The sequence below is a fragment of the Podarcis erhardii genome (genome assembly GCF_964252035.2).
Source record: "Podarcis erhardii genome assembly, chromosome: 7".
NCBI lineage: Eukaryota > Metazoa > Chordata > Lepidosauria > Squamata > Lacertidae > Podarcis > Podarcis erhardii.
In genome coordinates, this window is record NC_138511.1 from 825,148 (window position 1) to 896,426 (window position 71,279).

The following is a 71,279-nucleotide window of genomic DNA, read 5'->3' on the forward strand; positions in this document are numbered from 1 at the left end:
GATGTGTATTCTTGCTGCTGTTGTTGCATACATTAAAAATGTTCTATCCTTCTTTGGCACCTATTGGCCGACCATGCCCAGGAGAAAGGCCTCTGGTTTCTTCAGGAAGGTATATTTGAATACCTTTTTCATTTCATTATAAATCATTACCCAGAATGTCTTAATCCTTGGGCATGTCCACCAAAGGTGAAAGAATGTACCATCAGTCTCATTACATTTCCAACATTTATCGTCGGGTAAATGATAATTTTTTGTAAGCTTGACTGGTGTCATGTACCACCTGTAAATCATTTTCATTAAGTTTTCTCTTAGGGCATTACATGCCGTGAATTTCATGCCTGTGGTCCATAACTGTTCCCAGTCAGCCATCATTATGTTGTGTCCAACATCTTGTGCCCATTTAATGATATCAGATTTCACCATTTCATCCTGAGTGTTCCATTTCAACAGCAAGTTATACATTCTTGACAAATTCTTGATTTTTGAGTCTAACAATTCTGTTTCCAATTTTGATTTTTCCACCTGGAAGCCAACTTTTTTGTCCAAATTGTATGCCTCTATGATTTGATAATAATGGAGCCAATCTCGCACTTTATTTTTCAATTTTTCAAAACTCTGCAATTTTATTCTGTCTCCATCTTGTTCCAAAATTTCCCAATATTTCGGCCATTTGTCCTCCATATTGAGTTTTTTTCTGTGCCTTCGCTTCCATTGGTGACAACCATCTTGGGGTTTTCTTTTCTAACAAATCCTTATATCTTATCTAAACATCAAACAATGCTTTTCTAACAATATGATTTTTAAAAGCTTTGTGTGCTTTTACCTTATCATACCACAAATATGCATGCCAACCAAAAACATTATTGAAACCTTCTAGATCCAACACGTCAGTGTTTTTTTTTCTTTTTTTAAAAAAATAAATAATATTTATTACTTTTCCAACAATTTAAACACTACAAATAAAAAAACAATACAATACAATAAAAAAACAATACAATACAATACAAAAACACTACATAACAGTAACACACTAAACTAAAAAACAAACAAACACAATTTAAAACACATCAAACAAATTCAGTATCTTATCTTTCATTCACTTATTTCCGCGACCTCCTCGCACCTCCCTTTTTGTATTCCACTTCTGTTAATTGTTTCAGCAATTCCTTTCCATCTTCCTCTGTTTTCTGTCCTGTAATTATCTTAACATATTCTAACCTTATTTTTCCCTTTAATACACTAATAATCTATTTGTACTTAGTTCCTTATAACATTTCTACTAAAGCCATATAAATTCATTCCAACATTTTCCTAACATTCATTAATTTTACAGGATTTCTGTAAATAGTCTTTAAACTTTTTCCAGTCTTCTTCCACCGACTCTTCTCCCTGGTCTCGGATTCTGCCAGTCATTTCCACCAATTCCATGTAGTCCATCAACTTCATCTGCCATTCTTCCCGGGTGGGTAAATCTTGTGTCTTCCAATACTTTGCGATGAGTATTCTTGCTGCTGTTGTTGCATACATTAAAAATGTTCTATCCTTCTTTGGCACCAATTGGCCGACCATGCCCAGGAGAAAGGCCTCTGGTTTCTTCAGGAAGGTATATTTGAATACCTTTTTCATTTCATTATAAATCATTACCCAGAATGTCTTAATCCTTGGGCATGTCCACCAAAGGTGAAAGAATGTACCATCAGTCTCATTACATTTCCAACATTTATCGTCGGGTAAATGATAATTTTTTGTAAGCTTGACTGGTGTCATGTACCACCTGTAAATCATTTTCATTAAATTCTCTCTTAGGGCATTACATGTCGTAAATTTCATACCTGTGGTCCATAACTGTTCCCAGTCAGCCATCATTATGTTATGTCCAACATCTTTTGCCCATTTAATCATAGCAGATTTCACCGTTTCATCCTGAGTGTTCCATTTCAGCAACAAGTTATACATTCTTGACAAATGCTTAGTTTTTGGATCTAATAATTCTGTTTCCAATTTTGATTTTTCCACCTGGAAGCCAACTTTTTTGTCCAAATTTTATGCCTCCATTATTTGGTAATAATGGAGCCAATCTCGCACTTTATTTTTCAATTTTTCAAAGCTCTGCAATTTTATTCTGTCACCATCTTGTTCCAAAATTTCCCAATATTTCGGCCATTTGTCCTCCATATTGAGTTTTTTCTGTGCCTTCGCTTCTATTGGTGACAACCATCTTGGGGTTTTCTTTTCTAACAAATCCTTATATCTTATCCAATCATTGAACAGTGCTTTTCTAACAATATGGTTTTTAAACGCTTTATGTGCTTTTACCTTATCATACCACAAATATGCATGCCAACCAAATGCATTATTGAAACCTTCTAGATCCAGCACGTCAGTGTTTTCAAGAAGCAGCCATTCTCTCAGCCAGCAAAAAGCAGCTGATTCATAGTAAAGTTTAAGGTCTGGCAGGGCAAATCCACCTCTTTCTTTAGCATCAGTTAATATCTTAAATTTTATTCTAGGCTTCTTGCCCTGCCAGACAAATCTAGAAATATCTTTCTGCCACTTCTTGAAACAATCCATCTTGTCCAGAATTTGCAATGTTTGAAACAAAAACAACTTGGCAATACATTCATTTTTATCACAGCAATTCGGCCTAACAATGATAACTTCAAATTTGACCATATTTCTAAGTCCCTTTTCACTTCAATCCAACATTTTTCATAATTATCCTTAAATAATTCACATTCTTAGCAGTCATGTTAACCCCTAAATATTTCACTTTCTTAACCAATGTTAGTCCTGTCTCCTCCTGAAACTTCTCTCTCTCATTCACAGTTAAGTTTTTCTCTAAAACCTTAGTTTTCATCTTGTTCAACTTAAAACCTGCTACCTGTCTGAATTCTTGAATCAGTTCCAGTACTCTTTTAGTACTAGATTCTGGCTCCTGTAAAGTCAATACTAAATCATCAGCAAATGCTTTCAGTTTGTACTGTTTAGTACTGTTTAGATCCCAGTTGTATACCTTTAACCTCTTGGTCCTTTCTAATCATATTTACCAAAACCTCAAGGACCGATATAAAGAGCAATGGAGAAATTGGGCAGCCTTGTCGTGTCCCTTTCTCAATCCTAAACTCTTCTGTCACTACATTGTTCACAATTAATTTTGCCTTTTGTTCTGAATAAATTGCACCTATACCATTTTCAAAACCTTGACCTACCCCCATCCCCCATAAAACAATAAATGTTGTCAAAGGCCTTCTCTGCGTCTACAAAAATCAAAACTGCCTTAGTATTGATATTCACTTGTAATTTTTCTAGAATATTAATTATATTCCTCGTATTATCAGACAAATGTCTGCCCGGGAGAACACCTTTTTTAATCTTTTAGCCAAAATATCTGCAAAAAAATTGTAATCCACATTAAGCAGCAATATGGGGCGGTAATTCTTAAGCTGTGTCTTTTCAGTCTCTGTTTTCGGTATAAGTGTAATATAAGCTTCCTTCCACGACTCTGGTGCCCTTTTCCCCTCCAATATTTCATTACAGACTTCCTTCAATGGTTGTATTAACCATTCTTTCAAAGGTCTGTAATATCTTGAAGTCAAACCATCCAGTCCTGGAGATTTACCTAATTGCATGTTCTGGATGGCCCCTTCCACTTCCTGATCTGTTATTTTGTAATTCAACATTAGCTGGCTTTCCTGAGAGATTTTATGTAGTCCATTTATTTTCAAAAATCGATCAATATCCATTTCTTTCTGCTTCTCCTGTGTATAAAGTTGTTTAAAATACCTCTGAAAGCACTTCCTAATCTCCACTGGGTTCTGTATATTCTTTCCTTCCACTTCCAAATTAGTAATAGTATTAAGTTTTTGTCTTTTTTTCATTTGCCAGGCCAACAATTTTCCACACTTATTTGCCGATTCAAATGTCTTTTGCCTCATCTGTTTAATCTTCCATTCTATTTCCTGATTCATCAGCTTCGTATATTGTACTTGGTATAACTTTATCTCTTTCAGGATCTCCTGTGACTTTGGTTTTGCTCTCAGTTTCTTCTCTCCTTCCTTTATTTTCTCCAGGATTTTATCCTTTTTTTCATTTTGAGTTCTCTTCTTAACTGCATTCTGTTGTATTAAAAATCCTCTCATAACCGCTTTACTTGCGTCCCAAATTATTCTTTTTTTCCACTGTAGTAGTCATATTTATCTCAAAATAGTCTCTCAGACTTTTTTGGGCCTTCTTGGTCACTTCTTCATTCCTGAACAATGTATCGTTCATCCTCCATCTAAAGGAACCAATTGGCGTCAATTTAATTTCCATCTTCACAGCATTATGGTCAGAACAAGTTTTGGGGCAAATCTCCACTTTGCTAGTCTTCGGAACCAGTCCTCTAGTTATCCAAATTTGGTCAATTCTTGTCCATGTCATTTTAGCCTCAGAGAAGAAAGTTCCCTCTCTTCCCCGAGGACTCTTCATTCTCCAAATGTCAACTAAGTCCATATTTTCAGTCATGTCAAAAAAGGTTTTTGGTAGTCTACCATCTTTAGTGACTACCTGTCTCTGTGCCTTGTCCATATTTGTAGACACCACTCCATTCATATCTCCCATCAAAATCATATTATAGTCCATATAATCCATCAGAGTCTCATGTAACTTCTTAAAGAACTCCGATTTTCCTTCATTTGGTGCATAGATGCCTACTATCAAGAACTGCTCTCCTTGTGATTGAATTTCAATTGCAACAAATCTTCCTTGGTCATCTTTGAATATAAATTTCGGTGATAGGCTCTCCTTTGCATAAAGGACCACTCCTCTTTTTTAAACTTTATCTGATGAGATAAATTCATGGCCCAATCTTTTATTACTCAATATCTTCCTGTGTAGCCTTATCACATGTGTTTCTTGTAAACAGTTCAAGTCCAATTGTTCTTTTTTCAATAAATGAGACTCTCCGCCTTTTTTCTGGGGAGTTCAGTCCATTTACATTCCAGCTCAAAACTTGCAACACCATGATGTAATTACACTGATATTCCTCCAACTGCGCCCAATGCTTGCTCTTCTGTTGGTGGTGTTGGTGACACGTTCACTGGGGGATCCAATCCAAAGGGTAATGCTGATATATCCAATATTCCTCTATTTGGTGATCCGATGCTCTTTGCTCTAGTCCTCTATCTGGTGATCTTCTATCCGATGCTCGTGGCTCTTTTCCAAGTTCCTTCTGCAGATCTTCTTCGTATTTATACAAAACTTTACTTTATCTTCTACTGATCTTATTTTTATTTTCCTTCCTTTGAAACTGAAAGATAGACCTTGGGGAAACTCCCACCTAAAGATGATTTTATTCCTTCTCAGCAGGGCAACCAAGTCTCTGTAGTTAGGCCTAAGATCCAAGAGATATTTCGGGATGTCTTAAAAAATTTCCACTCTTGACTGTTGTACTTCTAAGTTCTTCTGGTAGTGCCAACCCAATATTCTGTCTCTCTCTTCTTTGATTTGGAGGGTAATCAAGCAATCTCTTATTCTATTCTTCTCTTTTTTCCCTCCTCTTCCAAGTCTGAAGGCCTTCACAATTCTAAACTCTTCTCGGCCCAAGTCCAAGTCCCAAAAGTTGGCAAATTCCTGCATGAGAAAGTCTATCAAACTTTCCTTCTCCAATTCAGGTAAAGCTCTGATCAAACTTTCCTTCTCCAATTCAGGTAAAGCTCTGATCCTCAGATTTGTCTGTTTTTCTTTAAGTTCAATCATAGCAAGCTTCAACTTATGGTCATCAAGTTGCCTCTGTAGGGCTGGGACTCTCTCTCTCTCCAGTTGTGTTACTTTACATTCCACAGCAACAGCTTTTTCCCTGGCTTCCTCCGCAGTCTGCTGTATCAAAGTAGATTCCTGTATCAATTTCTGAATGGTTTCTGTATTGGTATTCACCTTTTGACCCAGATTATTTATACTAAATCAATTTTAGTGGTTGCCACATCCACTTTCTTGTTAAGCTGTTACAATGAATCATTTATCTTGCTTAATGCAACCGCTAAGGCCTCTTCTGTTGACATTCCTCTTGATTTTGAGTATGCTGGTACAGCAGCTGAAGAGGCAGGGGGGCTGATGTTGAGGCTCTCCTGGGTTGCTGCAAAGTCTTCCCAGACCTTAATGTTTTTTCAGGAATTGACTGGTCTGTTTTTTCCTTTCCATTTGCCATAACACTTAAAAGATTCAAGGTCAGTCCCAGAGTCACACAGTTTTTTATCTTGCAGCTGGAAATTCCCCCAGCCCAGCACTTGTAACAGTTTCAAAAGCTTCCTCTAGGGGGAAACAGTTTCTATTTATATTAATCCGTAATGTCCCCTTTTAAACACAGTTCAAACAATGAAGTTAGTTTCAATTTTCAGTTACTTTTACTCCTTTTTAAGAGCAGACAGAGACAGTGGAAACAATGTATTTCTCTTATTTAGCTAGCTGTCAATGAACATTCTAATCACTGTCAATGAACGTCAGTCCTGCTACCAGCCCGTTTCCAGGGTCGGAGCAGTGGTATTTTAACTCTCTTCGCTCTCTCCTGCAGACATGCTCCGTCCAAAACTCCCTCCCCCCTTCTCCGGCCTCCAAGGGGGGTTTAATGTTTCTTACCAATGGAAATTTAGTCCTTTACGATAGGCTTTCAAAGACTTCAGCTTGCAGCCTCGTTGCTTCAGTCTAGTTACAAAAGGGGAAGGCGGACTTCCTGTGTTGAACCTCCCCGTTTCGATACCAAATTAGACGTTTAAAAATTCAATTCTCCTGCTTCAGCTCTACTCATGGGTAGTTGCTTTAAAGTCAAATTGTCCACAAGAAAAAAGTCAGCGCTCTCCGGCAACAGCATAGCGGCTTCGCTCCGTGGAAGAAGCAGTCGATTCGAAGCACCGTGCCGCTCACCCCACGTCGCTCCGGATACCTGAAACCGGGTTTCCCCGCGGGTAGGGGAGGTGCAAAGGATGCCCGCCGAATCCCATGTTCACAGGCTTCACCCGCCTGTGATTTTTAATGGGTCTCCAGATTCCCAGTCAGAAGGGGCTGCGGCGGCAGCGCAGGTCTTCGAGGCTTTGACAGCCAGAAGGGGCAGCGGCAGCAGTGCAGGCCGTCGAGGCTTTGACAGCCAGAAGGGGCAGCGGCAGCAGCGCAGGTTGTCGACCCTTTGACAGCCAGAAGAGGCATAGGCAGCAGCACAGTTCATTAAGGCTTTGACAGCCAGAAGAGGCAGTGGCAGCAGTGCAGGCCGTCGAGGCTTTGACAGCCAGAAGGGGCAGCGGCGGCAGCGCAGGTCGTCAACCCTTTGACAGCCAGAAGAGGCATAGGCAGCAGCACAGTTCATTAAGGCTTTGACAGCCAGAAGAGGCAGAGGCAGCAGCGCATATCGTCGAGGCTTGACAGCCAGAAGGGGCAGCAGCGGCAGCGCAGATCGTCGAGGCTTTGACAGCCAGAAGAGGCAGACAGCAGCGCATATCGTTGAGGCTTTGACAGCCAGAAGAGGCTGTGGCAGCAGCGCAGATCGTTGAGGCTTTGACAGCCAGATGGGGCAGCGGCAGCAGCAAAGGTCATCGAGTCTCTGACTTCCAGAAGAACCAGAGGCAGCAGCACAGGTTGTCGAGGCTTTGACAGCCAGAAGGGGCAGAGGCGGCAGCACAGGTTGTCGAGGCTTTGACAGCCAGAAGGGGCTGCGGCAGCAGTGCAGGTCGTCGAGGCTTTGACAGCCAGAAGAGGCAGACAGCAGCGCATATCGTTGAGGCTTTGACAGCCAGAAGAGGCTGTGGCAGCAGCGCAGATCGTTGAGGCTTTGACAGCCAGAAGCGGCTGCGGCAGCAGCGCAGGTCATTGAGGCTTTGACAACAAGAAAAGGAAGAGGCAGCAGCGCAGGTCATCGAGGCTTTGACAGCCAGAAAAAGAAGAGGCAGCAGCACAGATTGTCTAGGCTTTGACAGCCAGAAGAGGCAGAGGCAGCAGCGCAGATCGTCGAGGCTTTGACAGCCAGAAGCAGCAGAGGTAGCAGCGCAGATCGTCGAGGCTTTGACAGCCAGAAGGGGCAGCGGCAGCAGGTCGTCGAGGCTTTGACAGCCAGAAGCGTTAGCAGCACAGGTTGTCAAGGCTTTGACAGCCAGAAGAGGCAGAGGCAGAAGTGCAGGTCGCTGAGGCTTTGACAGCCAGAATGGGCAGCAGCAGCAGCGCAGGTTGTCGAGTCTTTGACAGCCAGAAGAGGCGGAGGCAGCAGTTCAGCTCATCGAGACTTTGACAGCCAGAAGAGGCAGATACAGCAGCGATGATCGTTGAGGCTTTGACAGCCAGAAGCGACAGAGGCAGATGCACAGGTCGTCGAGTCATTGACAGCCAGAAGGGGCAGCGGCAGTAGCGCAGGTCATCGAGGCCTTGACAGCCAGAAGCATCAGTGTCAGCAGTGCAGGTCGTCAAGGCTTTGACAGCCAGAAGAGGCGGAGGCAGCAGCGCAGGTTGTCGAGTCTTTGACAGCCAGAAGAGGCGGAGGCAGCAGTTCAGCTCATCGAGACTTTGACAGCCAGAAGAGGCAGAGGCAGCAGCGCTGATTGTTGAGACTTTGACAGCCAGAAGGGGCAGCGGCAGCAGAGCAGGTTGTCGAGACTTTGACAGCCAGAAAAGGAAGAGGCAGCAGCACAGTTCGTCGAGGCTTTGACAGCCGGAAGAGGCCGAGGCAGCAGCGCATATCGTTGAGGCTTTGACAGCCAGAAGAGGCTTTGGAGCAGCGCAGATCGTTGAGGCTTTGACAGCCAGAAGGGGCTGCGGCAGCAGCGCAGGTCTTCGAGGCTTTGACAAGAAGAAAAGGAAGAGGCAGCAGCGCAGGTCGTCGAGGCTTTGACAGCCAGAAAAGGAAGAGGCAGCAGTGCAGGTCGTCGAGGCTTTGACAGCCAGAAGAGGCAGAGGCAGCAGCACAGATTGTCGAGGCTTTGACAGCCAGAAGAGGCAGAGGCAGCAGCGCAGATCGTCGAGCCTTTGACAGCCAGAAGAGGCAGAGGCAGCAGCGCAGATCGTTGAGGCTTTGACAGCCAGAAGCGTCAGCAGCGCAGGTTGTCAAGGCTTTGACAGCCAGAAGAGGCGGAGGCAGCAGTTCAGCTCATCGAGACTTTGACAGCCAGAAGAGGCATATACAGCAGCGATGATCGTTGAGGCTTTGACAGCCAGAAGCGACAGAGGCAGATGCACAGGTCGTCGAGTCTTTGACAGCCAGAAGGGGCAGCGGCAGTAGCGCAGGTCATCGAGGCCTTGACAGCCAGAAGCATCAGTGTCAGCAGCGCAGGTCGTCAAGGCTTTGACAGCCAGAAGAGGCGGAGGCAGCAGCGCAGGTTGTCGAGGCTTTGACAGCCAGAAGAGGCGGAGGCAGCAGTTCAGCTCATCGAGACTTTGACAGCCAGAAGAGGCAGAGGCAGCAGCGCTGATTGTTGAGACTTTGACAGCCAGAAGGGGCAGCGGCAGCAGAGCAGGTTGTCGAGACTTTGACAGCCAGAAAAGGAAGAGGCAGCAGCACAGTTCGTCGAGGCTTTGACAGCCGGAAGAGGCCGAGGCAGCAGCGCATATCGTTGAGGCTTTGACAGCCAGAAGAGGCTTTGGAGCAGCGCAGATCGTTGAGGCTTTGACAGCCAGAAGGGGCTGCGGCAGCAGCGCAGGTCTTCGAGGCTTTGACAAGAAGAAAAGGAAGAGGCAGCAGCGCAGGTCGTCGAGGCTTTGACAGCCAGAAAAGGAAGAGGCAGCAGTGCAGGTCGTCGAGGCTTTGACAGCCAGAAGAGGCAGAGGCAGCAGCACAGATTGTCGAGGCTTTGACAGCCAGAAGAGGCAGAGGCAGCAGCGCAGATCGTCGAGCCTTTGACAGCCAGAAGAGGCAGAGGCAGCAGCGCAGATCGTTGAGGCTTTGACAGCCAGAAGTGTCAGCAGCGCAGGTTGTCAAGGCTTTGACAGCCAGAGGAGGCGGAGGCAGCAGTGCAGGTCATCGAGGCTTTGACAGCCAGAAGAGGCAGAGGCAGCAGCGTAGATCGTTGAGGCATTGACAGCCAGAAGGGGCAGCGGCAGCAGCACAGGTCGTCAAGGCGTTGACAGCCAGGAGAGTCAGAGGCAGCAGAACAGGTCGTCGAGGCTTTAACAGCCAGAAGGGGCAGCGGCACCAGCGCAGGTCATCGAGGCCTTGACAGCCAGAAGCATCAGTGTCAGCAGCGCAGGTCGTCAAGGCTTTGAAAGCCAGAAGAGGCGGAGGCAGCAGTGCAGGTTGTCGAGGCTTTGACACCCAGAAGAGGCAGAGGCAGCAGTGCAGGTCATCGAGGCTTTGACAGCCAGAAGAGGCAGAGGCAGCAGCACAGGTCGTCGAGGCTTTAACAGCCAGAAGAGGCATAGGCAGCAGCACAGTTCATTAAGGATTTGACAGCCAGAAGAGGCAGCGGCAGCAGCGCATATCGTTGAGGCTTTAACAGCCAGAAGGGGCAGCGGAAGAAACGCAGGACATCGAGGCTTTGACAGCCAGAAGAGGCAGAGGCAGCAGCGCATATCGTCGAGGCTTGACAGCCAGAAGGGGCAGCAGCGGCAGCACAGATCGTTGAGGCTTTGACAGCCAGAAGAGGCAGAGGCAGCAGTGCAGGTCATCAAGGCCATGACAGCCAGAAAAGGAAGAGGCAGCAGCACAGGTTGTCGAGGCTTTGACAGCCAGAAGAGGCAGAGGCAGCAGTGCAGATCGTTGAGGCTTTGACAGGCAGAAGGGGCAGTGGCAGCAGCGCAGGAAGTTGAGGCTTTGACAGCCAGAAGGGGCAGCGGCAGTAGCGCAGATCGTTGAGGCTTTGAAAGCCAGAAGGGGCAGCGGCAGCAGCACGGGACGTCAAGGCTTTGACAGCCAGAAGAGGCAGAGGCAGCAGCGCAGATCGTTGAGGCTTTGACAGCCAGAGGCGTCAGCAGCGCAGGTTGTCAAGGCTTTGACAGCCAGAGGAGGCGGAGGCAGCAGTGCAGGTCATCGAGGCTTTGACAGCCAGAAGAGGCAGAGGCAGCAGCGTAGATCGTTGAGGCATTGACAGCCAGAAGGGGCAGCGGCAGGAGCACAGGTCGTCAAGGCGTTGACAGCCAGGAGAGTCAGAGGCAGCAGAACAGGTCGTCGAGGCTTTAACAGCCAGAAGGGGCAGCGGCACCAGCGCAGGTCGTCGAGGCCTTGACAGCCAGAAGAGGCTGTGGCAGCAGTGCAGATCGTTGAGGCTTTGACAGCCAGAAGGGGCTGCGGTAGCAGCGCAGGTCATCGAGGCTTTGACAACAAGAAAAGGAAGAAGCAGCAGCGCAGGTCATCAAGGCCATGACAGCCAGAAAAGGAAGAGGCAGCAGCACAGGTTGTCGAGGCTTTGAGAGCCAGAAGAGGCAGAGGCAGCAGTGCAGATCGTCGAGGCTTTGACAGGCAGAAGGGGCAGTGGCAGCAGCGCAGGAAGTTGAGGCTTTGACAGCCAGAAGGGGCAGCGGCAGTAGCGCAGATCGTTGAGGCTTTGAAAGCCAGAAGGGGCAGCGGCAGCAGCACGGGACGTCAAGGCTTTGACAGCCAGAAGAGGCAGAGACAGCAGCGCATAACGTTGAGGCTTTGACAGCCAGAAGAGGCTGTGGCAGCAGTGCAGATCGTTGAGGCTTTGACAGCCAGAAGGGGCTGCGGTAGCAGCGCAGGTCATCGAGGCTTTGACAACAAGAAAAGGAAGAGGCAGCAGCGCAGGTCGTCGAGGCTTTGACAGCCAGAAGTGGCAGAGGTAGCAGCGCATAACGTTGAGGCTTTGACAGCGAGAAGAGGCTGTGGCAGCAGTGCAGATCGTTGAGGCTTTGACAGCCAGAAGGGGCTGCGGTAGCAGCGCAGGTCATCGAGGCTTTGACAACAAGAAAAGGAAGAGGCAGCAGCAGCAGGTCGTCAAGGCTTTGACAGCCAGAAGCGTCAGCAGCGCAGGTTGTCAAGGCTTCGACAGCCAGAAGAGGCGGAGGCAGCAGTGCAGGTCATCGAGGCTTTGACAGCCAGAAGGGGCTGTGGCAGAAGAGCAGGTCGTTGAGGCTTTGACAGCCAGACAGGGCAGCGGCAGCAGCAAAGGTCATCGAGTCTCTGACTTCCAGAAGAACCAGAGGCAGCAGCACAGGTTGTCGAGGCTTTGACAGCCAGAAGGGGCAGAGGCGGCAGCACAGGTTGTCGAGGCTTTGACAGCCAGAAGGGGCTGCGGTAGCAGCGCAGGTCATCGAGGCTTTGACAACAAGAAAAGGAAGAGGCAGCAGCAGCAGGTCGTCAAGGCTTTGACAGCCAGAAGCGTCAGCAGCGCAGGTTGTCAAGGCTTCGACAGCCAGAAGAGGCGGAGGCAGCAGTGCAGGTCATCGAGGCTTTGACAGCCAGAAGGGGCTGTGGCAGAAGAGCAGGTCGTTGAGGCTTTGACAGCCAGACAGGGCAGCGGCAGCAGCAAAGGTCATCGAGTCTCTGACTTCCAGAAGAACCAGAGGCAGCAGCACAGGTTGTCGAGGCTTTGACAGCCAGAAGGGGCAGAGGCGGCAGCACAGGTTGTCGAGGCTTTGACAGCCAGAAGGGGCTGCGGCAGCAGTGCAGGTTGTCGAGGCTTTGACAGCCAGAAGAGGCAGACAGCAGCGCATATCGTTGAGGCTTTGACAGCCAGAAGAGGCTGTGGCAGCAGCACGGGACGTCAAGGCTTTGACAGCCAGAAGAGGCAGAGACAGCAGCGCATAACGTTGAGGCTTTGACAGCCAGAAGAGGCTGTGGCAGCAGTGCAGATCGTTGAGGCTTTGACAGCCAGAAGGGGCTGCGGTAGCAGCGCAGGTCATCGAGGCTTTGACAACAAGAAAAGGAAGAAGCAGCAGCGCAGGTCATCAAGGCCATGACAGCCAGAAAAGGAAGAGGCAGCAGCACAGGTTGTCGAGGCTTTGACAGCCAGAAGAGGCAGAGGCAGCAGTGCAGATCGTCGAGGCTTTGACAGGCAGAAGGGGCAGTGGCAGCAGCGCAGGAAGTTGAGGCTTTGACAGCCAGAAGAGGCAGAGACAGCAGCGCATAACGTTGAGGCTTTGACAGCCAGAAGAGGCTGTGGCAGCAGTGCAGATCGTTGAGGCTTTGACAGCCAGAAGGGGCTGCGGTAGCAGCGCAGGTCATCGAGGCTTTGACAACAAGAAAAGGAAGAGGCAGCAGCGCAGGTCGTCGAGGCTTTGACAGCCAGAAGTGGCAGAGGTAGCAGGGCAGATCGATGAGGCTTTGACAGCCAGAAAGGGCAGCAGCAGCAGGTCGTCAAGGCTTTGACAGCCAGAAGCGTCAGCAGCGCAGGTTGTCAAGGCTTCGACAGCCAGAAGAGGCGGAGGCAGCAGTGCAGGTCATCGAGGCTTTGACAGCCAGAAGGGGCTGTGGCAGAAGAGCAGGTCGTTGAGGCTTTGACAGCCAGACAGGGCAGCGGCAGCAGCAAAGGTCATCGAGTCTCTGACTTCCAAAAGAACCAGAGGCAGCAGCACAGGTTGTCGAGGCTTTGACAGCCAGAAGGGGCAGAGGCGGCAGCACAGGTTGTCGAGGCTTTGACAGCCAGAAGGGGCTGCGGCAGCAGTGCAGGTCGTCGAGGCTTTGACAGCCAGAAGAGGCAGACAGCAGCGCATATCGTTGAGGCTTTGACAGCCAGAAGAGGCTGTGGCAGCAGCGCAGATCGTTGAGGCTTTGACAGCCAGAAGCGGCTGCAGCAGCAGCGCAGGTCATTGAGGCTTTGACAACAAGAAAAGGAAGAGGCAGCAGCGCAGGTCATCGAGGCTTTGACAGCCAGAAAAAGAAGAGGCAGCAGTTCAGGACCTTGAGGCTTTGACAGCCAGAAGAGGCAGAGGCAGCAGCGCAGATCGTCGAGGCTTTGACAGCCAGAAGCAGCAGAGGTAGCAGCGCAGATCGTCGAGGCTTTGACAGCCAGAAGGGGCAGCGGCAGCAGGTCGTCGAGGATTTGACAGCCAGAAGCGTTAGCAGCGCAGGTCATCGAGGCTTTGTCAGCCAGAAAAAGAAGAGGCAGCAGTGCAGGACCTTGAGGCTTTGACAGCCAGAAGAGGCAGAGGCAGCAGCGCATATCGTTAAGGCTTTGACAGCCAGGAGGGTCTGTGGCAGCAGCGCAGATCGTTGAGGCTTTGACAGCCAGAAAAGGAATAGGCAGCAGTGCAGGTCGTCGAGGCTTTGACAGCCAGAAGAGGCAGAGGCAGCAGCGATGATGGTTGAGGCTTTGACAGCCAGAAGCGACAGAGGCAGCAGCACAGGTCGTCGAGTCTTTGACAGCCAGAAGGGGCAGCGGCAGCAGCGGAGGTCGTCGAGGTCTTGACAGCCAGAAGCATCAGTGTCAGCAGCGCAGGTCGTCAAGGCTTTGACAGCCAGAACAGGCAAAGGCAGCAGCAAATGTCATTGAAGCTTTGATATCCAGAAGGGGCTGCGGCAGCAGAGCAGGTCGTTGAGGCTTTGACAGCCAGACGGGGCAGCGGCAGCAGCAAAGGTCATCGAATCTCTGACTTCCAGAAGAAGCAGAGGCAGCAGCACAGGTTGTCGAGGCTTTGACAGCCAGAAGGGGCAGAGGCGGCAGCACAGGTTGTCGAGGCTTTGACAACAAGAAGGGGCTGCGGCAGCAGTGCAGGTCGTCGAGGCTTTGACAGCCAGAATAGGCGGAGGCAGCAGCGCAGGTCGCTGAGGCTTTGACAGCCAGAATGGGCAGCAGCAGCAGCGCAGGTTGTCGAGTCTTTGACAGCCAGAAGAGGCGGAGGCAGCAGTTCAGCTCATCGAGACTTTGACAGCCAGAAGAGGCAGAGGCAGCAGCGCATATCGTTGAGGCATTGACAGCCAGAAGGGGCAGCGGCAGCAGAGCAGGTTGTCGAGACTTTGACAGCCAGAAAAGGAAGAGGCAGCAGCACAGGTCGTCGAGGCTTTGACAGCCAGAAGAGGCAGAGGCAGCAGCGCATATCGTTGAGGCTTTGACAGCCAGAAGAGGCTGTGGCAGCAGCGCAGATCGTTGAGGCTTTGGCAGCCAGAAGGGGCTGCGGCAGCAGCCCAGGTCTTCGAGGCTTTGACAACAAGAAAAGGAAGAGGCAGCAGCGCAGGTCGTCGAGGCTTTGACAGCCAGAAAAGAAAGAGGCAGCAGTGCAGGTCGTCCAGGCTTTGACAGCCAGAAGAGGCAGAGGCAGCAGCACAGATTGTCGAGGCTTTGACAGCCAGAAGAGGCAGAGGCAGCAGCGCAGATCGTTGAGGCTTTGACAGCCAGAAGCGTCAGCAGCGCAGGTTGTCAAGGCTTTGACAGCCAGAGGAGGCGGAGGCAGCAGTGCAGGTCATCGAGGCTTTGACAGCCAGAAGAGGCAGAGGCAGCAGCGTAGATCGTTGAGGCATTGACAGCCAGAAGGGGCAGCGGCAGCAACACAGGTCGTCAAGGCGTTGACAGCCAGGAGAGGCAGAGGCAGCAGCACAGGTCGTCGAGGCTTTAACAGCCAGAAGGGGCAGCGGCACCAGCGCAGGTCGTCGAGGCCTTGACAGCCAGAAGCATCAGTGTCAGCAGCGCAGGTCGTCAAGGCTTTGACAGCCAGAAGAAGCGGAGGCAGCAGTGCAGGTTGTCGAGGCTTTGACACCCAGAAGAGGCAGAGGCAGCAGTGCAGGTCATCAAGGCTTTGACAGCCAGAAGAGGCAGAGGCAGCAGCACAGGTCGTCGAGGCTTTAACAGCCAGAAGGGGCAGCGGCAGCAGCGGAGGTCGTCGAGGTCTTGACAGCCAGAAGCATCAGTGTCAGCAGCGCAGGTCGTCAAGGCTTTGACAGCCAGAACAGGCAAAGGCAGCAGCAAATGTCATTGAAGCTTTGATATCCAGAAGGGGCTGCGGCAGCAGAGCAGGTCGTTGAGGCTTTGACAGCCAGACGGGGCAGCGGCAGCAGCAAAGGTCATCGAATCTCTGACTTCCAGAAGAAGCAGAGGCAGCAGTGCAGGTTGTCGAGGCTTTGACAGCCAGAAGAGGCAGAGGCAGCAGCACCAATCGTCGAGGCTTTGACAGCTAGCAGCGGCAGCGGCAGCAGGTCGTCGAGGCTTTTACAGCCAGAAGCGTCAGCAGCGCAGGTTGTCAAGGCTTTGACAGCCAGATGAGGCAGAGGCAGCAGCGCAGATTGTTGAGGCTTTGACAGCCAGAAGGGGCAGCGGCAGCAGCACAGGTCGTCAAGGCTTTGACCGTCAGAATGTGCTGCAGCAGCAGCGCAGATCGTCGAGGCTTTGACAGCCAGAAGGGGCAGCGGCAGCAGCACAGGTCATCGGGGCTTTGACAGCCAGAAAAGGAAGAGGCAGCAGCGCAGATCGTTGAGGCTTTGACAGCCAGAAGGGACAGCGGCTATTGCGCAGGTCGTCGAGTCTTTGACAGCCAGAAACGGAAGAGGCAGCAGTGCAGGTCGTCGAGGCTTTGACAGCCAGAAGATGCAGAGGCAGCAGCGCAGATTTTCGAGGCTTTGACAGCCAGAAGGGGCTGCGGCAGCAGCTCAGATCTTCGAGGCTTTGACAGCCAGAAAAGGAAGAGGCAGCAGCGCAGGTCGTCGAGGCTTTGACAGCCAGACAGGGCAGCGGCAGCAGCGCAGGTCATCGAGGCTTTGCCCGTCAGAATGTGCTGCAGCAGCAGCGCAGGTCGTTGAGGATTTGACAGCCAGACAGGGCAGCGGCAGCAGCAGCAGCACAAGTGGTCTCACTGGCAGAGCCTAAGTGACACCAGATAAAGTTGAGCAATGGACTCAATCCTGATATTCACCTGAGATGGTGGTGCTTTGTTTTGACCCCCAGGCTTGTTGTGACCCATGGAAGGTATAGAGCTGCTGCCCCCCCCCCCCTTATCAGACAACAAATATCATGTATTTCATAAGCATATATTTTCATGGTTTTACAGTTTTAGTGTGAGCTCAGTTTCTAAAAAGCACCTCTTGAACGGGTTATTTTGGGATTGATTCAGGTTGGCCCCCAAAGCAGCTCACTTCAAATCAATGGTCTCCAGCAAGAAGCACCCACCACGCATGACCCCTCCTGCCCCTTCTCATCCCAACGTGGCTGCAGCAGAAGCTAGGCTGGTGCTTCCATTTGGAACTATGGAGTTCTCTGCTGGTTTCTGGTGGGCCTGGACCCCGCCTTCCAACCTCTAGGGCTGGGCATGGCCCTCCCAATCTAACTCACCTCTGCTCTCACAGTCAGGTACATTTTGGTTGGAAAGGGAAGGAAAGAGTATGAGCTGGTTGGAATCATGCTGAACCAAACACATCCTAAGCTGGGTCTGAACTGCAGGAGGGTTTGGACTTGGCTCATAAAGAGCATGAGATGACGCTTGAAACTGGAGAAATCTCTTCAGTTCAAAGACTTAGTGGCCTCAATAAATATATGAAAAAAGCTTATTTGGACGAGCAAAGAATTATTGTTGTTGTTGTTGTTGTTGTTGTTGTTGTTGTTATTATGTCTCCCCACCCCGATACATAGCGGAACAAAGAGAAAAAAAGATATATAATAAACCAGCAGACATACAAAAATCAATCTTTAAAGCAGGCAAAAATAAATACATATGAACTTATACCAGCTTTAAGGTGTTTCCAATAGTACATATAAAAATGTAATTTTAAGAAAAATCTTAGCCTTCCAAAGGTGAAGACTTGCTCATCCATTAACGGAATACCTGTATGATTGCTGCCTGCAGTAACTTGCGCGCTAGGTCACGGAAGTGTCTGTATCAGAGTCGGACATCCCCTAAGTTGGAGCAAAGCCACTGTAAGTGCATCTTTTATTATGTATACATTCATCTTCTATCAAAAAAACACTGTCCATATATATTAGACATGATAGCAGTGAATGCAGTTGAAGTTGTACAATTAAATAAAAAATGTGTAAATACTAAAGAACATTTGACAGTTAAATTGTGAGGAATAAAGAAACCATTAGAAACATTAGAACAGGCATTCCCTGTTTCCAGTTCCTACCTCCAAGTAAAACGCCATGCCAATGGCTTTCTTCTTGTTGTTCGGACAGCACATATATTTCCGTGCCAATCGGGCAATCCTATTATACTGTTCTGTTGAGGAGGTGAACAAAGTCCTGAAACATAAGAGTAAGAGACAAAGAATTCACAAGTCTGAAGCTGGCAGGAAGAACCACCCAGCGTTCCTGCACAACAACAACCACCACCAGGTTACTTGAACGCTGAGCAGAGCCTCCCGCCTGCATTCGCTCCCTAAGATGCACACACATTTCCCCTTACTTTTTAGGAGGGGGAAAGTGTGTCTTATAGAGTGAACAATATGGTACATTTTCTGAAATAAATAAGAAGTTTATCCCCATTTCCCCAGAAAGCAGGCCTTGCTCTTCATGCCTCACCTGCCAGTCCTTTTCACCTTCTTACCTTGCCAGAAGACGAATGCCTTTGAAAAAGCTTTCTGGACTTGACAGCATATCCCAGCAGCTTTGCAACCCCAAAACCTCAAATTCGTCAAGGTATTCAACACGCCCAATCAGTTGTTTCAGGGCCTGCACAGCGGTCCTGAGTCAAGTGAAGGAATTAAGAATATTATATTTTAAAAATTTGTATACTGCCCTTCACCCGTAGATCTCCGGGCAGTTCACAACATAAAAATGCAAGTTAAAAAGCACAAAATACAGAATAAAAACAAGAACCAAAGCAAACCAATAACTCCTCTCCCTCTAACAAACACAGTTGAAAGGGCATAGGAGGTTAATCAGCCAATGGCCTGATTGAAGAGGACCATTTTTGCCTGGCATCTAAAGGCACCAGGCAAGCCTCCCTGGGGAGAGCAACCCACTAATGGGGAGCCACCACAGAAAAGGCCCCTTCTTGTGTGGAGGAGGCATGTGAAGAGGGGCTTCCGATGATGAGCGCAAGGTCTGGGTAGGTTCATCTGGGGAGTTTTAGGTCCTTGACATCTTGCAGTCCAACCCCAACCATCACCCCCTGCAGCCTCCCCCATGTTTCCAGCACAAGCGGCAACCTTTCGGCTGTGATGGAGACTTAAGGTTTCATGACACGTGAGTCCCACCACACCCAAATCAGCCCATCGTGCGGGAGAGTCTCCAACATCCTCTCCCATCCTAGTGTCCTTCAGATGTTTTGGGCTACAATAACTCCCATCTTCAGCCCCGTTGTGCTGGCTGGGGCTGGTGGGAGTTGTGGTCCAAAGTGACTGAAGAGCACAGGGGTTGGGGAAGCCTGGGTCTCCTAGCTATCTAACCTAAGCAGAACCTCCATGTCCAAATGAAGCCTATCTCTTGGGGGAGAGCTGAGCCATCACCACTATGGGTCAGAGAGAGAAGGGAGGCCCCCCCCAAATGCATTAGCAGGTCCCTTACATCAGTGGATCGAGATGCGAAGAGGGCTCCGGGATTAGACTTGCCACCCTCGAACCTCTTCTTCTCGCCTCATGGACAAAACAGATCTGAGTGCTAAGTGCAAACAGCAGGTGGTGGAACATGCTCTTCAGGATACCTGCAGCCTCAGGGAACGACAGGATATGACACAGAGCGTTGGTAGCCTGGAGGGACAAGGACAGGAGAACGGCATTCAGCAGAGGTCATCGTCAGATCAAGATCTCAGACTCAGACGCGACTCAGAGCCCCGGTCCATTTCCCTCAGTGTTGTCTACACTGACTAGCAGTGGCTGTCCAGGGTTTCAGGCAAGGAACTCCCCGACATGGAGATGCTGGGGCCCTTCTGCATACAAAGCAGGTGCTCACAGGATGGACCACTTATTAAGATGCACCCCCCTCCCAGCAAGAAGCCCCCAGCCCCATCCAGCTCCCATTCAAAACAATCCAGGAGAGAGAAACTGAGTGGTTTCGTACCGCCATTGGCATTTGAGAAGTGCTGCGTCGCCTGGAAGTGACTTCCGCTTTGGGGTCTTCATCCTGCAGCCTTTTCAGGAGAGGTCTCAGCAGCTTGACGCTGGAATACTGATCAGCGACCAAGGCCTTCCAGATCACCGTGGCACTTCTGCAATTTTTCAAAACAGAATTTTTCCCTTTTCCTTTTCTTAAAAAAAGTCAGGCCTTTGATATTTTCTTTATATTGCACATACATTAGCAAAGAAAGAAACCACAACTCGGAGCACAATTTTTTGCAAGTACGAAATTCAATATAAATAAATATAAATTAAGAAACCCCTTAAATCTACCCCTCCCCATTTTCACATCACAAAAACTTACTCATCACACTCCATCGAACAGTCCAACAGGCTGTCTACGACCGGCTGCATGCGCTTGGTGGCTAGGCTGACAAGAGCCGAAAGTGTCACTTCCTTAGTGCGGGTGTCGGGGATCTGGTGGAGACGGTTGTAAATCTCCTTCACAACCATAGGCAGCTGGAAGAAGATAAAAGAAGACCAGGATGAGAAAGTGTGGTGAACCTGTTTCTATTTTGCTTAATGTATGTAGGGTTTGGTGTCAGCGTTACTCGTGCCGGTTCTCTGCCGTTCACTTGTGTTCCTTTGGTGGTGAGAGAGGTTGGGGTGGCCTAGGGTGTGGTTGTTTGTTTGTGATTGGCTGTGGTGATCTTTGTTTTGAATCAATTCCAGTACCCTTTTGGTACTAGATTCTGGCTCCTGCAAAGTCAATACTAAATCGTCAGCAAATGCTTTCAGTTTGTACTGTTTAGCACCCACTTGTATGCCTTTAACCAATTGGTCCTTTCTGATCATATTTAACAAAACCTCCAGGACCGATATAAAAAGCAATGGAGAGATTGGGCAACCTTGTCGTGTTCCTTTCTCAATCTTAAACTCTTCTGTCACTGCATTGTTCACAATTAATTTTGCCTTTTGTTCTGAATAAATTGCACCTATACCATTTTCAAAACCTTGACCTACCCCCATCCCCTGTAGATTCTTCTTCATAAAACTCCAAGAAATGTTGTCAAAGGCCTTCTCTGCATCCACAAAAATCAAAACTGCCTTAGTATTGATATTCACTTGTAATTTTTCTAGAATATAAATTATATTCCTCGTATTATCAGACAAATGTCTGCCCGGGAGAAAGCCCGCTTGGTCTTTATGAATTTCTTCTACTAACACCCTTTTTAATCTTTTAGCCAAAATATCTGCAAAAATTTTGTAATCTTCCATTCTATTTCCTGGTTCATCAATTTCATATATTGTACTTGATATAACTTTATCTCTTTCAGGATCTCCTGTGATTTTGGTTTTGCTCTCAGCTTCTTCTCTCCTTCCTTTATTTTTTCCAAGATTTTATCCTTTTTTTCATTTTGGGTTCTCTTCTTGTTGACGACTCTTAACGACTGCAATAGGTCTTACAGGAAAAAGCAGGAAAGAGACTGGAAAGAGAAGCTGCTGAATTGCAACTTATTACCAAACTTAAAACCATGGAGAGACCTGGTCTGAACAAAGACATTGGATTCTTATCTCATTATACATGACAAAGCCACTTTTCACCTTCTCACCCCTTGCTTTTTCCTGTAAGACCTATTGCAGTCGTTAAGAGTCGTCAACAGGCTCATCACAGCTATCTGCCAATCACCCATTCCCACCACCCTTCTGAGTAATACCCATCCCCACCTTCTCACTATATAAAAGGGTCTGGTGACTTCTGTTTCAGTGTATTTGAAGAAGTGTGCATGCACACAAAAGCTCATACCTAGAACTAACTTAGTTGGTCTTTAAGGTGCTACTGGAAGGAATTTTTTGTTTTGACTATGGCAGACCAACACGGCTACCTATCTGTAACTCCCCCACAACAAACACTCTGCGAGGTGAGTGGGGCTGAGAGACTTCAAAGAAGTGTAACTGGCCCAAGGTCACCCAGCAGCTGCATGTGGAGGAACCCGGTTCCCCAGATTACGAGTCTACCGCTCTTAACCACTACACCACACTGGCTCTTCTTACTTCCCACACAATGCCTTCTTACTTCCCAGAAACAAGCTAATTCTAAGTCCGAAGAGAATGTTTGATTTAGAGGAAACCTGCTCCCCCTGCCTCCGTTTTGAGCCTTACGTCCTCCATTTCCATGCCGCATTCCTCAAGGAAGGACCTCAGGAGCTTTCCTGCAGCCTGAGAGACGGCTCTGTCTTCCACTGTCAGGTTGTCAATCGCCTTCAACACGACTTCGTTGATCTGGCTGGGCGTGAGGTGCTCCCCAAAAGCCTGGCACAAAGAAGAAAGAAGAGGGAGTTTTCTTCTGCTCCACACTCTGACCACGTTTCAGTAGTCCAAGGGTGCCTTCACAAACCAAGTGAAAGACATCTCCACTCTGCCTTGAGAGGGTTGAACTAAGTGACCCCCACGTCCCTTCCAACTCTACAATTTGGTGATTCTATTTATGTGTTTATTTAAGTAGCTGAAAGATTTTACAACAAACCAAACTAAAAGTCAGGTGACGCCTTGCTATTTTCGATCCACATCTTAAATTGGTTATGACATTGGAACATGAAGAGGTTCAATCTAAAATCAGACTAGAAAATTTTAAAAAAAAATCCCTCCAGGAACAGAGAGGGTGAATAATAGTGGCTATCCGTTATATAACCAATGCCTAACAGACTGGGTGGGAACCTGCCGGCTGTGTGTTTAGTTCTTAATATACAACAAAAACACCCACCACAAGGTTGGCATAGTCCACTGGCTTGGCAGTGCCTTGTGAAAGATGCATCGAATGAGTCAACTTTTCCTATTCTTTTTCCGCCCTGAGGAGCCCAAGGTGGCAATGCATGGTTCTCTCTCCTCCCCGTTTTAGTCTCATGAGGTAGGTTAGACTGAGAGACTGTGACTGACTCGTGAGTGGGGATCTGAACCCTAGGTCTCCCAGCACCTGGTAGAATTTCAATAAGTAGAATTCTGCATGCAGTTTAGGCTACCGGGCACTTGTCTTTGAGCAATTTATTCTAATACAATGCATTTCTGAATGTTATTTACACTAATAGCTCACGCATGGATTTTTTTACACACTGTTTGGCATTGCGAAATTCAAGGACATGTGAATTTCAAAGGCGGGTTGTGTTTCAGTTCTCCTGTTGTTTCTGAAAGCCTTGATCTGATAGCTTTGGCTTCCAGTGTGAACTGCTCTGAATCTCTCCCTCATCCCTAGAAGGCGTGGGCTGCCTGAGGGCAGGCTGAAGTTGGTGGGGCAGGGCCCCGTTGGCCCGAGTGAGCAAATCTTTGCTAACTGGGAGTGGCTGCGGTCTTAGCAATAAAGAGTACAAAAGGCCACCCCTACCTTGGCCACTTTTGCGATGTTGTAGTGGAAGAGAGAGGGCCCAGGGATGAAGAAGTCTTCTCGGACCCATCTGACCATGTTGCCTTTCTTATTTTTATTCCTCCTCTTCTCCAGTTCCTTACCTAAGCAGGGTCGGGTTTTGGAATATGCATGCAAAAGAACCCAGCATTAGTGCTCCCTGCTCAAAACCTCCAGTTTTCCCGCTGGGACCAACAAAAACAATTATTGGTTTCACCTCAAAAATTATAATTCGGAATTGGAAAAAAGGTTCAGAAGGGGGCAACCAAAAGGACTGGGGTGCTTGTGGAGCAAATGCTGGTTGCAGCATTTGGGGGGCGGTTCCGTTTAGAAAAACGGCGAGGAAGAGGAGACACAATGTATGGCTTGGAGAAAGTGGAGAGAGAAAGCTTTCTCTCTTGCCCTCATAACATGAGAACAACTGGACCTCCAATGAAACTGAAGTTTCAGGATGGTCCTTCTTCTTGCAATGCACAGCTAAACTCTGGAACTCCCTGCCACAGGAGGCACTGATGGCCACGGACCAAGATGGCTTTCAAAGAAGATGAGGCAAATTCATGGAAGAGAAGGCTACCCATGGCTATTAGCCAGGATGGCTATGCTCTGCCTCCATGGTCAGAGGCAGCAAAGTACAGGAGTAGAAAGAGCTTGAATTCTGCTTGCTGGATTCCCACAAGCATCTGATCAACCCCTGTGGGAACAGGATGCTGGACTGGGCTGGGCCACTGGTCAGGTCCAGAAGGCTTTTCTGATGAACATCAGCAGTGAATTCCTCCCCCAAGACTGCCCTCTCATCTCTGGCCAACGGGGTGTTGGCGTTAGGCCAGTGCTAGCACAATTCTGGCCCTCCTGAACTCCCTGATCAACCCCAGCAGCAGCCAGCATGGGCAACACTCAGGGATGATGGGAGTTGGAGCAGCCTCTGGAGGGCTACAGATCTCCCACCCTGCGGCTTACAAGAAACAAGCCATTTCCCAGCATCCCCCTCACCCATTTTGGCTATCATGATGTAATGGAGATGGTACAAGGCCTCTGCTGACTGCAGGCCAATCTCCTTCACGTTGTCTGTGAGGTGAAGGGACAAGAGCGCCACCAGCTGTCCAAGAAGGGGGAAATCCTGGGATACCTAAGAAGTGGAGAGAGAGAGATGCACAGTCAGCCCTTGTCCCACAGAGCCCAGCAAGAGAAAACCGTCTGGCATGCTTTCAGAAGAAGAAGAAGAAGAGTTTGGATTTGATTTATTTATTTTTTAATGGATTTTTATTAAGATTTTAAAGGTTAGGGAAAAAAAGATAAACAAATATCAATTTAAACAAAACAAAAAAAAAAACCCAGACAATTAAAAAAAACAAATCAAACCTTTACATAACTGTCAGAGCTGCCTCTAGGTCCCAGCTCACAGAGGACCAACGCTAGGCTGATGTTATGTACAAAAGTCTTTATTGAAGTTTAATTTCCATTTCAAAGCCAGGGCGTGCAGCCCTACGTCTAGACTCTAGATCGGCGAAGTCCCGTCTGAGTCTCCGCCCCTTCCACACCAGTTTAAGATCCTAGCACTGCTCCACCTCCTGCGCTGCACTCTTCTCCTCTGGGTCCTCCTGCCCGCTGGGGCATTGCCCTTTCTAGACTCTTCCGACGCTGAGTCGCTTAGCTCCTCCCCCTGCCTCCGGCGTGCTTTAGGACCCGGTTCCCAATCCTCACTCTCTGCTGTCCCGCGCTCCTGTACATTTGAACTTGCTTCTCGCGCCAACCCAGTGACCTTTCTCCTAACCATTACACTACCACAATAACTGTCAGGGGCTCAGGAGCAGAGGCACAGGGGAGAGAGGAAATGGAGAGCGAAGGGGAAGAATCGGAGGGCAGCGTAGGGGAGTATGAAAGTGGCCCGAGAGATTCCATGAGCTTCTCCAGCGAATCAGAAGATTCCCAGAGGGGGGCGCCGATGGCCAGTGCAAGGGGGGTCCCAGGGGGGACACACCAGAAGCAAGGGGCCAGCGGGGACTCCCAAAGCAGCAGCGGGAGATCAGGAACCAGCTCCTCCACCAGAGCGTGGTTTGGGGAAAGAGTCCCATGTATCAGGGCCAGCTTCTCCTCCAGCAGGGAGAGAAGATGAATCAGGGCTGGACACGCCTCTATCGCAGAGTGAGGGAACGGAGGGGAAGTCAGGTCCAGCTAGCCTCTCCGAAGGGGGAAGCAGTGACAGGAGCAGTGTAACGGTCAGGAGGAAGGTTGCCGGCTGGGCGCGCGCGCCAAGTTCGAATGTACAGGCGCGCGGAACAGCAGGAAACCCGGATTGGGAACCAGGTCCTAAAGCCCGCCGGAGGGAGGGGGAAGACTCAGGGGACTCAGCGTCAGAAGAGTCTAGAAAGGGCGAGACCCCAGCGGACAGGCGGGCCCAGAGGAGAAAAGAGCAAAGGAAGAGGTGGAGCAAGGCTAGAGTCTTAAACTGGTGTCGGGGGGAAGGAGATTCAGACGGAGCTTCAGCGGTCTAGAGTTTGAGACGTAGAGCTACGCGCCGCGGCTTTGAAATCGAAACTGAACTTCAATAAAGACTTTTGTATATAACAACGAACTGGCGTTGGTCCTTTGTGAGCTGGGACCTCGGGCAGCTCTGACAATAACTTTCTTTCCTTTACTTATTTCCTTGACTTCCTCACACCTCCCTTTTTTGTATTCTAGTTCAATTAGATATTTCAGCAAATCCTTTCCATCTTCGTTTTTATCCTAATAATTTATCTTAACATACTATAATTTTACATTCTCTTCTTTCACCAATTAACAATCCATTTTTACTTAGACCTTTATATCATTTCTGCTAAAACCACATAACTTCATTCCAACATCCTTCTAACATTCCTTAATTTTACAATGTTTCTGTAGATAAACTTTAAATTTCTTCCAATCTTCTTCCACCAACTCTTCTCCTTGGTCTCGGATTCTGCCAGTCATTTCTGCCAGTTCCATATAGTCCATCACCTTCATCTGCCATTCTTCCCAGGTGGGTAGACCTTGTGTCTTCCAATATTTTGCAATGAGTATTCTTGCTGCTGTTGTGGCATACATAAAGAAAGTTCTATCCTTCTTTGACACCAATTGGCCAACCATGCCCAGGAGAAAGGCCTCTGGTTTCTTCTGAAAGGTATACTTAAATACCTTTTCATTTCATTATAGATCATCTCCCAGAAAGTCTTAATCCTTGGGCATGTCCACCAAAGGTGAAAAAATGTACCCTCAGTCTCTTTACATTTCCAACATTTATTATCGGGCAAATGATAAATTTTTGCAAGCTTGACTGGTGTCATGTACCACCTGTAAATCATTTTCATTAAGTTTTCTCTTAGGGCATTACATGCCGTGAATTTCATGCCTGTGGTCCATAACTGTTCCCAGGCAGCCATCATAATGTTATGTCCAACATCTTGTGCCCATTTAATCATAGCAGATTTCACCATTTCATCCTGAGTATTCCATTTCAACAGCAAGTTATACATTCTTGACAAATTCTTAGTTTTAGGATCTAACAGTTCTGTTTCCAATTTTGATTTTTCCACCAGAAAGCCAATTTTCTTATCCAAATTGTAAGCCTCCATTATTTGGTAATAATGAAGCCAGTCTCGTACTTTGTTTTTTAGTTTTTCAAAACTCTGCAGTTTTAATCTGTCCCCTTCTTGTTCCAAAATTTCCCAATATTTCGGCCACTTGGCCTCCATATTGAGCTTTTTCTGAGCCTTTGCTTCCATTGGTGACAACCACCTTGGAGTTTTGTTTTCAAGCAAATCCTTATATCTTATCCAGACATTAAACAGTGCTTTCCTGACAATATGGTTTTTAAACGCTTTATGTGCTTTGACCTTGTCATACCACAGATATGCATGCCACCCAAATACATTATTAAAACCTTCTAGGTCTAAAATGTCTATGTTTTCAAGAAGCAGCCATTCTCTCAGCCAACAAAATGCGGCTGATTCATAATAAAGCTTAAGGTCTGGCAGGGCAAATCCACCTCTTTCTTTAGCATCAGTTAGTATCTTAAATTTCTTGCCCTGCCAGACAAATCTAGAGATATCTTTCTGCCACTTCTTGAAACAATCCATTTTGTCCAAAATTTGCAGTGTTTGAAACAAAAACACCATCCTTGGCAATACATTCATTTTTATCGCAGCAATTCAGCCTAGCAATGATAACTTCAAATTTGTCCATATTTCTAGATCCTTTTTCACTTCCGTCCAACATTTTTCATAATTATCTTTAAATAAATTCACATTCTTAGCAGTCATGTTAACCCCTAAGTATTTCACTTTCTTAACCAATGTTAATCCTGTCTCCTTCTGAAACTTCTCTCTCTCAATCACTGTTAGATTTTTCTCTAAAACCTTAGTTTTCAACTTATTCAACTTAAATCCTGCGAGCGGTTGCCGAACAACTCCAGGCACGCCTGGAAGAAGCGGACCATTTGGATCCCTTCCAGTCGGGATTCAGGCCTCATCATGGGACTGAAACTGCCTTGGTCGCACTGGTTGATGATCTCCGGCGGGCTAGGGACAAAGGTGAGAGCTGTTTCCTAGTTCTGCTGGATCTCTCAGCGGCGTTTGATACCATCAACCATAACATCCTTCTGGACCGTCTTGAGGGGCTGGGAGCTGGGGGCACTGTCATACAGTGGTTCCGCTCCTTCCTCCTGGGCCGTGTTCAGAAAGTGGTGGTGGGGGATGAGTGTTCAGACCCCTGGGCTCTCACTTGTGGGGTGCCTCAGGGTTCTGTCCTCTCCCCCATGCTTTTCAACATTTACATGCAGCCGCTGGGAGAGATCATCAGGAGGTTTGGGCTGGGTGTTCATCAGTATGCGGATGATACCCAGCTCTACCTCTCTTTTAAATCAGAACCAGTGAGGGCGGTGAAGGTCCTGTGTGAGTGTCTGGAGGCGGTTGGAGGATGGATGGCGGCTAACAGATTGAGGTTGAATCCTGACAAGACAGAAGTACTGTTTTTGGGGGACAGGAGGCGGGCAGGTGTGGAGGATTCCCTGGTCCTGAATGGGGTAACTGTGCCCCTGAAGGACCAGGTGCGCAGCCTGGGAGTCATTTTGGACTCACAGCTGTCCATGGAGGCACAGGTTAAATCTGTGTCCAGGGCAGCTGTGTACCAGCTCCATCTGGTATGCAGGCTGAGACCCTATCTGCCTGCGGACTGCCTCGCCAGAGTGGTGCATGCTCTGGTTATCTCCCGCTTGGACTACTGCAATGCACTCTACGTGGGGCTACCTTTGAAGGTGACTCGGAAACTACAACTAATCCAGAATGCGGCAGCTAGACTGGTGACTGGGAGCGGCCGCCGAGACCATATAACACCGGTCTTGAAAGACCTACATTGGCTCCCAGTATGTTTCCAAGCACAATTCAAAGTGTTGGTGCTGACCTTTAAAGCCCTAAACGGCCTCGGTCCAGTATACCTGAAGGAGCGTCTCCACCCCCATCATTCTGCCCGGACGCTGAGGTCCAGCGCCGAGGGCCTTCTGGCGGTTCCCTCATTGCGAGAAGCAAAGCTACAGGGAACCAGGCAGAGGGCCTTCTCGGTAGTGGCCCCCGCCCTGTGGAACGCCCTTCCAGCAGATGTCAAAGCGATAAACAACTACCTGACATTCAGAAGACATCTTAAGGCAGCCCTGTTCAGGGAAGTTTTTAACGTGTGATATTTTACTGTATTTTTGGTTTTTATGGAAGCCGCCCGGAGTGGCTGGGGAGGCCCAGCCAGATGGGCGGGGTATAAATAATAAATTATTATTATTATTATTATTATTATTATTATTATTATTATTAACATGACCAAATTCTTGAATCAATTCCAATACTCTTTTGGTACTAGATTCTGGCTCCTGTAGTGTCAATACCAAATCATCAGCAAATGCTTTCAATTTGTACTGTTTAGCTCTGACTTGTATACCTTTAATCAATTGGTCCTTTCTAATCATATTAAGCAGAACCTCCAGGACCGATATAAAAAGCAATGGAGAGATTGGGCAACCTTGTTGTGTTCCTTTCTCAATCTTAAACTCCTCTGTGACTACATTGTTTACAATTAATTTAGCTTTTTGTTCTGAATAGATTGCACCTATACCATTTTCAAAACCTTGACCTACCCCCATTCCCTGTAAATTTTTCTTCATGAAACTCCAAGAAATATTGTCAAAGGCTTTCTCCGCGTCCACAAATATCAAAACTGCTTTGGTGTTAATATTCACTTGTAATTTTTCTAAAATGTTAATTATATTCCTCGTATTGTCAGACAAGTGTCTCCCCGGGAGAAAGCCCACTTGATCTTTATGGATTTCTTCTACTAGTACCTTTTTTTAGTCTTTTAGCCATAATATCAGCAAAAATTTTGTAATCCACATTGAGCAAAGATATGGGGCGGTAGTTCTTAAGCTGTGTCTTCTCAGACTCTGTTTTCGGTATAAGTGTAATATAAGCTTCCTTCCACGACTCTGGTGCCTTTTTCCCTTCCAGTATTTCATTGCAAACTTCCTTTAAAGGCTGTACTAGCCATTCTTTCAAGGATCTATAATATCTTGAAGTGAAACCATCCAGCCCTGGGGTTTTGCCCAATTGCATGTTCTGAATGGCTCCTTCTACCTCCTGTTCTGTTATTTTATAATTCAACATTAGCTTATTTTCTTGAGAGATTTTTTGTAATCCATTTATTTTCAAAAATCGATCAATGTCCATTTCTTTCTGAGTCTCCTGTGTATATAGATGTTTAAATACCTCTGAAAGCACTTCCTGATCTCCACTGGATTCTGTATATTCTTTCCCTCCACTTCCAAATTAGTAATAGTATTAAGTTTTTGTCTTTTTTTCATTTGCCAAGCCAGCAGTTTCCCACATTTATTTGCCGATTCAAATGTCTTCGGTCTCATCTGTTTGATCTTCCATTCTATTTCCTGATTCATCAATTTCATTTTGCATAAAGTATTACTCCTCTTTTCTTAACTTTGTCTGATGAAATAAATTCATGTCCCAATCTTTTATTGCTCAATATCTTCCTGTGTAGCCTTATCACATGTGTTTCTTGTAGACAAATCAAATCCAATTGTTCTTTTTTTAATAAATGAAAGACTCTCGCCTTTTTTCCGGGGAGTTGAGTCCATTCACATTCCAGCTTAATACTTGCAGTGCCATGATGTAGTTACTCTGCTTATCCTCCAACAGCACTTAGTACTTTATCTATTTCTGTCAGTGGTGTTGATTTCCCTCTTTTTGGTGAACTTCTGTCCAAAACTCCTGGCTCTTTTCCAAGTTCTTTCTGCAGATCTTCTCCATGGTTTCCCCAAAACTTATCTTTTTCCTCCACTGATCTTATCTTTATCTTTCTTCCTTTAAAGCTAAAGAATAGGCCTTGGGGAAATTCCCACCTGAAGATGATTTTGTTCCTTCTCAACAGGGCAACCAAATCTCCAAAGTTGGACCTAGGATCCAAAAGATGTTGTCAGGGACCTGACATTGGAGCGTGAGGTGGAGGCTGGGCTCCAAAGCGATGCAGGAGAGGGGACCAGCAGGAGGGAAGGAATTCAACGTAACACCAGTAGAGAAGGGAGGGAGATGGAGGATTCAGAGAGAGGTCTCCGGGACCCTTCATCTGAGACCAGTGGAGAGAGCACGGGCACGCCTCTGCCCACTCCTTCCTTGCACAGAAGAGTCCCACGCAGGGAGATAGGCGGAGACTTGGCGTCAAACAGCTCTTATGCTGGAAGAGGTTCAAGAAATGCCCACTGACGGATTCTGCAAGCGACTGAACGGCCACGGAGTGAGGGCTTTCAGCCAAAAGCATGGTTAGCCAGGCAATCTAGCCAAAAGTGACGGCAACTTACGCACAAGTAACCCCTTATAACCATTACAGATGTTTCGGTATATCTTTAAAGATTTCCACTCTTGACTGCAGAATTGTCAAAGAATTCTGAAAGTGCAGACCCAAAATTTTATCTCTCTCTTCTTTAGATCGGAGAGTAATCAGACAGTCCCTTATTTTATTCTTGTTTCCTCCTCTTCCAAGTCTGAAGGCCCTCACGATTTTGAATTCTTCTTGTTTCAAATCCAACTTCCAGAACTCTGCAAATTCTATCAAACTGCCCTTCTCTAATTCAGGTACAGCTCTAATCCTTAAATTCGTCTGTTTTTCCTTAAGTTCAATCATAGAAAGTGTCAATTTATGGTCCTCAATTTGCCTCTGTAGATCTGGGACTTTCTCTGTTTCCAATTGTGTTATCTTAAATTCCACAGCAGCAGCTTTTTCCTTAGCTTCATCTGCAGTCTGTCGGATCAAAGTAGATTCCTGCAACAATTTCTGAATAGATTCTGTATTAGTGTTCACCTTTTGTCCCAAGCTATTTAAGCTTTCTGTATTTAAGTCAATTTTAGTGGTTGCTGCATCTACCTTCACTTTTGCCTCGTCCACTGTCATCTTTGTCTCTTCAACCGTCTTATTTGTCTCTTCGACCCTCTTATTAAGTTGCTCCAAAGATTCATTAATCTTGGCCAGTGCAATCGCTAAAACATCTTCTGATGACATTCCACTAGGCTTAGATTGTGTTGGTACAGTCGCAGATGGGGTAGGGAGACCAACGGCTGATGGTCTTCACTGCCAAATCTTCCCAGACCTTGTTGTTTTGTCTGGGAATGACGAGTCTACTTTTTCTTTCCCATGTGCCATAACACTTAAACAATAGAAGAGCCAAGGTCAATCCCAGCTACACAGTTTCTCTTTGCAAGTGGAAAATTCCCCTAGTATCGATTTCAGAAACTTCCTCTAGGTGGAAACAGTTGCAATAGTCCAAAATGACACCTTTTAAACTCAAATAAAAAAATAAACACTTCCAATTTTTTGTTACTTTCCAGTTACTTTCCCTCCTTTTTAAGAGCAGAAGAGGACAACTAACCACAATGTATCTCTCTTGCTGAGCTAGCTGTCAGCAAGTCGTCTATTCACAGTTAATACGCAGTTCAAAGCACAACAGTCTTTGTCTATTGGCAGCCCGTTCCCAAGTTTTGAGCGGTGGATTTTAACTTCTTTCCCTCTCTCTTGCAGGTATATATAGTCCAAAACTCCCCCCTCCTTCCCCTGCTTCCTGGGGGGGGGGTTGATACTTTTTGTGTTAGGAAATTAATCCTTTCCAGTCGGATTTCCAAAACTTTAGCTTGTAGTCTCTTTGCTTTGATCTATTTACAAAAGCGGAAGGCGGACTTCCTGTTTAAACCTCCCCGCATCGGTGCCAAATTAAGTCTTTTTCGTCCTTTTATACTTCCAATTTTTCCTATTCACGGGTAGTTGCTTTTGAGGTCGAATTGTCACAGGAAGAAGTCAGCGCTCTCCGGTAACGGCTGTGCGGCTTCGCTCCAAGGAAAAAGCAGTTGATTCACAGCACCGCGCCGCTCACCCTGCTTCGCTCTGGAACCGTAATCGGTATTCCCTGCGAATTGGGGGGGCCCAAAAGGTGCCCGCTGAATCCCACGCTCACAGGCTTCTCCCGCCTGTGACTTTTGAAGGGTCTCCACTTCGCCATAGCGGTACAGACCCGATTTCCTCGAAGCAGATCCTCCTAGTCAGAAGGATTCCGCCATTACCGATGGCGCTAACCCGAAAGTCCCCAAGAGTTTGGATTTGATATCCCACCTTTCTCTCCCTTTAAGGAGTCTCAAAGCGGCTAACATTCTCCTTTCCCTTCCTCCCCCACAACAAACACTCTGTGAGGTGACTGGGGCTGAGAGACTTCAAAGAAGTGTGACTGGCCCAAGGTCACCCAGCAGCTGCATGTGGAGGAGCGGAGACGTGAACCCGGTTCCCCAGATTAGGAGACTACCACTCTTAACCACTACACCACACTGGCTCTCAGTCGGCAAAGGTGGCAGAGGGGCACAGGGCAAGAGAGCTGTGCTTAGGTGGCCCACCCTAGGCTTGCCCCAGGGCTTTTTCCCCAGCCAGAACTCACTGGAACTCAGTTCTGGCTGTTGAATGGTTGAATGTTGAATGGTTGAATGTTGAATGGCTGTGTCAGCATTTGGGTGTAGTATATAAGGAGCAGCACCTAGCTCTCCCATTACCCTGGGGGATTGGTTGGTGGTTGGGTCTGGTTTGTTGTTGATGTATTTAGTGTTTTTGTTTTTGTTATTAAAACCTTGTTTAAGTTATTTTTGAGTCCTTTTTTAATGCATGGTCTCCCCAGCAAGCTCTCTGCAGTGCTACTATACTGCAAATAGCTAACATCTTTGGTTATGGGCCCAGCTGCTGAGTGGATGACTGCCTTATTTTGGACTCTGAGAAAGCTTTGAAAACTCCTTCTCCTGCTAGTGTAGTTTCTGTGGGTCTGGAAGAGTTCCAGAATGGTTGACCGGGTTCCAGAAGCTGAGAAGGCTCTGGTGTTCCCACAGCTAACAGATGAGAACTATAGTTTATGGTCTTTTCGGGTGGAGGCGCTTTTGACCTCTAGAGAAGTATGGACCTATGTAACTGATGACCCTCCTGACCCTGTAACTAATGCTTGGTCGAAAGGAGATGCAAAAGCCAGGGCAATAATTAATTTGGCAGTCAGTGACCAGCAAGTAGTCTATATAAGAAATAAGAAAACTGCCAAAGAAATGTGGGACAGTCTTGCAGCAGTGCATATTAGAAAAGAGTCAGTGTCTGCATTGACGTTTTTCAAGCAGCTGTACCAGACCAAGTTGCAGCCTGGTAGTGATTTGGCAGCACACTTGAGACGTCTGGAGGCAATACACTGCGAATTAATTCGAAGGGACATGGAGATACCTTATATTCAGTATGTTTTTATCATTCTTTCTTCCCTTAATGAGGACTTTGATGGTGTAGCTAGCCAGATATCTGCCGTTCCACCAGCACAATTAACCGTGGAAGGGGTAACGGCATGATTAGCGGACTTCCGGGTTAGCGCCATCGACAATGGCAGCATTCCTCTGACTGAGAGGAACCCGCTCCGTGGAATTCGGGTCGTACCGCCGCGGCGAAGGCGGAGACCCTTTAGAAATCCCAGGTGGATGAAGCCTGGGAACGTGGGATTCGGTTGACACCAGGAGCGCTCCCCTACCCACAGGGAAACCCCTTTTCAGGGGTTCCGAAGTGACGTGGGGTGAGCAGCGCGGTGTTTTGAATCGACCGCTATTTTTACGGAGTGAAGCCGCGTAGCCGTTGCCAGAGCGCGCTGACTTTTTCTTGTGGACAAATGGATTTTAAACAACAACCCGTGAGTAGAACGGAAATTGGAATTCTAAAGTATTTAAAGTTTTTTTTTTTAAAAAAAAATAATTGGTACCGATCAGGGAAGGTCCAAACAGGAAGTCCGCCTCCCCTTTCTGTAAATAAACTGAAGCAAAGAACCAGTTAACTAAGGTCGTGGAGAGTTTTGTGTAAAGGACCTAAATTCCATTGATTGAAACTATCATCAATATCTTTTTTGAAAGCAGGGGAACCTGCAGGAGAAGGTTAAAATCCGTGAAATTGAAGTGCCACATCCCCAGACCCGGGAGTGGTCTGTGTGAGCCCGTTGACAGTGATTTGACAGCTGTCAAGTTAGCTGTTAGGATACAAAAGAAGGACTTTGTTTCTACTGCCTGTTTTTGTTACAACTTTATGTTTAAAAGGAAGAAAGGAACTGTTATAATTCAATGTATGGGACCTTTGGGTCTGTGCTGGAAGGAGTGAAAAAGAATTTGAATCCCTCTAGAGAGAGCTTTGGGTTATTGTCGTAAGGATGCAGCTAAAGATAAAAGCCTTGAGAAACTAGTTTTTGACCTTGGACTATTTAAGTATGGCTGTTAGGAAGGAAATCGAGTGTGAACTGAACAGGACATTTTATCTCTTGGGAAAGCTGCAAGACCAGATAAATGTTATGGCTACTAACGTGGTAATCTTGGAAACAAAAGTAGGTTTTGGCAAAGAAGTGGACAAGAACCAAGCACAGGAACCTCTTTCAACTGAACAAATTGAAAAATTTGAAAAGGAGAATCTTGTTGTGAGCAAAGTGAGGAAAGGGGGAGCCGTAACCCTACAGAGGCCAATAGTGGATTACTACTTGAGGCCCTACATGATGACAACTAGGAGAAGTAAATATTTGGAGATGGAAGCCTGGTTTGGCCTGGAAGATGAAAGATGGAGAGATCACCCTATGTGGAGATCAAATGACCTTTGGAATATAAATCCGAGCCAGGTGGAGATTGGAAGATTGGAGCTTTGGGGGCCTTTGGATTTGAAAAGAGTGTGAAACAAGATTTGGAATACTTTATAGGCCCTACTTTTAACTATGGAAGTTTGGCAGGAAGTAATATGATGACTGTTGGGTTGGGGCTTCCCCAAGATCTGATTTTCAACATTAAAGACTATCAAAAAGACTGGCAGAGGGGACAGACTTAGGAGCCTCGGATTTAAGATCTCCGGGCTGATGGTTTTCTGAGATTAATGGAACTATTGAGGGGCTGAAACCGGGGAGGGGATTTGGTGAAAGAAAATTGGGAATCTAAAGTATATATAATATAAATTTGTTTTTTTTTAAATGAGAGATGGGAAAATCGCGGAATTGAATTTTTTCTTTGACCTTAGGGGAAATGTCTTAAGAATAAGTACAGATATATAAGTTTTAATGGGAAATAAGATTAAACAAAGTTAAAGTGGATGATAACTTGGTGAAGGAAAGAATGGAAAATTACAGTATATTAAGATAAGATATGAGGATAAAATTAAGATCAAGGATGTGTTGAAATATTTATATGAATTAAAATATAAAGAGGGGAAGTATAGTATGTTAAGATAAACTATTAGGATAAAAACAAGGTTGGAAGGATTTGCTAGAATATCTAACAGAATTAGAATACAAAAATGGGAGGCACGAGGAAGTCAAGGAAATAAGTGATTGCAACTAAGCGAGTTAAAGGTTTGATTTGCTTTTTTACTTTTTTTTCTTTTTACCTTTGTTTTTTATCTTTCTTTTTTCTGTATTTTGATATATGTATTTTTTTATTCTTATTTTCTTTTTTGACTGTATTTTTTCTTATTTTTTTGTAACCTTTAAAATCTTAATAAAAAATTATTTAAAAAAAATAACGGCACGATTAATGGGCGAGTTGGATAGAAGGGAGGCTTGTGCCATAAGCACTCCTATTTCCAGAAACAATGAGGAACGCCATATGCAAACTTGTGTTGATACGACTGCATTTAAAGCTGCAAAGCGTTGTTGGTTCTGCAATAAGCAGGGACATTTTGCAAAGGACTGCAGATCCAAAAGAAAGCAAAGTACTCCCAAGTCTGTTTCTGTTCGTCAGTCACAGTCATCAGCCCAGCAGCCGACATTGTACCGTAAAGACAGAAACGAGCCGCGAGCTTTTCATGCTCGGACTACAGATCGTAAAAGAATTAAAGGTGCCAAGTGGAAGTTTTTTATTGTGGACTCAGGAGCATCTCAGCACATTTGCAACAATCGAAGCTTGTTTATTTCTTTCGAAGAGGAAATTGGTAATGTACATTTAGCCAATTCACAAGTCTTGCAGTCGCTTGGCAGGGGTACTATTAAACTTGACTCTTTAAACATTACGATAGCGAACTGCATTTACTGCCCGTCAGTGGACAATTTATTGTCAGTAAGAAGTTTTGCTCGTCAAGGCATAACTGTGCGTTTCTTAAAGTCAATGTGTGAGTTTTTCAATGGGAACAAATGTCTATTGTATGCCCGGGACTCTGATTATATAGACTGTATTTTCACACCTACTCCCAATCGCCTATAAATTGCAGAGCAGCACAGTCAAGCCAGGGGTTGAGGAGTGTAAGGCCACATTCCGGGTGTGTCCATGAAGCACACAGAATTCTGGGACACCTGAATTTTGCTGATGTAATTAAGACAAAGACTATTGTTAATGGCCTAAACTTAAAACCATGTAAATTCTTTATGCAATGTCTATCCTGTTGCAAGAATAAGATTAAGGTTGCACGCAAGGGTAGGTGCTCAGATAGGAAAATAACTGAGCCATTTGAGCATGTACATTGTGATTTAGTTGGGCCACTCCCACCATCATTAGGAGGTTCTAAGTACTGGCTTACCCTGATAGACCAGTATAGTAGATATTGTTGGACTTATGCAATAGCTGAGAAGTCCCAAGCATTTGAGAAATACAGAGCTTTTTGCAACTGGGTAAAAAATGCATTTTAACAAACAAATTAAGTATCTGTTTTCTGACCGGGGCGGGGAATTTTCTTCTGAGGCACAGGGGCCTACTCACGAGTTATCTTGCCCCTGAAGTCCCTGGCAAAATGGGCTTGTTGAAGTTGTGCAGCATGACCTGCAGGCAGGGGTTAAAACTTATCTGTACGATGCTAATCTGCCCAAAGTCTTTTGGGCTGAAGCGCTCAATGCCTTTTGTTACGTTAGAAATTGCAGTTATCATTCTGGTTTAGATGTCACCCCCTATGAGAAGCTGTTTAAAAAATGCCCTAATCTGAAATACCTACGCATTTGGGATTCAGATGTAATTATGCATTATCCCGCTAAGCAGAAATTGGGTGAGTGTAGTGTTCTGAGAAAATTAATGGGCTACCAGAAGGGGGCGTACAGAATTTACATACCAGCAACTGGCAAATTTCATATTACCAGAAGCATGATACAAACTGTAAATTGGAATGGCGTTGCTGTTTTCCAAGATACTAACGGTATAAATGATACTGAGGAAGAAGAGGAAGCAGCAGCAGCAGCAGCAGCAGGAAATGGTGCTTCTGAATTAATGGAACAAGACAAAAAGCCTGTTGAATCTGATAATTTGTTTGATGATTTAAAGTCACAGGCACCCGAGGGGAGGTTAGATTCTCTTGAGTTTTCTGACCGTGATCTTAGCCTACAGGCACCTCTTCAGTCTGACAATGATGATTTACAACCTGAAACTAGTAGTTTACTTAGTCCCATTAAGTCTGAGGAGTCTGACTCTCCTTCCGGACTGAGACGTTCAGATAGAAAGAGACAGAAGCCACAACGTTTTGCAGATGAACTTTTAAATACTGTGTATGCCAATAAGGTGGTTTTTGAGCCAAAAAGCTACGATGATGTTCAGAATTTACCTAAGCACCAAGTAAATTGGTATAAAGCTATCAACTCTGAGATAGCTTCTTTAAAAGAGCATAACACCTGGTCTCTTGTACCACAAACCCCAGAAATGAGACTTATTGATTCAAAATGGGTTTAAGAAAATGCAAATGGAAAGGAAACGCCTATGGTATGTGGTTTCACCTTTACAGGTGAAGATAAGCCATTTCCTAACAAAACTTTGTATCGTTCTGCTATAGGCAAGCTAAATTTCATTCAAAGAATCTCAAGACCAGATATAACTTATGCTTTTCACTTTCTGGCAAAATTTGTGGAAAAGCCCACTACGCAATGTTTCTCTGCTCTTAAGAGAGTTTTAATGTACTTTAAACATACCAAACATTATAGGTTGCAGTTTACATCATGTATTGACAAAGGTTTTGAAATTTTCTGCGATGCATCTCATGCAGTGGAACAAAATAATTGCAGGGGTGTGTCTGGTATGGTGTTTTGTTATAAAGGTTGTCCATTTGAATGGAAGTCCCAGACACAAACCATTATTTGTCTCTCCACAACAGAGAGTGAATTATGTGCATGCGTTCAGGCCACTTGTGATGTGGAATGGTATCTGCAAGTATTTGCAGACCTACAGATGAAAGTAACACTACTAGTAAGAGTTTACCTTGATTCCCAGAGTGGACTCGCTATCCTGTTTTCAGAGACCAATACGCAGCACACTAGAGTCTTAAGGTTACGTTTACAGTTTGTAAAGAAACTAATTGCTGATGAAATGATTGTATTTCAATATGTTCCAGGTGACAATCAAATTGCAGACATTTTTACTAAAGCACTTCCAAAGGTTACACATGAAAGACATGTACAAAATATGCTTTATGTTTTTGTTCCACAATGATGAACCGCAGGGGAAATGTTGAATGGTTTCTTTAAATGTAAAGGTTCATCATTGTTCCACCAGTTGTGTATGTCTTTTTTTTAAAAAAAATATTTTTTATTAACAATTTTTTGTAAATCACAATTCCAATAAAACAATACAATATCACATCTCTTAACATAGATCTTTTCACTGCTTTGGACTCCCTCACATCTCCCGCTCCTGCGTTCTTAGTTATAATTTTATTCAGCAAATTTGTCCCCTTGTTTTTAGTCTTCATAACTAATTTTCAATGTTATACCTCTAATTTTAACTATCATTTTATTCGAATCTTAAAAAGTTTAGATATAACCAACATATTCCAAAATTTTTATCATTTCTTAAATTTATCTTATCTTCATAATTCCCTTCCTTGAACTCAATGGTGCCAAGTTGTTTATACTCTAGCATCCTTCTTAACATTCATACAATTTACAATATTTTTGTAGGTAAATCTTAAATTTCTTCCAATCTTCTTCCACCGTCTCCTCTCCCAGGTCTCAGTTGTGTATGTCTTTAAGGGGCCAGAGCAAAATAACGAGACCCAGCTTTACAGCTGTGAAACATAGCAGGTGCTGAGTTGTATTGATTAAGCTGTGTCAGCATTTGGGTGTAGTATATAAGGAGCAGCACCTAGCTTTCCCATTACCCTGGGGGATGGGTTGGTGGTTGGGTCTGGTTTGTTGTTGGTGTATTTAGTGTATAAGGAGTTTTTGTTTTTGTTATTAAAATCTTGTTTAAGTTATTTTTGAGTCCCTTTTTATGCATTGTCTCCCCAGCAAGCTCTCTGCAGTGCTACTATACTGCAAAAAGCTAACACTGGCACCTCTCAGGTGGGCACTATTGCCATTATAAGAGAACAAGGGTGGTGAGTTCATGGTGAGTCCTGGCACCTCTTTTTCTAGAAAAATAGCACTGGCTGGCACCTTCCCCTGGAATGGCCATGCCATACAGCTTTCATCTAGTTCACACCTGAACTTTCCAACGCAATACGATTTGAAATTGCAGCGTTAAGCCTTGGTCACTCACATCAAAGTCCAAATGCTCGGAGACATATTTCAGGAGTACGTTGGTGGTCTTGACTGCTCTTTGCCTCTCACTGATTTTTGTGGAGTCAATCCAGCCATTTGTGTGCTGCGGGAGAGAAATCATCGTCATCACATGGAAGGACAACCCTTAATCCAGGTTTGCAAATTCACAAAGCTTCATAGAGGGGACAAATTGCAAAAGGGGGTTGTTTTGTAAAGGAGAAAGTTTGCTGCAATTTGTTTATTATTATTATTATTATTAATAATAATAATAATAATAATAGCCCACCTTTTTCCCAGACAGGGACTCGAGGCAGCTTAGTAGAATTAGATATTAATTGGCTCTTGGGTTGCTTTTGCTTTATCATGCATTTTCTGTTCTGATTTTGTATTTTTATGTTGTGAACTGCCCTGCAATCTGTCATTGGTGTGTTTGTGTGTGTGATAATTACAACAATACAACATACACCTCACCACAGCCATAGCAATGGAATGCAGGAAGCATCCTTAGACCAAGCCCAGCCATTGATCCACAGGTAATGAGGACTGGCAGTTGGCCCTTTGGCCTTTCAGACAGAGAGCCTTTTCACAGCCCCACCTGGAGTGCTGAGGACTGAACCGGGGACCTTGGGCATGCAAGACAGATGCTCTGCCCCGAGCCACGGCCCTTCCCCACAGGCCATCAGCAGAGGACATATCTTGTGTGCCTTGCACAAGCATTGCTAGCAGAACAGAGGCCCACTTGACCATCAGCACCCACAACCAGCGAGTTGGCCACAGATGCCCCCCGTGCAATCATTTCAAGAGGGTCTGTCCTCCGGCATGGGAGCTGCTGCTTCCCCCTGCTCTGACACCTTGGGGACTCCCTTACCACTAATATCTTCTGCAGCGTCTCCAGAGAGGGGGCCTCCGACAGCAAGCTGGTGAGCATGTTGAGCCAGATGTCGATAGTTTGTTGATAACAGTCCTGGAAGGAGAGAAGCAAAAGCAGTTAGAAGCTGAAGACCCCCATGGAAATCCCATATGCTCTGGAGCCTTCTAGTCCAAATTCGTAACAAAGCTTATGCAGGGGTTCAAGCAAGGCACACAAAGAGTCATAAACATCAAACGTTTCTTGATGTATATAAGGTTACAGGTCATGCGATATAAAGATACAGGACTCCACACTGGGCTCAACTTCCTTGGGGTGTTCCAAGGCAGAGGGCCTTCTTGGTGGTGGGGCCCACCCCGTGGAACACCCTCCTATCAGATGTCAGAGAGATACATCATTATACTTCCATCTGAAGACATCTGAAGGCAGCCCTGCATAGGGAAGTTTTAAATATTTGATGTCTGGCTGTGTTTTAATTTGTTGGAAGCCGCCCAGAGTGGCTAGAGTAACCCAGTCAGATGGGCAGCATATAAACAAACAAGCAAACAAATAAAATTAAATGCAGCGTAGGAGGGAGGCATGAGAGTCACAAAATGCAGGCATGCAGGAATCATTCGTGGATGCATTCTAGCCAAAGGTGAAATGCAATAAATATGGAAACAGGATTAAAATCAAAAATATACACCCCAAGTCTCTGGCTGTTACATCATTGTGATGGGTCAAGTGTCTCGGGCAGCATTCTTGGCAGCTTACACGGCTCAGACTCTTTGCCCTCAAATCCTTTAACCTGGCAACCCCATTTTCCTCCAGAAGCAGAAGGTCCAGTCACCTGGCTCTGTGTTGCCGGCACGGAGCTCCCGGCTTTGACCTTCGTAACCTGCAATGATGGCAATTGGAAGACCTTCCTGGTGGTTTTTTGTAGCAGCTGAGACCGGAGCAGGGGGTCCATGCGTGGTCTCAAGGCACTGAAAAGAGAAAGAAGGGGAGAGGAAAGGATCAGCACCCAGCAGTCCATAAACCTGGTGAAGAAATATGTACTGTGTCTGGCCGTACTTACGTCATGCGAATGATCGTTTCCATTGCGGGCTGTAAGATGGTGAGTGATGCCATTGGCTCCTCTTTGATGACCTCCTGTGGTGGGGAAGCACACAGCATGTCAGGGAACTGGAGGCGCCATCCCTGCCACCACCACACCAAGCCCTGAGTTGTGCTCTCTATCCAGCCCACTTGACAACTTCTTTGCAATTGGCAAGTGGGTCCTCCTAGGGGAGGAGAGTGGGCTTCCTGGATCTGGGAATAAGATCCCTTTTTCTCCTGGGCAGAGCTCTACCGCATAAGAACAGCATAAGATCAGCCTTCTGGACCAGGCCAAGGGCCCATCTAGTCCAGCATCCTCACAGCATTCTCACAGTGGCCAACCAGACGTCTGTGAGAAACCAGGGAGCAGACCATGAGCCCAAGAGCCCTCTCCCCGCCTGTGGCTTCCAGCAACTATATTCAGAAACATTGCTTCCTTCCTCTGTGGAGGTAGAACATAGCAATCATGGCTGGGAGCCATTGACAGCCCTCTCCTCCTGGGAGAACCTAGCCTCTTTTACTTAGGCACTGGTGACATCCTACTGAGGTTGCCACAATGTAGGGCTGCCTTTCAAGTGGGTTTGGAAACTTGAGTTGGAGCAGAACGTGACCACCCAGAAATGGTTTGGGGCCAGATGATCAGAACATGCAACCCAGAGCTAGACCTACACAGCTATTTTTAAGAAAAAACGCTCTGAAAAGAAACCCCAGGAGATTCCCCCTCTTTTTTTCTTTTTCTTTTTACTCACTGTGATGCAGAAGGTGAGCTCGTCTTTGTGGGGGAAGGTGACATATCCCACATTCGATTGCACAAGCGCCTTGGTTGTTAGAGTTGCTGCCTTCATAAAGCTCTTCTTCAAAGCCTCATTCTGAAAGGAGAAGGGATTTTATAAAATTGAGTTTGAATCAAAATCACAAGGAAACATAAAGCCACACTGACCCTAATCCTAATTCTAATCCTTACCCTAACACTAACCCAATCCAAAAACAAAAAATTCCTTCCAGTAGCACCTTAAAGACCAACTAAGTTAGTTCTAGGTATGAGCTTTCGTGTGCATGCACACTTCTTCAGATACCAATCCAAAAATTAACCCTAACCCAGAAGTGGTCTTGTTAGATAGTTAAATTCATGTTAAATTGCTGTTTTAGGGTTTCTTTAAAAAAAGTCTGGAACAGATTAATCCATTTTGCATTACTTTCTATGGGAAAGCATGCCTTGGTTTGGAACGCTTTGGTTTCAGAATGGATTAAGTTTGAGAACCAAGGTACCACTGTAATGCCCCATCTGGTCCTAAGTGTGGAGCCAGTATACACCCCAGTCTACAACCCTTCGGTGGATGAAGCCAAAAACCCTGCCCTAGGGCACAGTCTGAAGGCATGTGGTGCAAGGACCTTGATGGAGCTCAGGAGGTCTGCTCAGTGCCTGGATGGTGACCACGGGGGAAATGGTTGCACACCTCCTGGAGACGTATGACAGGAGAAAGGCAGAATATACCATATTTTTTCGAGTATAAGACACCCCCTATTTTGGGGGACTCCAAATTAAGAAAATGGGGGAAGGATTGCCCAGAGTTGCTGAGCTTTTCGGGGGTAGGATTACCCACAGTTGTTCAGCTATTTGGGGGAGGGGATTCCAAAAATTGCTCACCCGCTGAACCTATGCTGCCACTCACACATGTCGCAAAACCCACCTATTGTCTGTCCCTCGCCGGCAGAAACCGCCAATCGCCTTCCCAATTTCCGCAGCGACAGCCAATCAACACCACCCCTTGCTGCAGCCACCAATAACGCACACAATAGCTGTTGACTATCTCCGGCTTGCAGCGGCAACCAAACCCACGTCCCCCCAATGCACTCTCTGTGTATAAGATGACCCTCATTTTTAAACATCATTTTTTAATAATAATAAAAAAACCCCTCGTCTTATACACGGAAAAGTATGGTATAGCTGAGAGAACAAACAACAGGAGTCCGTGTGATAATCAGAGCCATACCTTCCTGCTGTTCTGGAATTGGAAGAGGAGCTCCTCTGTGATGAGGTCTATAAAAAGGGGGAGGTCATCCTGCCGTGCCCCGGATGCCATTTGACCACAGCAAAGGATGACGGTGATACTGGCATTCGTCTCGCTGGTATTCTGGAGGGAAAGGATGGGGAAAGTGAGTTTGGGAACCTTAAGTGCAATTGGAGACAAATCACCATTTAGTTGGGACCTTTTAGCAGCTGGGAAAATATTAGTAGTCAGTAAGTTGTTGTGCGAAAGGTGGAGGGCACAAGGAGAAGGGGACAACAGAGGACGAGATGGCTGGACAGCGTTCTTGAAGCTACCAGCATGAGTTTGACCAAGCTGCGGGAGGCAGTGGAAGACAGGAGTGCCTGGCGTGCTCTGGTCCAGGGGGTCACGAAGAGTCGGACACGACTAAACGACTAAGCAACAACAACTTGTTGTGCAGACTTACAAATTTTGTATTTTTTTTCCTCCAGGAAACTCAAACTGCTGGCAAGCCAGGGCTCCCCCACCCTATATATGTGCATCGGGTTCTTCCTGCCTAAATATAGAGCCTGACATTTGACCCTATTGAATTTCATTTTGTTAGTTTGGGCCCAGTTCTCCAATCTGTTAAGGTTATCTTGAATCCCGATTCTGTCTTCTGTGGCATTGGCTACCCTTCCCAGTTTGGTGTCATCTGCAAATTTGATGAGCATCCCCTCAATTCCTTCATCCAAGTCTTTTATTTTTAAAAAAGTGGAACAACAACGGGCCAGGACAGAACCCTGTGACACCCCACTGGTCACTTTTCCCCCAGGATGATGAGGAACCATGAAGGTGTTCTCTTTGGGTTCGGTCAGTCAACCAGGGAGAAAGTGCAGGACAGTGTAGGGTAGACTGACCACTGGTGCTCTTTTCCATGGGAGCTGCTTTTTAAAAATTAAAATGAACCAGGTGGATCTGCTCATCTTCTCCATAGTGAGGGTTGGGAAATTTCCTTGGTCATTTACCAACTCACAGCAAAAATCCAGAGGTACCACACTCCTGGGTTTCATTTCTCTTGGATGGCAGAGCACAAGAGAGTTCAGGGCTGCGTTCAGATGTAACAATAAACCAGAGGGCATCAACATAGGTTGGCCTCTAGCTCCCATCAGCCTCAGCCAGCATGGCCAGAGGTCAGGAGGGATGGGAGTTGCAGTCTGTAGCATCTGAAGGGCACCATTTTGGTTACCTCTGTGATAAACTATGGTTTATTATTGTGTGAATGAGCCTTGGACTCATCGGCTCCTGCTCCCTTGAGGGAAGCTTGAGGGAAGTTAACTGAAAGTGGAAGGAAAAGGATCTGATCTCCTTCCAGCTGGGTTGGAGAATTGGAGAGTCGGGGGCACATGACCCCAAGGCCCCCTCAGGTTATGGAACTGTTAGATCCGCACGCAGTTACTATGCCTTGTGAGATAAGATGGCGCCCAGTACACTTCTGCTGCGCCGATGGACGTCTGTGCCGATAGAAAACTTGAGCTCCCTTAGCTCTCTTAGCATAGTCCTTAGCAGAGTTTTGCAGCGGCAGAAACTGTTGCCTTGTGTGTGGATAATAAATCAGACTGAATGCAGGCTTCTTGCTAAACTCCAACAGTCTTTTAATGAGTAGAAAAACATCATAAATCAGCCCGGCGAAAGAGCAGACATCCTTTCGCCTCTCAGCCAAAAATGAAAGGAAACTCACACACAAAGAAAGATTCCCGTATGTGAACATAACCACGCCTCAGAATGTGAGACGTCACACAGAACTGTTTAACCCTGTAAGTTCTGATTCTCCTCACATGCCTTTGTAATAATTCGCTTAATTGACAAATATATGGAGGTGAACACAGAGAGCGACACTCAACTATGCTTTGCTTCAAGTAGACCTGTCGAAATGAATGGGCCTAGTCATCTTCATTAAATTCAGTGGGTCTACTCTAGAACATAGTTGAATGGGGCCAGCAGGCACTCCCGTAAGGCAAAAGAACCCTTGCACGAGAGCAAATTTGGCAGGGGGTGCAGCTGAAACCTCTCCCCTCTTTCTCTCTGCCTCTCCCAGCCTGCCGCCTGCCTTCTCTCTTGGGTTCTGCTCCCTCCCCTCAGTTGGAGAGGTGTCCCCTCTTCCAAACTCTAAGAGGTTCTTCATTCAAAGCTTTCTGACAGCAGAACACTCTCCCTTGGGAGGTTGTGGACTCTCCTTCGTTGGAGGTTGGATGGCCATCTCTCAGGGATGCTTAAGATTCCTGCATTGGAGGGGGTTGGACTAGATGACCCTTGGGGGTCCCCATTAGCTTCCACTATTGAAGAAATGCCAACCAACCATCTGACAACCAACCTAAAAACAGGGGTCAGTGTACTTTGGGGGGTGACCAATGGTTTCTAACGAATCTGTTTGTTTGTTTGACTGACTGACTGAGCCAAGGGATCAGATCAGATCTAGGATCTGGAGCCACAGAGACAGGACTGCTGGAGCCCACTTCAGAAGGATGACTGAGACATACCCACAGAGGAAGCTGTCTGGCTTCCATACTGAGAGCAGATCCAATTGCCTTTTTGGAATGGTAAGGATCCCATCCCTTGAAAAAGAGCATGTTTGGAAATGGGGCAGGATTCGTTCTTTTCCAACATGCTTTGGTGTGGATGTAAAGAGCCGCTAAGGATCCAATCCGCCAGGATCTTCGTCTAACCATTGGCCATGCTGTCAGGGGCTGATGGGAGTTCCAATTCAAAACACACGGATGGGGAAGGGGCACCAGGCTGGGGATGGCTGACCTACACTCTTGCTACGCTCCTTCCTCACTTCACACCCTTACCTCAGATGTCTCAGTATTCCTTGCAATGGCTGCGTGGCCAAAGTCCCGCACTGCCATCAGCACCTGTGAAATATGGGTGCTTGAAGCCACACCGATAGCCTCAGAAATTCCCTAGGGAGAATGAGGCACGTCAAACATGTCATTTTCTTGATTGCAATTAGTGATAATAATAATAATAAATTTTATTTATATCCCGCCCTCCCCAGCCAAAGCTGGGCTCAGGGCGGCTAACAACAATTAAATAGTACAACATTCTAAAAACATTTCATTATAAAAATTAAATAAAATCAATTAAAATGAAATTGATGGCAACCATTAAGATAAGCTGATCATGAGGGATGGAGGATAAATGTGATTCTGTAAGCAGATTCCTGTGAAATGTGGGGAACCAAATTTAAGAATGGAGAAATGAGACACTTAGAGAACCAATTTGAAGAGATCCTTTCATCCCGGATAATAATAGGGGTGGTTTGAAGAACGATATTTCTGTGGATTCTGATGTGAACTGACCAGACCACACCTCCCAGACTCGTGCAGCTTGCAACGCAAGGATGCCTTGCATTCTGACATTTTCAAATCTTGTGATACAGTTCTTGGCTTCATTAAATACTCAACTACATTAAAATGCATCATTTATTCCCTGGAAGTATTTGTAATCCACCGCTCACCCAAAGGCGCCAGAGCAGGAATATGCACCATCTAAACCAGGGTGCTCCAGTTTCTCATACCAAGTGGGCCACAAGAGTAGTTCAGCACAGAACCTGTGGGCCGCACACTGACTTGTCGTGTGGGAGAGGGGAGCAAGGCCAAAATCTGACACACACGCCCCGGCCCGCATGCTGCCTTCCCAAAGGTAGGCAGGTGAGGCGCTGGGTTTTGGGAAGGAGGCACGAGGCTCTGGCGGGACCTAGAGCCTTCCCACCTTCTTGCCAAAGGTGGGAAAGAGCTAACTGAGGACCCTAGGACCCTGACAGATCACACCTGCCTCCTTCCCCAAGCCCAGCACCTCCTTACCCAGCTTTGGGAAGGCAGTGCAAGGCCTACAGGTGTGTAGGGGTGCCTCCAAGCTTGCTGAGGGCTGCCAAGAAAGGCATTGAGGGCCACTTGCTGGCTGCTCTGATCTAACCCAAAACTAAACAAATCTGCCCAGATATGTTGAATGCTGAAAAGCAGTTGCTCCTGTAAGAGGCTTTGAGGGGGTGAGTGGGTGGGTACAAAATCTTTGGAGGGAGGAAGGTCATGAGCAGAGACCAATCCGGAAATCAGGACAGAGGGCTGGTGGGGTAATGTCAGGGACTGGCTGGATGAGTAAGAGTGGGGGACCCTGGATTGTGGTGGTGGGACACTGGGGAGCAGCCTGGGGAGGCGCTTGAATCAAGAGGGTTCAGAAGGAGGAGGCTCTTCCAGGACAGTCTCCGTGTGAGCGCAGTCCCAGTCCCGCTGGCTCTCCTCCCCCCTGACATCCCACACATTCACTCACCTCTCTGTCTGCTTCCTCTTCGAGAGGCAACCTCAGGAGTAAGTGCAGGTACTGGTGGACTGTCTCTGCGCTCCTGGAATCCCGCAGCTTGAGTCCATAGTATCTATAGAGGGCGTTCTAAGGGTTGGGGAAGGTTTGGGTGAGTCACAGGGAGGAGACCCCACCAGCTACATCAACTGCTTTTGGAAAACCAAAAAAATTCAATTTTACCGTCTGAAAATGTCGGGTAATACTAAATAATAATAATAGATTGCAAGTACTAGGCAATTGTTTTAATGATTTGTATGCAATTTTACACATCTTCTGAATTCCCAAGTCACGTTACAACTCTTTAAAGGTAAAGGTAAAGGGACCCCTGACAATTAAGTCCAGTCGCAAACGACTCTGGGCTTAAAGCTCATCTCGCTTTAAGGCCGAGGGAGCCGGCATTTGTCCGCTTCCACAGACAGTTTTTCCAGGTCATGTGGCCAGCATGACTAAGCCGCTTCTGGCGAAACCAGAGCAGCACACGGAAATGCCGTTTACCTTCCAGCCGGAGCAGTACTGGCTTCAGCTGGGGAGGGTGGGATATAAATAAATTATTATTATTATTATTATTATTATTATTATTATTATTATTATTATTATTTTATTTACTTGCACTATGTGCTTTTGAACTGCTAGGTGGGCCGAACAACGGGAGCTCACCCCATCGCAGGGATTCGAACCGCCGACCTTCCAATCGGCAAGCCCAAACGGCACAGTGGTTTAACCCACAGCACCACCCGCGTCCCTATTACAACTCTTTAGTACTCCTCATTTGGGGAATTTGAAAGTTGACAAGTTCAGCATGTCCTAATTGCTCTGCCTCCACTGTTGGAGGCAGGAATGCTTCTGAATACCAGTTGCTGGAAACCACAGGAAGGGGAGAGTGCTCTGTGTTCGAATTCTGCTTTCCAGTTTCCCATGGGCATCTGGTTGGCCACTGTGAGATAAGGATGCTGGTCTAACCCAGCAGCCTCATCTTTCATTCTCATGACACACTTTTGTCCTAGATACGCTGACCCTAGGCTCTTCCCACTTTTTTAGAGGACTAATACCTGCACCTGCAGCCTCTTACAGGTGTCCCCAGCCTCCCTCCACAGTAATGTGGTTGGCTGTCACCGGTTTAAAAGGGAAGCCTGTCCAATAGTGGTGGAGTGGTGTAGATGAGTGTGGAGTCTTCTTTTGCCTCAAGGCGCAGGTACTCTGTCTGATTAGATGAACTGCTTTTGTAGATATTTGTATATATATTTAGCTCACAATAATAAATACTGCACTAAAGAACCTAGGACTCTGAGCTTTCTGCTAAAAGCGCTGCGAGGAATTCGTGACAGGGTTATGGGCCCAGCACACTTCTGCTGCGCATGAGTACAGGTGGCTGTTATCTAGCCGTGGGTGCTGGAGGGGAGCTGCAGCAATGGAGCAGTCCAGAGCTGGCGTGCTGCTGGAGAAGCTGACGGCCATGAACTACAGCATCTGGTCAGTCCGCATGCAACACTTCCTCAAGCGTGAGGGCCTGTGGAAAGTGGTGGAAGATCCACCGCAGCCCCCTGAGGAGGATGAAAAGGATGAGAAAGCCTTGGCTATGATCATCCTTGGAATGGACGACAGCCAGCTAGTCTACGTAGCTGATAAGGTGACAGCAAGTGAGGCGTGGGATGCGCTCAAGCTGTCCATGTGCGAGAGACATCTGGCTTGCTGATAACACTGACCAGGAGAACGTACCGGTGTCGGAAGACACCGGGGGACTCCCCGGTGAACCACCTAAAATTCCTTTGGACTTGCTGTGGACTTGATCACGCAAGTACCTTCTGCTATCCGGAGAGCAGAATAAACTCTTTCTTCTTTGAATCAACCTTGGTGTCATTTGGCTTCCTTCCTCCTGTCCCGGAGCAACGCAGACCCAATCAGTGAACTCCAATAAGGCTACAGATCCAATACTCTCTGTGGAAGTGCTGGGTCAGAATGACGCAGCAGTAATGTGATTGGCTGTCACCGGTTTAAAAGGGAAGCCTGTCCAATAGTGGTGGAGTGGTGTAGATGAGTGTGGAGTCTTCTTTTGCCTCAAGGTGCAGGTACTCTGTCTGATTAGATGAACTGCTTCTGTAGATATTTGTATATATATTGAGCTCACAATAATAAATACTGCACTAAAGAACCTGGGACTCTGAGCATTCCGCTAAAAGTGCCGCGAGGAATTCGCGACAAGGACTTACCTTGTTGTGTCCAGGCTTGGATGTCTTCTGCTGGGAATAAAATGAAGAAAAGTGTCATGTTTCTTGTCTAGAGAACAGTTGCCATCTATCTGCCACTTGTCTTCTCTAAAAAAACCCCACATGCCTAGAAATAGACTTCTTGCAAAAATCATTTGGAGTAAAATCTATTGCAATCAATTCTTCTTCTTTTTTAAAGTAACACTCCAAAGAAGATTCAATAAATCCTCTGGACTGGGAGACACACCATTCATTTAAAGCACTTTGTTTCTTGCCATGAACAAACAGAATCTAGGCATTGTGGCTATTACTATTATTTATTAAATTTCTGTACTGCCCTTCATCCGAAGATCACTGGCCAGTTTACAATATAAAAACTCAAAAATACATACCATAATAACAAACAGACAATACCACTCCCAGTATGATTATTTATTAAATTTTCTGTTGCAGAAAGTATTTGCTTGCCTGCTCTGCCAAATGCCCAGGCCTGGCAAATTAACTGCTCTTGAGAGCGAAGAGGAAATATTGGCCATATCAGGCACAATACAGTCACAAAAACTTTTACTGCACAATATCGGATTCTCAAACGTTCCAAGATATTGGGAACGATCAGTTGCAAAAGTTAAAGAAAAAAACATGCAACATTTCCTGGGGTCCAAGTCATCCCACCAAATCAAGTTCATGGATTGGTTCTTCTTCCGGTCTACAGATGCTGCACTGATCGCCTTCTCTGCTTCCCCAAATTTGCCTGGTCCTCTTTTCAAGCCCCACCAGGAGAAAGTCGTCTCTTGCATCTGCAAATAGGACCTTCCTCCAAGCTGGGCTCCCAATAGTTCAGGCGGAGGCAAACACGGCCCTCCAGCTGTTTGGGGACTCCAATGCCCATCACCCCTGACCCGCTGGTCCTGTTTGCTAGGGATGATGGGAGCTGTAGTCCCAAAACAGCTGGAGGGCTGGGTTTGCCTTTGCCTGTGATAGTTCATGGCAGTTCCCCTTCTACATGCTCCCACCAGCCCCAGGCAGCATATGGTCCAGAACATTTAGAGGGCACCAGGTTGGGGAATCCTGGTTCACGCTGCGCAACATCAGACCAGGGTGGCTAAAAATCAATGACCCCCTTTTTAAAAAATGGATTTCTTTGATTTAAATCACATTTTTAAAAAAATTAATTTGGATTTCTAAAATAAAATGCTTTTGGAGGAAAAATCTTCCAAAATATATTTTCTTTTTAAGTTGCATTATAGTCCAACGGCTATTCACTGGGAAGTAAGGATTTATTTTAAGTTTTTCATATATGCTAAAATTCATTCTAAGAATTTTTTTTAAAAAAGTTAACCACATCAGTTAACAAACATGGATATATATGCTATAATGTTATTGTTTTAGTTAAATAAATTGTTTAAATTCTAATTAAGAAAATGGTTATTTTTCTTCCAATAAGGTACAGCAGAAAAGTTGTCCAAATATACAGTGGTAGCTCAGGTTAAGAACGTAATTCTTTCCGGAGGTCCGTTCTTAACCTGAAACTGTTCTTAACATGAAGCACCACTGTTAGAGGTACCGGTTGGTTGCTTGACAGCAATCAGGAAATATGGCTCAAGAGTCGGTTTTCCAGCTTTCTTCTTAGTGATCAAAACCTTCAGAATGCAGAGCACCTCTATTCCATGTCTTGCTCATTCACGGGCAGAATCTGAGAGTGGGCGGCCCTTCAACCTTCCCCAGCAGAGTAATTTCTTGGCGCCCAGTCTGCGCCTCCCCTCTCTGCGCGGAAACCTACTGCGCAAGGAAGGCTTGGGTAATGGGGGACCCCCCTCCTCCCCGCTTTGCTCAGGCAAGGTGTCCTGGCACCGCCTTGCCTCCTCCAACCCCTGCATCTCCTCTCCTTCCTCCGCTGAGGAAGTGCTGCTTCCCACGATCTTTGGGGGCTCTCTGAAATCCACCCGGCTTTTCCCCTCTCGCCCCTGAGCCGATGGCAGTTCTTAACCCGAGGTACTATTTCTGGGTTAGCGGAGTCTGTAACCTGAAGCGTATGTAACCTGAAGCGTCTGTACGCAGTTAACTTATTATACCCCACAATAATTTCATAATTATGTGTCTATGCATTCCTAACAGTATAACCAAATCAGTAGTAAAAACTACTCTGGAAATTTATTATTCCCAAAATGAAACCTTCATCTGGTTGTAAATATTAAGATTATACAAGCAAGAATGTAAAAAGATGCTTTAAATCGATTTGATTTCAATCAAATCCACCCTGCATCACACACACCTGGGGAGGTGGCTGGAGGTGTTGGAGGATGGTCTCCAAAATCTCCCTTTCATCCATCATCTCCAAAGCTTCTCTGACGGTTCTTCCTCCCAGCATTTTCTTACCCACCAACAAGTACTCTAAGTTTTCATCAGAGAGTTCTTCAGAAAGAAAGAGAGAGAGAGAGAGAGGTGAGTAAATGAGGCGGATGAGAGGGAAAGGTACCGTGTTTTTCCATGTATAACACGCCCCCATGTATAAGACGCCCCCTATTTCTGGGCACTCAAAATTTAGAAAATGGGGGCAGATTGCCAAGACTTGCTAAGCTTTTTTGGGGAGGGGTTGCCCAGAGTGGTTGAGCTTTTTTGGGGGGGAGGGAGCCATTAATCAAATTGCACAATTGCAGGCAGGCATCAACCACCAAGTCACCTATCGTCTGCCAGTTGACAACAGCCCTTTCCACAGCAAAGAAATCATAGCTGGGAATCTCTTCCTGGCGGCTACAATCAAGCGCCCGTCCCCCCGCAGCACTCCCCCTGTAGAAGAGGAGCCCCAATTTGACACTTGATTTGGGGGGTAAAAAACCTCGTCTTATACATGAGAAAAGACGGCAAGTTCTTTCTCAGGTGGCTTCTCGCCTGTTGCAATGAGCGGGTGCATGCCATATCTGAACAGGGATCATAGAACTGTAGCGTCTGAGGGGACCTGCGGGGTCACCCAGTCCAACCCCCAACAATGCAGAACAGGGGCAGCCACCCGGAAGTCCCTGCTCCATGTTACACGCCTCTGAACAAGGAGGGGTGGGATGGGGGGGGGACTTCCACCCAGACATCAAGGAAACCAAGAGAGACCCTGACCTTGTATCATAATAATAATAATTTATTATTTATACTCCGCCCATCTGGCTGAGTTTCCCCAGCCACTCTGGGCGGCTGCCAATCAAGTATTAAAAACAATACAGCGTTAAATGTTAAAAACTTCCCTAAACAGGGCTGCCTTCAGATGTCTTTTAAAGATAGGGTAGCTACTTATTTCCTTCACATCTGAAGGGAGGGTATTCCACAGGGTGGGCGCCACTACCGAGAAGGCCCTCTGTCTGGTTCCCTGTAACCTTACTTCTCGCAATGAGGGAACCGCCAGAAGGCCCTCGGTGCTGGATCTCAGTGTCCTGGCTGAATGATGGGGGTGGAGAGGCTCCTTCAGGTATACTGGACCGAGGACGTTTAGGGCTTTAACACTTTGAATTGTGCTCGGAAACGTACTGGGAGCCAATGCAGATCTCTCAGAACCAGTGTTATTTGGTCCCGGCGGCCGCTCCCAGTCACCAGTCTAGCTGCCGCATTCTGGATTAATGGCAGTTTCTGGGTCACCGTCAAACGTAGCCCCACGTAGAGTGCGTTGCAGTAGTCCAAGCGGGAGATAACTAGAGCATGCACCACTCTGGTGAGACAGTCTGCAGGCAGGGAGGGTCTCATCCTGCATACCAGGTGGAGTTGGTAGACAGCTGCTATGGATACAGAAGTAACCTGTGCCTCCATGGACAGCTGTGAGTCCAAAGTGACTCCCAGGCTGCGCAGGGGCACAGTTACCCCATTCAGGACCAGGGAATCCCCCACACCCGCCAGCCCCCTGTCCCCCAAAAACAGGACTTCAGTCTTGTCAGGATTCAACCTCAATCTGTTAGCCACCATCCATCCTCCAACCGCCTCCAGGCACTCACACAGGACCTTCACCGCCTTCACTGGTTCTGATTTAAAGGCGAGGTAAAGCTGGGTGTCATCTGCATACTGATGAACACCCAGCCCAAACCCCCTGATGATCTCTCCCAGTGGCTTCATATAGATATTAAAAAGCATGGGGGAGAGGACGGAACCCTGAGGCACCCCACACGTGAGAGCCCAGGGGTCTGAACGCTCATTCCCCAACACCACTTTCTGGGCACGGCCCAGGAGAAAGGAGCGGAAGCACCGTATAACAGTGCCCCCAGCTCCCAGCCCCTCTAGACGGTCCAGAAGGATGTTATGGTCGATGGTGTCAAAGGCCGCTGAGAGATCCAGCAGAACTAGGAAACAGCTCTCACCTTTGTCCCTAGCCTGCCGGAGATCATCAACCAGTGCGACCAAGGCAGTTTCAGTCCCATGGTGAGGCCTGAATCCCGATTGGAAGGGATCCAAATGGTCTGTATCCTCCAGGCATGCTTGGAGATGTTCGGCAACCACCCGCTTAACCACCTTGCCCAAGAATGGTAAATTTGAGACTGGGCGATAGTTGGCCAAATTGGCTGGGTCTAAAAAAGTTTTTTTAAGAAGTGGTTTAATGACCGCCTCTTTCAGTGGGTCTGGGAAGGCTGCCTCACAGAGAGAAGCATTCACTACCCCGCAGAGCCCATCGCCCAGCCTTTCCCGGCTCGTTTTTATCAGCCAGGATGGGCAAGGATCAAGGAGACAGGTGGTTGGTTTCACTTGTCCAAGCAGCCTGTCCACATCCTCGGAGGTAACAGATTGGAATTGATCCCATGTAACAGCACTAGACAGAACTAGACAGTGCTACTCTCCCGCCCTGTCCCTGCTCCCACGGTGGAGTCTACCTCCTTCTGAATCTGAGCGACTTTATCTGCAAAAAACTTTGCAAAAGCACTGCAGGAGATCTTGGGGTCCCTACCAGGCCCTGGTGGTGCAAGTGGTTCTGATAGATTGTGAACCACCTGAAAAAGTCTCCCGCTGCTGTTTTCTGCATTGCCACTTGGTAGGCTCGACGTTGAGCTCTAGCCCGTGTCCAGTCTGATTCAGAGTGAGTTTTCCGCCACCGGCGCTCTAGCCGTCTCAACGATTCGCCCTCAGCTCTGGGGAAAACCACGGGGCTGTCCAGGCTCTGCAATCAGAGAGGGCGCTTCGGAGCCAGACAGTCAATAGCCCTGGTTAACTCCGCATTCCAACGGGCCACCAGGGAATCAGCCGAGAGGCCACCAACTTGGGATAATACATCCCCTACCGCTCTCTGGAAACCAGTTGGATCCATTAAGTAGCAGGGGCGGACCATCCGAATCGGTCCCACCTCCCTGCAGAGGGGAAGGGTCGCGGAGAAGTCCAGTTGCACCAGGAAGTGATCTGACCATGGCACTTCTTTTGTTTCGCTTTTAGTTAGTGTCAGATCACCAACATCCGTAGAGGTAAACACCAGGTCTAAGACCAAGGGGAACAACCCAAGAGGGATCTGGTTCTGCCTACTCACCTGGGAACGCTGGCCCAGAGTCCTCAAGGCTCTTCTTTTTTGAGGGCCGCTGCTGGCTTGGGTCTTGCTTCACCAGCCCTGGCAAGACTAGGGGTCTGGCCTCTGCCGGTCTGGCCTCTGCCGCTGATGGGGTAGGCTTTGCCAATGCCGGCAGTAGGGCAGGGGCCTCTTCCTCATATGAGGGGTAGATCTTTTGATTTCTCCTCCTGCCCTCTGTGGCTGATGTTGAAGGCTTTGCCAATGCCGGCAGTAGGGCAGGGGCCTCGTCCTCATATGAGGGGTAGATCTTTTGATTTCTCCTCCTGCCCTCTGTGGCTGATGTTGAAGGCTTTGCCAATGCCGGCAGTAGGGCAGGGGCCTCATCCTCATATGAGGGATAGATCTTGTTCTTCTTTTTTCTTTTTAGAAAAAAAGCCATCCTGCAAGATGCAAAAAGATTAGGAATTATTGGGAAATGATTTATAATGAATTGAAAAAACTGTTTAAAAAGACTTTTGTTAAGAAACCAGAAGCATTCCTTCTAGGAATTTTAGACCAAGATGTAAAAAAAGAAAATTGGAAATTATTTATGCATGCAACAACAGCGGCAAGAATTTAATTAACACAAATTTGGAAGACAGAAGAAATACCAACGAAAGAACAATGGCAAGGGAAACTTATGGAATATGCAGAACCGGCAAAACTAACAGAAAAATTACATGAAAAGGACAACAAAGACTTTAAAAGAGAATGGGAACCATTTACAATATGAAGAGGCAACATAAAGAAATGGACTCATTGGCAGTGAACAATCACAACTGTCTACAACAAAAAATAAGACTATATGTATTGAGGAAATTTTGGGGAAACATCAAATACGCAATGTGAACAATAGGGAAATAAAACAAAATGTGAGTACGAGGGAAGTCCAGGGGAGGAGGGTCGAAATATGAAAAATTGTTAAAGATATATTGTTAGAAGTAGAATCCATGGAAAAATCAATACAAAATTATTTTTAAAAAATAAATAGAATCTCTGGATAACAAGTGTCATTTTTAGGTAATCTATTAAGACTGGAATATGATATTCCAGTTTTGATTGCTGGAAATTTAGCAATTGGGAAATATTATCCTGGATATTGACAGAATCTGGGAATGATTCAAAGTATTTGGTATTGTATTTTTATTTGTAAACATTGAAATGAGGAAGTCTTTTTACTCAGAGTGAGAAGGATGACCAAATATTTGACAGACCTGGAAATAGCAAGCTCATGTAGATCCAAGGGGGGAGGAAGTGGATACAGCAGAAGAATATTGTAAAATTTGTGGAGGAAAATGATCTGACATGATCTACTATTCCAGCCTGGTTATCTCTTCCTAATTTTGGGTGCTGTGTTTTATATCTCTTGTGAAAAGGTATTTTAATGTACGGTCAGTAAAAGCCTGGATGTAAGGCCTGCCTTTTGTGTGAACAGTTTTGTTTTCGTTTTCTCATTATGGGTGGATCCCAAGACAGACTAGGTCTGGCTGAAGGTCTGCCCTGAAACCTTGCTGGAAGGATCTCCCCTTGCTGGGCCACTTTGCAGGAGTCGACTCCTGCAGGCGGCTTGTCTTGTGTGCGGGTGGAGGCGCGCTGCCTGCAGAAGTGGACCCTGGGACTAGCTACCTGGAAAACCTCTGTGCCTGAGGATGCCACAACTCCTGTAGCCTCTTCAGGCTTTGCCCTCGGATGGGAAGAGCATTGCACCCGGGAGAGGGAAAGGGGAGTCAAACAGGCACTCAAGGGATAATTTCAGAGAAAGAGCTTTATTTCTATCATCTGGGCTTGGTAGAAGGAGCTAGTGTGATAACTTCACAAACAAGCACAAGTTCACAGCCATTTGCACAGAGCATATATTCCCCTCCAGTTCCCTCCCCCTTCTCCCCCTCCTCAGGAGTCCTGCCTCATGAGTTTCCCTGAGCATGAACAGAAAGCTCCTGTCCTGGGACTCTTGGGACTCTTGGCGCCCTTCCCAGGAAAGGGGGATGAGAAGCCAAGGGGGTTGAGAAGCCTTGCGTTCAGCGTGTCCAAGATGTGTTGCAACTGGATGAGATAAGACTCAGTTCCCAGACCTGCTTATTCCTGGCATTGACAGAGCCTATTCATTAGCTTTTTGAAGGCTTCTTGTACTGATAAAAAATAACCTTTTGCTTATGCAGCAGCATCTTGTGAGAAAGCAGAGAACAGCAGAGAAAAGCTGTTGTAGACGAGAGAAAGGGGAAATTTGGTTTTGAGGCCTGGGGTGACTTTGGGCCTAGGGGGGTCACCTGTCCTCACCTCCTTCACTCCCTGGCTTCTCCCGCCCCCCCCCCCCCGGAGAAAGGGGAAGGCATGGACAACAGACAGTCGCTTCAGGACACCGATCCGCTTTCAAGAAGCCGGCGCATGGGAAGAGCCGCACCCCATCAGCTTCGAGCAGTACCTGTTCCGCCTCCAAATAATCATTTGGGCTTCTGTGTATATTCCCAGGTTGTACTTTCAGTTAGTTGGAAGGGGGGGGGCGGTTCTCCAGCAGATGCAGGAGTGAAACGCTATCCCTTTTGTTGTGTTGAAAACAACAACTCATCAGTGGGAGCCTCAGCTTCTGATCCTAAGGATGAGGCTAATGCTTCTGGTCCTATCCCTGAAGTTCTTTTATAGGTACTGAAGATTGACTGGATATTCTGTTTATTGGTTTGGTAATGCTGTGTGTCATTTAAAATGTGGTTGAACAACTCACACCGCTCATGTGATGTCTCTGGGAAGTCAGCCCAAATCACGGCCTGTACCGCATCCCAGACAAAAAGGGTACGTGAGCCTTAAAAACCCTTTTGGATCTCTATCCCAACAGAACAGCTGCATTATTTCTCTGGGAAGGTTTTAGTTTAGGTTTTAGGATCCCAGTTGCCTTGCCCCCCAATTCAGGTGACCCACCATATCAGAAGTCAGTTAGAGAGATGCCCAAAGTGGCGCGCAAGAAAATACTTAAAGAAATTAAGGCAGGGAGGGCAGCCGGCCCCTTTTCTGTCCCTCCCATAGAGGGTTTGCATATCTCCCCATTAGGCATCGTCCCCAAAAAGGCACCCAGTGAGTTTCACATGATTCACAACCTATCCTACCCAAAGGGAGGGTCCGTCAATGATGCGATACCTCAGGAACTTTGCTCTGTGAGGTATGCCTCATTTGACCAAGCGGTTAAACTTATTCGCAAATTTGGAAAAGGCGCGTTGCTGGCGAAATGTGATATAGAGTCTGCTTTCTGACTCCTGCCAGTCCACCCGGAAGTTTTCCGGTGGCTGGGTTTTAAATCTGACGGGGCATACTTTGTAGACACAGAACGCGGGTGGCGCTGTGGGTAAAACCTCAACACCTAGGACTTGCCGATCGTATGGTCGGCGGTTCGAATCCCCGCGGTGGCGTGAGCTCCTGTCGTTCGGTCCCAGCTCCTGCCCACCTAGCAGTTCGAAAGCACTCTTTGAGGACTGGGAAAAGTTATGGACCACCGGATTGAAATTCACGGCATGTAGTGCCCTGAAAGAAAATATTATGAAAATGATATACCGGTGGTACATGACCCCAGTCAAGCTTGCTAAGATATATCACCTGTCTGATAATAAATGTTGGAAGTGTAAAGAGGCGGAAGGGACGTTCTTTCATCTCTGGTGGACATGTCCGAAAGTGAAGGCCTTTTGGGAAATGATCTATAATGAGTTAAAAAAGGTATTTAGATATACCTTGCCTAAGAAACCGGAGGCCTTCCTTCTGGGCATTGTAGACCAGAATGTGGTAAAGAAGGACAGAATTTTTTTTATGTATGCTACAACAGCAGCAAGAATTCTCATCGCAAAGTGTTGGAAGACACAAGATTTACCCACACTGGAGGAATGGCAGACGCAGTTGATGGACTATATGGAACTGGCGGAAATGACTGGCAGAATCCGAGACTTGGGAGAAGAAAAAATGGAAGAGGACTGGAAAAAATTTAAGGATTATTTGCAAAAATACTATAAGCTCTATGAATGTTAAGAAAATGCACTTTTTAGGAAATACTAGCCCCAGCAATGGTAATTAGGTGAAATGAAAACTAAGGTACAAGAAAAGAGAGGTGAAATTAAGGAAAATTTTTATTGCATTATGTTTTAACCACAACATATAAGATTATGGTTATAATAACTTTGATTTTGGTAACATGAAATTGAAAGATACAATAAGTAATGAATTGAAAGATACAATAATGAATTGAAAGATACAATAAGTAATGAAATAAGATAATAATATAGTTGAAGACTTCATATTATGAATATTGGGTTTCAAATATATTGAAATGGGTAATATGACAAAATGAAAGATACAATAAGTGATGAAATAAGATAACAAAATGCTGAAGTTGGTATTATAAATAATGCAGATTCGGGAAGATGTGGGGAAGTCCAAAAGATCCTGTAAAAGAAATATGTTTTATGAAACTTTTGTATTTTATTTTTTGTTCTTTTTTTATTCTGTGAAATTAATAAAAATATTTAAAAAAAAAAAAAAGAAAAGAAAGCACTCTTAAGTGCAAGTAGATAAATAGGCTCCACTTTATAGCGGGAAGGTAAACGGCGTTTCCGTGTGCTGTGTTGGTGCTGGCTCGCCAAAGCAGCTTCGTCACGCAGGCCACATGACCCGGAAGTGTCTCCAGAGAGCGCTGGCCCCCAGCCTCTTAAGCGAGATGGGCACGCAACCCCAGAGTTGGACGTGACTGGCCCGTACGGGCAGGGGTACCTTTACCTTTACTTACTTTGTAGACAAAGCAATGCCTATGGGTTGCTCAGTGGCCTGTGCAGCCTTTGAGGCATTTAGTACCTTTTTGGACTGGGCGCTTCGTTTTAGAATAGGCTCTGAGGGTGTGTCGTGCTACTTGGACGACTTTATTCTCGTAGCTGATAGTAGGCATAAGTGCTCGGCCCTTCTAGAAGCCTTCACATCTTTAGCAGGACAGCTGGGAGTACCTTTGGCTGCAGATAAAATGGAGGGCCCCGCTACAACTATGGTTTACCTAGGCATTGAGTTGGACACAGTCGCCCAAACTTCAAAACTTCCTAGTGAAAAAATGGTTGCGCTTAGGGACCTCATTCAGCAACTTCTCCCTCTAAGAAAAGTTACGCTCAGGGACTTCCGGGTTAGCGCCATCGTCTAATGGCGGATTCCCTCCGAGCTCCGCAGGATTGGGTCTTGTCCGCGGCAGCCACGCGGGGACCCTTAAAAATCACAAGCGTGGATGCCTGTGAGCGTGGTGACTCGGCGGGCACCATTTGCGCCCCCCAATCTGCGAAGGAGCCTTTTTAAAGGCTCCGGAACGGGGACGGGGTGCGGTGCGGTGCTGTGAGTAGACTGCTCCTTCTGCGGAGTGAAGCCGCAAGCCATTGTCGGAGAGCGCTGACTTTTTCCTTGGAACAATTGGACTCTAAAGTAACAACCCGTGAGTAGTACGGAAATTGGAATTTAAAGAAAATTTTGTTGAATCAGGAACGAGCAGGGAAGGGTTAAAAAGGAAGTCCCCCCCCCTTTGTAAATAACCTAAAGCAAAGGACCTGCTAACTAAGGTCGAGAGAATCTTTTCTTTCTTTTTTCTAAAAGACTTTAACTTTCACGTTCTGACATTATAAGAAATTTTACTGGAGGATAAAAGATTAACTTTGGGAGCTGAAGTCCCCCCCCCCCCCGGACCCGGGAGCGTCCTGCAAGAGAGCCTGTTGATGAAGTATTGAAGAGTTTGACAGCTGTCAAGTTAGCTGTCAGAAGGAAAAAGAGAACTTTGTTTCTGTTGTTTCTGCTGGTTATATTTGTTACAATTTGTTGAAAATAAGGAAGGGCTGATACAAACTAACTTGATTTTTGGATTTGAGCTGAAAGGAACATTAAGGAACCAAAATCCCCCTAGAGGGGGTTTAGGGACATTACAAGAATGGCTGGAGGAGGGAAAATCGAGGCTGAATTGGATAGAACATTTGTTCTCTTGGGAAAGTTACAAGGCCAAATCGATGTTTTGGCTATAAACGTCACAACTTTGGACTTAACAGTAAATAACATTGTTGAATCTGATAAGGATTTGAAGCAGGAAGCCCATTCAATTAAACAAATAGAGAAACTTGAGAGCCATGAGAATATGGAGGAGATATATGTTGCCCCTGAAGAAAAGGTAGGAGCAGCTGTAATTTTGCAGATGTTAAAGGAGAGCTGCAATTTGAGGCCTGACATGATGGCAACAAAGGAAAATAAAAACCTGATGTGGAAAGTCTGGCCTGAATTGGAGAGCGGAAAACTGAGAGATCTCCTTGTGTGGAGATCTGAAGACCGACGGATTATAAATTTGATTAAGATGGAAGTTGAAGCTTTGGGGACATTTGGATTTGAAAGGAGTATGAAACAAGATTTGGAGTACCCCATAGACTTTACTTTTAAGTATGGGGATCTGGCTGGAAGAAACATGGATCCTGTTGGGCCGGAGCCTCTCCGAGATTTGGGGTTTAACATTAAGGACTATCAAAAAGACCAGCAGAGAGGAATTGAAAGAGATTTAAGAGCCTCGGATGTGAGATCTCCAGGCTAAACAGTATATTGAGACTGATGGACACTTGTTGGGGACTGAAACCGGGAAAGGGGTGGGTGGAGTTTGGGAATCCAAAGGGTATATAATTATAACTTGCTCTGTTTTTATTTTGTTTTGCTATCTGTATGGAAATTGGGAAAGTTGTGGAAGGGAAATTTTGGTCGACTTTAGGAAAAATGTTTAAGAATGAGTAATGATGTATAAGTATTGAGGTTTAAGTTTGGATAAGTTAAAATTGGTTTCTAAAATGGTCTAAATTAAATGAAAATAAGGTTTGCAAAAATAAATTGAGGAAATGGAAGGAGGAAAAGTAAAATAGCAACATGCTAAAATTAAATTATTAAGTTAAAGTTGAGAAATAAGTAATAAGGACTTGCTGAGTTAATAATTTAAATTGGAATACAAGAAGGGGAGGTGTAAGGAGGTCTGAGAAACAAGTTAAATGAAAATATGTAACTGAAATTTTATGTGTTTTTAATTGTTTTTTTAAGAATTGGATTTTTGTATTTTTGTTATTTTTGTCTACTTTTGTTTTTGTGTGGTTTTTTGAAAATGCCAATAAATATTCATTAAAAAAAAAGAAAAGAAAAGTTACGCTCAGGCAGATTCAGCCGTTGTTAGGCCATTTGAACATTGCTTGCCGGGTGGTTTCCCCAGGCCACCCATTTTGCGGCTGCCTCGCGAGGTTGTCAGCAGGCTTGCGGTCACCCCATCACAGGGTTCGCCTATCTAAAGAGGTAAAATCCGATCTGGAAGTCTGGCTGAAGTTCTTGGAAAGGTATAATGGTGAAGAAGCAACCGTTGGAACGCAAAGGCAACGCGGCCAGTACCAAATGCAAAGGGGTAGCGACAAAGACGTGTCCTTTTAAGCCTCCCTCCTTTTGCTCCACCAAGCCCCCCCCAAACGTTAAAGGTGCCCCACCACCCTGCGAATGCGGCTAGAAATAAGAACCCCCAGCCAAACCTGATCTGTCGGGCGAGCTGTGCGCTTCCAAGTAAAAGGACTAAATGGCGATGGGCTGGCGTTGAACGTGCAAACCGCGTTCCGCAAAGCTCCGCTGCAGAGAAGCCACCCAGAGAGAACAGAACACCCGGTCGATGGGGTTTTCCAGCGCAGTTTCAGCCCTGCTGTTTCGGAGCTAAATGGCTCTGGTGCCGAAGCGGCTGCCTGGAACACGGGTGGGCTTGAGGCAGGCAATCTGATGGGAGGCACAACACCGATGCACGGGTAAATCCAAGTGAAAATCGATCACCGAAGGAATTGAGATACACAGCCTAAAGAAAAGGTAAGCAAGAGACAAAACAACATTAATACAAACCAAAGCGGGATGGCTGGCCAGGTGAAAAGAGGGTGAGCCCCGGCCGCGCCGGCCCTAAATAGGGCAGGCTACGCCCCCCCAGCCACCCAACTGGCTGGCTGGGTTGACGACGCAGCTGGGATTCCCTCAGTCTCACGGGGGCTGGAACCAGCCCCCGCGCACAAGGAGTGGGCATGAAACCCACAACCCCAACTCCTCGCCAGGTTCGGAAGTGGCTTTGTTGTGTTGAAAACAACAACTCTCATTTGTGGGAGCCTCAGCTGAAGGTTGACTGGATATTCTGTTTATTGGTTTGGTAATGCTGTATGTCATTTAGAATGCAGTTGAACAACTCACACCCCTCATGGGATGGTGTGATAGGCGCACATACAAGATCAGCACAGGAAGACCGACCTGAAGCCATTTTGTTTTGTTTTTTTAAAATATATTTATTTGTTTTTATAGAAAAAGAAGAAACACCAGAAAAATACAGAACAGCAAAAGCAATCACAGATACACATCAAGAAAAAAATAAAAAATAAAAAATAAAAACTCCAATTTTTAAATTCATGTTTACAAAACTTTCTTTCTTGACTTCCTCACGCCTCCCTTTTTTGTGTTCCTCTTTGTCCAATCAAATACAGCAAATCCTTACCCTCTTTAAAAACTCATTTCTAATTATTAAAATCACTTCTATTATGTCTCCGATCTTTCCTCCTTATGTTTAAACACCTTTAGCATATTGTTTACTTTTGACATAATATAACTTTAGTCTTTCACCCTATTTCTATTGCATTTTTGCATACTTTTTAACACTGTATCACTAATGCCATATTATTTTTATGTCCAACAACATTTTAGCATTCATAAACTTTGCAGTGTTTCTGCAGGTAGTTCTTTAACTTCTTCCAGTCCTCTTCCACCGCTTCTTCTCCCAGGTCTCGGATTCTGCCAGTCATTTCTGCCAGTTCTGCCAGTCTATTACTTGCATCTGCCATTCTTCCAAGGTGGGCAAATCTTGTGTCTTCCAATACTTTGCAATAAGTATTCTTGCTGCTGTTGTCGCATACATAAAAAACGTTCTATCTGTCTTTAACACCAATTGGCCGACTATACCCAAGAGAAAGGCCTCTGGTTTCTTAAGGAAGGTATATTTAAATACCTTTTTCAGTTCATTATATATCATCTCCCAGAAAGCCTTAATCTTCGGGCACGTCCACCAAAGGTGAAAGAAAATACCCTCAGTTTCTTTACATTTCCAACATTTGTTATCAGGCAGGTGATAAATTTTAGCAAGCTTGACTGGGGTCATGTACCACCTATAGATCATTTTCATAATATTCTCTCTTAGGGCATTACATGCCGTAAATTTCATACCGGTGGTCCACAATTTTTCCCAGTCAGCAAACAAAATGTTATGACCTATGTCCTGTGCCCATTTAATCATGGCTGTTTAACTGTTTCATCCTGAGTGTTCCATTTCAACAGCAAGTTATACATTCTTGAAAGGATCTTAGTTTTAGGTTCTAACAATTCTGTCTCCAGTTTCGATTTTTCCACCTGGAAGCCCAATTTTTTATCCAAATTATAGGCCTCCCTTATTTGATAATAATAAAGCCAATCTCGCACTTTGTCTTTTAATTTCTCAAAACTCTGCAAATTCATTTTATCTCCTTCCTGTTCTAATATCTCCCAATACTTCGGCCATTTGGCCTCCATATTGAGTCTTTTCAGAGCCTTTGCTTCCATGGGTGATGTCACAGCCACCCGAGGTCCCAGCTCACAAGAGACCAAAGTCCAGTCCAAGTTATGTACAAAAGGATTTATTGAAGATCATTGTAGCCATTACATCCCAACTCCGTGGCTCCGCATCTGTTACCCTTAGATGTTAGAAGTCCCCTCTGAGTCCGTCCCTCCCCTGCACCAATTTAAGAGGCTTGTACTGCTCCACCTTTTCCTCTCTTTCCTTTTCCGCAGGGTCTTCCTGCCCCCCTGTCTTCCCTCTTTCCGGGACTCCCCAGAGGCTGAGTCTTCTCCCGCCTGCTCCCCCCTCCTTCGTGCTTTGGCACCAGGCTCCTCCTCAGAGCTCTCCTCATTTCCGCGCGCCTCTATATTTGAACTTGGCGCGCGTACGTTGCCTCTGACCTTCCTTTCTACAGTTACGCTGCTCTCGGTACTACACTCCTCCCTTTCAGGCAGGACGTCTTGCTCCGAACTCCTCCCCCTTCCTCCTTCCTGTCCTGCTCTTTCTGACACACTGGCAACTCCCCCCCCTCCACTCCTTTCCGACGGGGGAGCTGGTCCCGCTTTGCCACTCCCACTGGGGATTCCCTCTTCGTTCCCCTCTTTCTGACTGCTTCCCTCTCTATTGCCCCTTGGCCTGACCAGGGGGGCTCCCTTCTGGGAATCCTCTGATTCGCTAGACGGACTTTGGGACAACCTCGGCTCGTTGTCGTCCTCTTCCTCCTCGCCCTCGCTCTCTGTCTCCTCTCTCCCTAAAACCCTGACAGGTGACAACCACCTTGGGGTCTTATTTTCCAATAAATCTTTGTACCTAATCCAGACATTAAACAATGCTTTCCTGACAATATGGTGTTTGAAGTTTTTGTGCACTTTAACCTTGTCGTACCACAAATATGCATGCCATCCAAAAGCATTATTAAAGCCTTCCAAATCCAAAATGTCAGTGTTCTCAAGAAGCAGCCAATCTTTCAACCAGCAGAATGCTGCTGATTCATAATAAAGTTTAAAGTCCGGCAGGGCAAACCCCCCTCTTTCCTTCGCATCAGTTAATATTTTAAATTTTATTCTGGGCTTTTTGCCCTGCCAGACAAATCTAGAGATTTCTCTCTGCCACTTCTTGAAGCAATCCATCTTGTCCACAATCTGTAAAGTTTGAAACAAAAATAACATTTTTGGCAATACATTCATCTTTATAACTGCAATTCGACCCAACAAGGAAAGCTTCAAATTAGACCATATTTCTAAATCTTTTTTAACTGGACCTGAAGCCATTTTGATTCCTAAACTGAGCAAATGTTTTCTCTGCAAGGTCAAATTGGAAAAGCCTCCCCATTGTCTTTTCCTTCACAAATCCTGTCTTAAGGGTATGTCTGTGTTTGAATAGGGTGAGCCTGTGACCTGGCTCAGGAACTATTTATCATTACAAAAGACTGGCCAGGCTCCCCAGGCAATTCAATCAAGTAACCTGCCAGACAGGAGATAAACAAGGACAAAAACAACATTAAATTTCTGTTTAGGCCGCCTTTTCTGTGATGTAGGTGTGATGTATCTGAGGGGTGGCCTTAGGTTACACCCCTTCTGTGATGTATGTATGATGTTCCAGGGGTGGTCTTGGTCTACAGGGTGACAATTTCAAGAGTCCATCTAAGGCCTTGCGCACCATTGTTCTGGGTTCCTCGTCTCTCCTGCGGGTGAGGGGAGCACCCTGTTGCAACAGATCAATAAAGATCAAGCTTACTAGCTGCCTTGCTTCTCAATATTCTCTGGTTGGCCTCTGTTATCTTCTCCTACCAATAAGGAACCCATGTAAGGACTCTATATGGGCTCTTGGATACCCCATAAGGAAAAAGGGCAATTTTTATTTACAACAGAGGCTCTCTGGGAAGTCAGCCCAAATCACAGCCTACACCGCATCCCAGAGAAAAAGGGAACGTGAGCCTAAAACGTACAGGGGAGGGAACCAAGCAAGCTGTTAAGGGCCAATTCTCATTTACTGCACCCTCATGGTAAGACCTTGGGAAAATGCCACCTTTTCCCAGACATGAGCTATATAGAGCATGGTTATTCCTCTTGTGAAATCAGGGAGACTTTAATTAGTAAGGAATTCCATGAGTAGTAATGATACCACCACAAATAGCTCTGAACAGGCCTCTGTCTCCAATTTCTACATTTTACCCTGGCCAACCCCTGAAAGAGCTGAATGGTTCTGGCTTTGGAACAAAATTCTGCCTAAAAGGTCCTTCCTGGGGTTTTTTTATGATGTTAGCCGCTCTGAGCCCGGCCTCAGCCGGGGAGGGCAGGATACAAATAAAAAATTCTCATTCTTATTCTTATTAAAAGGGAACACAAATGTCAAGTTAAAACTAAATATACCACACTGACTTGGGGGAGAAAAAGAAAACACACTCACTCTCTATGGAGGTCGCTGTGTACCAGCGTTGCTAAGGGCCCCCAAGCCCCTGGAGACATGAGGTCACAGCACTATGACAACAGAATGCAATGATGATGTCAGTGGAAAGGAGACCTCTTGCTCATCTCTTTTTCTATTGACATTATATTTGCTGATTTATGATCCGGCAAACCTTCATCGAAGATGAACTAAGAACTTCTTAATGGATTGAATATTTTTAAAATTAATTCTCCATTAGTAACATTCCAATGATAACAAATCAAATCAATTCTTGCCACATCATAATACAAACAATAAAGCAAATTATACATTCCAAACTAAAAATTTTGGGGAGGCCTTTCCAAGTTCTCGCTGTCGGGAGAAAGTTTCTTTCACTTGTTCCTGCGTTCTTCTCTCTTGTTTCCCCCCAGATTCAGCTAGGTAGACCAACTACCTACCTCTAAGGGGCTACGGTACAATTTTTTAATTTTTTGGAAAGGATTCTTTTAAATACTTTTCAGGACTTTTTTTAAAAAAGACTTGATTCTTTTAAAGGGATTTTTGGAAGAGTTTTTTAAATATATTCCTCCCCCCCCCCCATTTCATAATTCTGATCTTCCAGTCATTTTAAAATATCCTTCCTTCCAGAACACTCTCCTGTTTCTTAGTCCAAATTCTAATAATTTTTGAAGAGCTGAGTCCAGGGTGTCGTACATTGTCCTGGGCAAAGGTGGTTGGCATTGCAGGGTAAATATTAGGCTCAAGTGGCATCGCAAATTTTGCACACAGTGATCTCTAGGATAAGCCAGGCATGTGTTGCACTGGGACCTATAGCACTGTGTTTAGAGGTCAACTACAGTTCCCATGATTCTCGGGGGGAAGGAGTCATGTGCTGTAATGTTATGGCATGTCCACAGCCACTAACAATAACCAAAGTGAATAGTTTCTGATTAATTTCTGATTAATTGTCTTGTCTCAATTATATTTTTAGAGTTTATCATTGCAATGGTGAGCTAGATACTGCAGTTTTTGGTTGTGGTGACCTGCTATTTGATATAATTAGTTAAAGATGTTTCTATATGTAACAACAGCAGCTAGGATTCTATATGCGCAGAAATGGAAGGAAAAAGAAGTTCCAAAGAAGGGATAAGTGAGATAATGGACTATGCAGAACTGGCAAAATTAGCAGTTTTGTGGGCAAATAGGCCTTTTTCGGATTATAGTACGCTGAACTCGTAAGGAGGATTTGAGCTATGAGCAACGTAAGTAATTGGATTATAATACTGGGGTTATGATTTGACAAACAGAAGACGGGGTGCAGCAGGAGAGAAACAACTCCATGGAAAACAGGGTGGGAAGTTGACGAAAATTAAGAGAAAAGTCAAAATTGTGTTTTGACTGTATATGATTTTTAAAATATTGAAACAATAAAATATAATTGTAAAAAAAGAAGAAGTTGTAACCATTTTTAAGCTTCTGGGTAGGCAGCCTCAGAATGGCTTGCAAATGTACTTTGAAGAAGCCAGCTTTGGCAGAGGCCACTGTAACTTCAATGCCAGCCCATAATAGGCCTTATGGTAGATGGAAGCTGGGCTCTCTCCTGGCACCTCGGAATTCAAAGAGGTCAGCTCAAGCCCTGCTGTTTCCTAGCTCAGGGCGCCATATCACCAAAGTCTACCCCTGGGGGTTTTTTCATAGAATCATAGAATCATAGAATCATTGTGTTGTGACGTGGGGTTTGTGATTTCAGCTCTCTTGACATAATATGCTGGCGACAGTTCTCTAGTAACACTTCTTTATTAAAGCAACAAGGCTAAGACCTGAAGAGGGGAGAGCTACATTTATAGGGACAGGGAACTAGCTAGAAAGGATACATTTTGGAGGGAACAATATCAGGCACTCACAGTCCTGCCTTTTGGAGGCAACCAATAAGACAGAGGATCCAAATACAGCAGCTTAAATGAACCAATAGTAGCTGTACCCTCTGGAACCAAAAGGCAGTTACTTTACCCTAATGCAATTACAGACAATAATAATACAGATATAAAATCATTTGACTCAATACACAACACATAGAATCATAGAATCATAGAGTTGGAAGAGACCACAAGGGCCATCGAGTCCAACCCCCTGCCAAGCAGGAAACACCATCAGAGCACTCCTGACATATGGTTGTCAAGCCTCTGCTTAAAGACCTCCAAAGAAGGAGACTCCACCACACTCCTTGGCAGCAAATTCCACTGTCGAACAGCTCTTACTGTCAGGAAGTTCTTCCTAATGTTTAGGTGGAATCTTCTGTCTTGTAGTTTGGATCCATTGCTCCGTGTCCGCTTCTCTGGAGCAGCAGAAAACAACCTTTCTCCATCCTCTATGTGACATCCTTTTATATATTTGAGCATGGCTATCATATCACCCCTTAACCTCCTCTTCTCCAGGCTAAACATGCCCAGCTCCCTTAGCCGTTCCTCATAAGGCATCGTTTCCAGGCCTTTGACCATTTTGGTTGCCCTCCTCTGGACACGTTCCAGTTTGTCAGTGTCCTTCTTGAACTGTGGTGCCCAGAACTGGACACAGTACTCCAGGTGAGGTCTGACCAGAGCAGAATACAGTGGCACTATTACTTCCCTTGATCTAGATGCTATACTCCTATTGATGCAGCCCAGAATTGCATTGGCTTTTTTAGCTGCCGCGTCACACTGTTGGCTCATGTCAAGTTTGTGGTCAACCAAGACTCCTAGATCCTTTTCACATGTACTGCTCTCAAGCCAGGTGTCACCCATCTTGTATTTGTGTCTCTCATTTTTTTTTGCCCAAGTGCAATACTTTACATTTCTCCCTGTTAAAATTCATCTTGTTTCTTTTGGCCCAGTTCTCTAATCTGTCAAGGTCGTTTTGAAGTGTGATCCTGTCCTCTGGGGTGTTAGCCACCCCTCCCAGTTTGGTGCCATCTGCAAATTTGATCAGGATGCCCTTGAGTCCATCATCCAAGTCGTTGATAAAGATGTTGAAGAAGACCGGGCCCAAGACAGAACCCTGTGGCACCCCACTAGTCACTCTT

The 71,279-nt window shown here is 46.0% G+C and overlaps 1 protein-coding gene across 1 annotated transcript; it reads right to left on the reverse strand.

Annotated features, from left to right (window-relative positions):
- Positions 1-19,784: 19,784 nt before the first annotated feature.
- Positions 19,785-56,389, reverse strand: LOC309346370 (maestro heat-like repeat-containing protein family member 7). Its single transcript, XM_081870054.1, has 11 exons — positions 56,203-56,389; positions 52,993-53,132; positions 50,724-50,753; positions 48,487-48,603; positions 47,007-47,117; positions 41,108-41,203; positions 40,238-40,342; positions 24,207-24,342; positions 23,199-23,320; positions 21,983-22,132; positions 19,785-20,338 (listed from the first exon to the last, which is right to left on the reverse strand). The coding sequence occupies exons 2-11, from the start codon at positions 53,086-53,088 to the stop codon at positions 20,180-20,182; spliced, it is 1,122 nt and encodes a 373-aa protein (XP_081726180.1). The 5' UTR covers positions 53,089-53,132; positions 56,203-56,389; the 3' UTR covers positions 19,785-20,179.
- Positions 56,390-71,279: the final 14,890 nt, after the last annotated feature.

Bases quoted from the DNA above. Each gene is read 5' to 3' on its own strand.
- LOC309346370 (XM_081870054.1), bottom strand. From the start codon at position 53,088: ATGCTGGGAGGAAGAACCGTCAGAGAAGCTTTGGAGATGATGGATGAA. The intron at 47,118-48,486 runs GTGAGTGAATGT...CATTCTCCCTAG, and splicing joins AAGAGGAAGCAGACAGAGAG to GGAATTTCTGAGGCTATCGG. The intron at 40,343-41,107 runs GTAAGGGAGTCC...TCTCTCCCGCAG, and splicing joins CGCTGCAGAAGATATTAGTG to CACACAAATGGCTGGATTGA.